The 71,862-nt window shown below is 35.7% G+C and overlaps 6 protein-coding genes across 6 annotated transcripts; 1 reads left to right on the top strand and 5 right to left on the bottom strand.

The window, feature by feature from the left end:
- Positions 1-12,641: 12,641 nt before the first annotated feature.
- On the bottom strand, positions 12,642-14,320 carry LOC110721551 (cyclin-U4-1-like). The gene is made up of 2 exons (XM_021900726.1): positions 13,726-14,320; positions 12,642-13,086 (listed from the first exon to the last, which is right to left on the bottom strand). The coding sequence occupies exons 1-2, from the start codon at positions 14,022-14,024 to the stop codon at positions 12,771-12,773; spliced, it is 615 nt and encodes a 204-aa protein (XP_021756418.1). The 5' UTR covers positions 14,025-14,320; the 3' UTR covers positions 12,642-12,770.
- An 8,741-nt stretch (positions 14,321-23,061) lies between these two features.
- On the bottom strand, positions 23,062-30,024 carry LOC110721550 (iron-sulfur assembly protein IscA-like 1, mitochondrial). Its single transcript, XM_021900724.1, has 3 exons — positions 29,620-30,024; positions 24,529-24,646; positions 23,062-23,456 (listed from the first exon to the last, which is right to left on the bottom strand). Exons 1-3 carry the CDS (start codon positions 29,804-29,806, stop codon positions 23,351-23,353), a joined length of 411 nt encoding a protein of 136 aa, XP_021756416.1. The 5' UTR covers positions 29,807-30,024; the 3' UTR covers positions 23,062-23,350.
- A 561-nt stretch (positions 30,025-30,585) lies between these two features.
- On the bottom strand, positions 30,586-33,975 carry LOC110721549 (pentatricopeptide repeat-containing protein At1g02150-like). The gene is made up of 2 exons (XM_021900723.1): positions 33,312-33,975; positions 30,586-32,314 (listed from the first exon to the last, which is right to left on the bottom strand). The coding sequence occupies exons 1-2, from the start codon at positions 33,681-33,683 to the stop codon at positions 31,076-31,078; spliced, it is 1,611 nt and encodes a 536-aa protein (XP_021756415.1). The 5' UTR covers positions 33,684-33,975; the 3' UTR covers positions 30,586-31,075.
- Positions 33,976-34,538: 563 nt separating this feature from the next.
- LOC110721548 (dol-P-Man:Man(7)GlcNAc(2)-PP-Dol alpha-1,6-mannosyltransferase-like) lies at positions 34,539-44,190 on the bottom strand. The gene is made up of 20 exons (XM_021900722.1): positions 43,818-44,190; positions 43,646-43,731; positions 43,487-43,528; positions 43,302-43,347; positions 42,000-42,086; positions 41,658-41,713; positions 40,975-41,092; positions 40,470-40,528; positions 39,529-39,600; positions 38,730-38,793; positions 38,396-38,499; positions 38,152-38,223; positions 37,780-37,866; positions 37,631-37,698; positions 37,214-37,282; positions 37,043-37,125; positions 35,723-35,819; positions 35,163-35,228; positions 34,977-35,070; positions 34,539-34,882 (listed from the first exon to the last, which is right to left on the bottom strand). Exons 1-20 carry the CDS (start codon positions 43,852-43,854, stop codon positions 34,799-34,801), a joined length of 1,491 nt encoding a protein of 496 aa, XP_021756414.1. The 5' UTR covers positions 43,855-44,190; the 3' UTR covers positions 34,539-34,798.
- A 9,944-nt stretch (positions 44,191-54,134) lies between these two features.
- Positions 54,135-58,003, top strand: LOC110721546 (ras-related protein RABD2a). The gene is made up of 8 exons (XM_021900721.1): positions 54,135-54,344; positions 55,194-55,266; positions 55,917-55,964; positions 56,053-56,100; positions 56,276-56,347; positions 56,454-56,609; positions 56,708-56,811; positions 57,673-58,003. The coding sequence occupies exons 1-8, from the start codon at positions 54,331-54,333 to the stop codon at positions 57,764-57,766; spliced, it is 609 nt and encodes a 202-aa protein (XP_021756413.1). The 5' UTR covers positions 54,135-54,330; the 3' UTR covers positions 57,767-58,003.
- Positions 58,004-58,171: 168 nt separating this feature from the next.
- LOC110721545 (RGG repeats nuclear RNA binding protein A-like) lies at positions 58,172-63,390 on the bottom strand. The gene is made up of 7 exons (XM_021900720.1): positions 62,858-63,390; positions 61,999-62,296; positions 61,843-61,908; positions 61,575-61,707; positions 60,102-60,260; positions 59,956-60,009; positions 58,172-58,649 (listed from the first exon to the last, which is right to left on the bottom strand). Exons 1-7 carry the CDS (start codon positions 63,051-63,053, stop codon positions 58,470-58,472), a joined length of 1,086 nt encoding a protein of 361 aa, XP_021756412.1. The 5' UTR covers positions 63,054-63,390; the 3' UTR covers positions 58,172-58,469.
- Positions 63,391-71,862: the final 8,472 nt, after the last annotated feature.

The following is a 71,862-nucleotide window of genomic DNA, read 5'->3' as shown; positions in this document are numbered from 1 at the left end:
CAGAAGAAGAAAAAAGAATTCAAACCATACACCCCAAAGTATGTGTTTAACAAGGACAGCCAAGCTATCCTAAAAGAAATCAAGGGACGGATCTCAATTGAGAAGCCGGTCCCCATGAAGGGTTCTCCAAGCAATCGGAACCAAGATAAATTCTGTGATTATCATGAAGACGTTGGTCATCACACCAAGGAATGCATCAGCCTCATGCGGTATCTGGACCGCCTGGCTGAGCAAGGGGATCTTAACCCTTATATCAAGAAATCCACGGGGAGCACTTCCTCGAAAAAACAGTCGGCCAAAAAGAATCAGCAGGCCGACAGCTCTGATACGGATGATGCAGTCGTCTACACCATTGCAGGCGGCTTCTCAGGAGGCGGCCCCACTATTAGGGGCAACAAAGACCATATCAGGCGGCTGGACGTAAATTCTGTTCACCCAGAACGGTCCTCCAAAAATTCATTTCCTGAGATTGTCATTACTGAAGAGGATCTAGGAGGGGTCAGGGGGCCGCATGATGACCCTATTGTCATTGAATGTAAAGTGGCCAATCAGAGAGTTGGCCGAATCCTCATAGATACCGGAAGCTCTTCAGATCTTATCAGTAGCAAATGTCTGTCAAAATTGAAGTACAAAACTGATTGTATGCATCCGGCCTCCCACCCTTTAGTAGGGTTTGGAGGAGGAGTCGTCCATCCTGTAGGACGAGTAGATCTACCCATCCGCCTGGGTGAAAAAGGGGAAGGACGACACATGGTAGTCCGGTTCCTGGTGGTAGAAGAACTCTCGGCCTACAACATGATTCTGGGACGACCGACCTTGAATAATTCCAAGGCTGTGATTATCCCATCTCTTATGCTGCTCAAGTTTGAGAGGGACAATGGAACAGTCGGCTCCCTAAGGGGAGATCAGAGGATGGCACGAGAGTGCTATCTCTCGGATGTCAAGCCCACTGTCATGGCCGCTGGGTCCAGTGGAGAAAAGATTGACAATGTCAAAAACAATGCGCCTGTCCACGAAACAGGCGGCAAGAAAAGAAAAGCATCCCAGATGGGGGCCGCAAGAAATGATAAAAAGTAGCAATCATTGGCAGAGGAGCGGTCGGATGAATTCCGCCCTCAGCCGGCTGGTGATCATATGGACCTAATCCTAGATGTCTCGCGTCCTGACAGAACAGTCAAAGTTGGGACGACTGCTCTAGGGGTCCTAGGTGATGATTTTCACAATCTGTTGAAAGAATACAAAGACATCTTTGCATTCGAAGTCCATGAAATGCCTGGCATTAGCCCTGAGCTGGCGGTACATAAACTGGCCGTGGATCCAAAAAAGAAGCCGGTAAGGCAGAAGAAGCGGAACCATGGCGAAGAAAGAAGTCAGGCGGCAGCCGCCGAAGTCAAAAAATTACTTGATGCAGGATTCATTCGGCAGTGTTACTTCCCAGACTGGGTTGCAAATGTTGTGCTTGTTAAAAAGCCGAATGGTACCTGGCGAATGTGTGTAGACTACACAGACTTGAATAAGGCGTGCCCGAAAGACAGTTACCCTCTGCCTAAAATTGACAGCTTGGTCGACTCAACAGCCGGCCATGCTTTGATGAGTTTCATGGACGCCTACTCTGGTTTCCATCAAATACCTTTATGGAAGAACGATCAGGAGAAGACGGCCTTCGTCACTGATCAAGGTTTATACTGTTACACGGTCATGCCGTTTGGTCTCAAGAATGCCCCGGCCACCTTCCAACGTATGATAAACACTGTGCTCTTTGATCAGATTGGTAGAAATGTCGAGGCATATATTGATGATATGATTGTCAAGTCCAAACTTCAGACAGATCATCTGTCGGACCTCCGAGAAACTTTCGCCACACTCAGGCGGCACCATGTCATGCTCAATCCCAAGAAATGTGTCTTTGGAGTTGAGTCTGGGAAATTTCTCGGATTTCTCATTAATCAGAGAGGAATAGAAGCGAACCCTGAGAAGGTACAGGCGGTCATCGACATGCAGTCGCCCCGTACCGTCCGAGAGGTTCAGAAATTAACAGGTTGTCTGGCGGCCTTGGGAAGATTTCTGAGCCGATCAGGCGACAAATGCCTATACTTTTTTCAGGCAATTAAGAAAAAGGCAAGGTTTGAATGGGGGCCGGATGCTGAAGCGGCCTTCCAGAAATTGAAAGTTCATTTGCATTCCTTGCCGAGGCTAGTCAGCCCTTTGCCCAAAGAAGCACTTTACATGTATCTGGCCGTCTCTGATCATGCGTTAAGCGCTGTTCTTCTTGCTGAAAGAGACGGCCGTCAGCTCCCGGTCTACTTTGTCAGTCACGTACTGAAAAATGCGGAGTTGAGGTATCCCTTAGTGGAGAAATTTGGTCTTGCACTCTTCATGGCTGTTAAAAAATTAAAACCATACTTTTTGGCACATGCAGTCGTCGTGTATACAGATCAACCGATCAAGCGGCCACTGACCACCATGGAGTTGTCGGGCCGAATGATCAAATGGGCCATAGAAATACAGAGCCTCGAAGTTACCTTCGAGCCTAGAAAAGCAGTGAAGGGGAAAGCCTTTGCTGACTTCATTGTTGAGATGACTCGTCCCCCTGACTCTCAAGTTCCAGACCAAGTTTGGAAAGTATATGTGGACGGAAGCTCTACTTCAAACGGTTGTGGAGCAGGCGTCATATGTCAGTCGCCAGAAGGCGACAGGTACGAGTATGCTTTACGTTTCAATTTTCAGGCTTCAAACAATGAGGCAGAATATGAAGCTTTATTAGCCGGAATCCGCATGTGCAAGGCGGCAGGGGCAAGAAAAATAGACGCCTGTTCCGATTCACAACTGATAGTGAGTCAGTACAACGGCGAATATGAAGCAACCCATCCGGCCATGATCAAGTATTTACAGGCGGTCCGACAAGCAGTCGGCTCCCTAGAGGATTTCCATCTGACCCAAGTACCAAGGTCAGAAAACAACCAGGCGGATGCACTTTCAAAATTAGCGTCGTCTGCCCCCTGTGATACTCCTCGAACTGTTTTTTGGGAAGTAATGGAGAGGAGAAGCATTGAAGAAGACCCTATTGGAATCTTAGACAGAAGTTCAACCTGGATGGATCCAATCAGGGCATATCTGACAAACGGTACCCTGCCGGATGATCATCAGCAGGCGGCAGTACTGAAAAAACGAGCCGCCAATTTTGAAATGATAAAGGGAGAACTTCACAAAAGAGGGTACCTACAACCCTTCTTAAAGTGTGTCACCCCAGAAAAGGGCCGAGAGATACTAGACGATCTCCACTCTGGTTACTGTTCTTCCCATATAGGCGGTAGGACGCTTGCTCAACGGGCAAGGCGTCAGGGGTACTTCTGGCCTACCTTAGAAGCTGATGCTATGGAGATGGTGAAAAAGTGTGATAAGTGTCAAAGGTTTGGCAAACTAATTCACCGTCCGGCTACTGACCTCACCACCATTCATAGCCCCCTACCGTTTGCTAAGTGGGGCATGGATATTTTGGGTCCATATACGCCTGCTACAGGCGGAAGAAGATACATACTTGTGGTCGTCGACTACTTCACTAAATGGGTAGAGGCGGAGGCGGAGGCTGTTAAGGGAATCAAGACGAAGGATGTAATTTCATTCATCTGGAGGAATGTCATCACTCGGTTCGGGGTTCCCATGTCTATGGTTTTTGATAATGGTCCCCAATTTGAGACGCCTGTTCTCAAAAGCTGGTTGGGTGATCAAGGAATCGCACACTGCTTTGCATCTGTCGGCCGTCCACAAGCAAACGGCCAGGTAGAAGCCTTTAATAAAATCATCTCAGACGGTCTCAAGAAAAAGATTGAACGAGCAGGCGGCCTATGGGCGGATGAACTACCACATGTTCTCTGGGCCATTAGGACGACTGAAAAAGGGGCGACTGGAGAAACTCCATTCCTCCTAACTTATGGTGCGGAAGCTGTTCTTCCAATAGAACACTACGAGCCGACTCTTCGAGTAATGCTATACGACGAAGAGGCAAACTGGGAAGCCATGCGCCTGGCATTAGACTCGATCCCTGAAAGGAGAGGCAATGCTGTCTTACGCCATGAAATTTACCGCCTGAGAATGACTCGATCATACAACAGAAAAGTGCACAGGCGTCCACTCAAAGTGGGAGACTTTGTACTTAGAAATATGGAAGCTGTTGGTAGGGCTAACGAGTCTGGCAAGCTAACTCCCAACTGGGAAGGCCCCTACCGAATATATGAAGAGGTGAGAGACGATACCTACCGTCTGGAAACACTAGACGGCCAGCCGTTACCTCGAACCTGGAACATAGATAATCTTAAGAAATATTTCTTTTGAAAAAATGTAGTCAAGGACTATTCAATTTTGTATTAAGAGGGGCATGCCAACTGACCAACAGTCGGCTACTCTCCATTTTTATTCATTTTTATTAAAAGAGGGGCATGCCGCCTGTACCTCTACAGTCGGCTACTCTCCATGTTCTAATTGATACTCTCCATTGAGTATTACATCACCAGAGGGGCATGCCGTCTGGACATACAGTCGGCTACTCTCCATAGAAGATGATCGACTGGCTCCAAAGCAGACGGTCACTCTCTTTTACTCAGCTAAAAATGATCAGGGCCTGGCCGACTCTGTGCCTAAACAGGCGGCTACGCTCCTCTAACTTAGCACATACGTTCACCAAGAACTAACCAAGGCAACAAGCCGAATGATCAGTCCAGGCGCCTAGCCACCTGATCCAATATTAAAATTCAATCCGACCTGTCCCAACATTATAGCAGGCGTCCGGCGGCATCCCTCCGGATGAAATTCGTCGCAGAGAGCAGCTCCCTTTTGGGTGGAACATTGCTCTATAAACCAATTACACGGCACCTATACGACTGTCCCCAAGGGCAACCACGTAGTCGTTTCTGAGACAAGGATAACTCTATCACTAACCAAACCAGTGGTAGCAGTTGACATCTGAGTCGGATGACTCCCTGTATTACTTGGGATAAATTCAGGGGGTACCTCTTGAGTTAATAGCCAACAAACATTGGCGAATCAAGGGGATCAGCCGGCCTCCGCCGCCTGATACCTCTACTACTCAAGCAAGAGTGACGGCGACTGAGTAAACACCAACGTTAACTCATAGTCACTCCCTCAAACTTGGGATGGATCCTAAAAGGTTCGGGTAGACCGCTTGTTTTTTGGCAAACGGGCACTCTAACCACTACTCCTACTGGGTTACCACTACTTGGGTTAATGGCCAACAAACATTGGCGAATCAAGGGGATCAGCCGGCCTCCGCCGCCTGGTACCTCTACTACTCAAGCTAGAGAGTGATGAAGACTGAGTAACTCCCATGTTAACTCATAGTCACTCTCAAACTTAGCATAAAATTTAAAAAGTTGTCTAAGACTGCCGTCTGTAACCAAACAGGCGTACCTACTTTGGTTGGACGTTCTATTTAACGCCTGCTACTATGCAGCCGCCAAAGCTGACGACCAGCCATCTCTTAACAAAATAAACTAAGTACCAAACTTAGTATATTGAACAGTTGGCTTAGACGGCCTAGAGTCTCTAGCCGGAAAACATAACAAGGAACCACGTTCTTATTTGATTGAATAAATGGCCGACTGATTGCCCAGCTTGGAAACAGACAACCAGTCGTCCAGGGGCATAGGCGGACCATCCGTACCTGTCTACAATCGGCCATGCAAAACAGTCGGTATAGTGTACAATGCAATATCAAATATTCAACACTTAGACAAGTTTGATTCAAAAAAGTGATTTCACTGATTTCATTAATAAAAAAAAAAAAAAATATTCAGAACCCCGGCCCCCTGGCCGGGTAAATACAAGCAAACGGCACGCAGGCCGTGGAAAAATACAAAAAAGCTTAATGGGGCAAGTCTTCAGCATTAGCAGCGTCCGCCTGGTCAGCCTTCCTCTTGCTAGACTCGGCCTTAGCTGCATCCTTCTTCGATGCCTTGTCCTCAAGTGGCACAAGCGCCACTATCGGCTGCTCATCCCCATCCAAGGTCTCCTCCAATGCCTCGTCCTCAGCAGCCGCCAGGATCTCTTGATTATATGTTTCAGAGCACTGGCGGTATGTTTTTTCCCACGAGGCAAAGTCGGCACTGGGGAAGAGGCGGCTCCAGGTCATGCGCTGGATCTGGGAAGAGTCCTCCATCATCTCTCGGACGAGCTCTCTCTTCTCTTGCTCGGCCTTCTCCGAAAGCTCTGCAGTTAGACTCTTCTCCTGGGTCACCAGGCGTTCCTTCACGTTAGCCAAGGATTTCTCCATGGCTTCGTATGACAGCATCTTCTGGCGAAGAGGTTTAAGCTCGGCCTTGAGATTGGAGACGGTCGCCTCCAGCTCGCTGTTCCTCTTCTGGAGGAACTGCTTTTATCATGGACTTGGCTACCTCTACCAAGTCAGGCTCCTGAGGGCCGGCTGCATCAAGTGTGAAAATAAACAAGTTAGACCTAGTCAAGAAAGAAGCAAGGGTTAGAGCTTTTACAAAGAAATTGTCCATACCTCTAGGCGGCCCCGCCGGAGCTTTGGAAGAAGTGGCCGGCTGCTTCTCAGCCGCCACTGTTTTCCTGGAAGACCCAGGAGAGCTTGCAACAGTCGTCCTCCGGGCCTTGGGGTCCGGCTGTTGCGAGGATGAAGCTCTTGGAGTGCCCGACTGAAAAAAAAAAAAAAAAAAGAAAGAGTTAGCATATGCACCAACTACAACTCCAACAAGAGAGAGGTTCAAAACTCACCAAGGGTGCCCCCTTGTTGGGGGAGTCGGTATAGGACTGTTGCATGACAGAGGCCCGCAACATGGCCGCCGCAGTCTTAGATGCTGTTATCTTACTCATGGCGTCAGCTGCAAAAAATAAACAGCAAAGTTAGTAAAGATCCTAAGCAATGTGTAAAAAGCAGAGTATTTATCAGGCCGGCTACCTCTAGAGCACCGACTGCTAAGGCCACAGGCGGCCAAAAATTACTCGTCATAGAGCCACTTGAAGCTTGGGACGCAGTTTAGGGGTACTTGCTCTCGTACCCCTGAAGTAGAGTTCGCCCTAGTCTCTACTTTGAAGAGTCCTTTGTCTAGGATCTCTTTCTTAGCCTTAGGGGGAACAGGCGGCATGCTGCGGCCGCCTGCAAGAAGAGGCGGATCTCTATTCCACTTATTGAAGCGTTTGTTCAGCTCCTTGTCAGTACTCTCGATGATCAGGAAGGTGTTCCGCCAATCCTTCCATTTGTTCGCCTTACCTCTCGTCATGAGGTAGCCCCTATGGCTTGTTATTTGATACCAGCCGGTGCCGCCTGACTTTGGGGTCCGGCTGAGATAGTTCATGTGGGCGAAAGCCTCAAAGCTTGGCTCCACCCCGTACATTTCGCACCCGGCCACATAGCCGAGTACGTTTACCCAAGAGTTGGGGGCTAACTGCCATAACCCCAGATCGTACCCATCTAAAATCCGCTGAACAGCCGGATGTAATGGGAAGCGCAGTCCAGCTTTGATGGCCGCCACATAGCAGCCAAAGCAGCCGTCATCGTAGCTGGTACCAGCCGGCCAGACGACAGTATCTTCTGGATCTGGCACGAACAGTAAAAACCCAGGGCCCATTCTGTGGTTAGCTATAAAACTCTCCACTTTGTCTTTCATAACTGTGATCCGGCCCCGGGGTACCATGCAGTAGTAGGGGGTGTTCTCCTCTCTGTAAGAGGCAGACGGCTCGGCCCAATCGCTCCCCTTCTCAGCTGCATGAGAAAGTCTCGCCTCTTGTAGGCGGCTGTTTCTTTCTTCTGAGCCCGGAGAAGCGTGGCCAGAAGAACTGGAGTCGGACTCGTCCTCTGACGAGTCCGAAGAGGACGACTCCTCCCCTCTCCCAGAGGGGCCCGCCTCCTCTCCCTTAGAAGGAGGAGAAGAAAAGTTAGACATGTCAATGGTGAGGTGGGAAGGGACCACCTTGGCCCCCCCCTCCGAACTCTCGGCTTGGCAGCCGCTTTGTTTCATTTCTACATCTGGCGCCTGGTCAGATGTCTCGCTGATGGGCACCCTTTGGGAGGAGCCATCCGAATTTGAGATCCTAGCAGTCTGTTTTGTTCTGGCCATCACGTTCTGCATAGACACAGATACAGTCGGACTTTGTATAAAGGGCAAAGATGGGTCCAGAAAAGGGCAGGCGGCACTCCTAGTCCTAGATTCAGCCGTCCCCGGTGACCGGCTGATCGCTAACTTAGGGCGTGTCGTGTGCTTCCATGGTGCCATTTCAAAAAATAATAAATAAGAAAAAAGTTAAGAGTAAGAGAACCGACGGTTACCTGAACGAGTGTTGGTTGAAGAAATTCTGAAATCCTTTGCAAACGGCTTGTCAGGGCAGGCGGTAGGCAACAAGAGTCCAGAGTGTTAGAGCAAGTTCAGGGGTCCGAATGTTCTCGCAAAGTTCTCAAATGTGAAAATGACCAAAGTCAGCACTTCCTTATATAGGCAAAGTGAGAAGGCGAAGGGTCGCTTCCAAATTCAAAGTTTGGGCGGGAAAATCTCTCGGCCATCTGCAAGGTGACACCTGTAGCAGGCCGTCGCCTGTCACCATGCGACACCTGTCACAGGTGACATGTGACCAGTCACATGCCACCTGTGAGGGGCAAATGATTAGGGGATTTTTATCCACCAATCGCCGTCTGACAAGTGGACCAACCAGGTTCCGCCATGTGTCCTCCATGTGGGCCAATAGGAGCCTGCCACGTGTCAGTCACAGATATGTCCTCTACGGACCAATTGAGACACACCACGTGTCTACCCATGCCAAATGGGAAAATCGGCCACCAAGGCCCAATCCTGTTATGAGGCCCAGTCAGCCCTAGGTTTACCCTAAACCTAAGACTGGCACGCTTCCCGAGGTTATAAATACCTCTCTTAATCCTCATTAAGAGGGGACAGACAGAAGTTAACTCGAATAACAGAGATTACTCACATTAAACACTCTCACCTAGAGAGACCTAGTCACCTTTATTTCCGCGTTTATTACTCCTTAATCAGGTACTAACTTGATCGTTGGAGGCGGAGCTCCTACCACAAGGAGTCTTCGTTGTTTTGCAGGTACAGGCGTCCGGTTCCAGTCTCGGTGTTGTAACCTCTCCCGCAGGACATCAGAAAACCCCGAAACACCTTCCATGCAGATGATTTCTCTCTCCTACCTTCTATGAGGAAAATTGGTACCGCATACAAACAAATTCATACAAGAAATTTACACAAATAGCAAGTAATTTGAAAACCCCAAATCGATTTTTGGGGTTTTTACGTGCGATTTTCCGCAAAATTCTCAAGCAACTCCGCAACAAAAGCATAAAAACGGGGTTGTTGGGTTTCTGGGTTGATTTGGTGGAGTTGGATTGTTCGTCCTCGTCGTCTTCTTCGGTGCCATTAGAGTAGCTTCGAATGAGATCTATTGAAGAAGAAGATGAAGAAAATGGGTTACTTGTAAAATGGGTTAACTGTTGAGGGGTTACTAGTAGTATTAGTTACTTGAAATTAAGAAAAATTTATAATATGAGTTGAAATTAGGGGTTACTTTTGTTCAATATATATATATATATATATATATATATATATATATATATATATATATATATATATATATATATATATATATATATATATATATATATATAAAATAAACAGGGGTTACTTATAATATGGGTTACTTGAAATTAGAGGTTACTTGAAATTAGGAGTTACTTATAATATGAGTTACTTGAAATTAGGGGTTATTTATAATAGGGGTTACTCGTAATTAGGGGTTACTTGAAATTGTGCGTGAGTGACAGACTCCGTTATGCGCGTCAGACTCCGTTATTTTCTCTGAGTTGGCAGCAGGCCACACGATGTGGCCTGATGCACCAAAAAGGTGTTGTTTACTTTTATCATTTAAAAAAATGATTAGGTTGTGAGTGGAGATATATTCACAAATTTATCTCAGAGATAAACTTGAATTTACCCTATCGAGTTTTGACATCTCTAATGAACATGTACATATGAGTTACAGAGTTAATCCTCTTCATGAGGAAATTTCTAATGTAAGAGTATGTATTAAGTTATTATACACTATGTAGATATCATAAAAAAAAAAACAAGTTATTTATCATTATAGATATGGTATGACCTATATACTATTAAACAATCTTCCGTCCCATAAAAAATAAATAAATAAATAATAAAAAAAAAAAAAAAGATGAAGTACTCACTACTTAGTAAGTTTTGACTTTCGAGTATATGATTTTCATATCTCTAACAATTACTTATCATGCTAAGCTACCTTGCTTACTCGGGAGCACAAGAACATGCTATGTTCATCTCTATATGAAAATTGGATGTCGGTTAGTTATAGAAGACTAGAAGAGGATAGCCCCAAATGTTTGGTAGAAGACGAGGTCATTTCCTTATTTGTCACCTAGTTGGTTGATAGTAAGTTGATATCCACTTCGCACGCAACCACATTAAACATTAGAAAACACTACATGATGTAATCTCATCTTCAAATTTGTGTTTATCTTCCTAAATAGTGTCCATTTTCGTCCAATGCTACCTTCGAATGGTAAAAGATGGTAGTGAACCAACATTGTCATGAGAATATTGTAACAAGTTCATACACAAAATTCATTTTTATTATGAAATAGATCATATAACTACGGACCGTCATACAGAGATTGACTATATATATAATCCCATGACCAAGCATCAAAATCTTGCAGAAGCTTCCTTAAGAAGAAAAATTACAAGAACAATTTTTACAGAATTAGCTAACCATCATGTGAAGAAATCCAATGCAACGTATCTCACCAAAATTGTACAAGTACGTCATTTTTACTTCATAAAAAACACACCACCAATTAATTCAGACACTTAACAACTAATCAAAAGTACACCATACCTTATCTTAACTTTTAACTTCATCATAAAGCCTTCAAAAATAAATCATCTTGGTCCGAAAATTCAATTTCTAAACAAAGTACACCTACTTATAAGAGAATCTCATAGTGCAAGAAAAGGCCAATTATTGAAGTTTCAATTAATAGGTTAAGTAATTAATTAACACCATGCAGCTACACAATCTACATCAATGCTATTTTTAACAAGATATTAATAATTGTGAATTGAATAGGCTTACCATATTGCTTGTAAAATTGGTCATCCAATTAGTCATTTGTTAAGCTCGCAAATAAACACCCATTGTTCTTCTCTATCGGTGCATATAATTAACATGGACAACACACCCCTAAATTACTAAGGCAAACTATCGTATAGTATGAACTATCGATCTATCCGAAAATGTCACCCTTGTTATGCTATACAACCGTCCAACACGAGAAATTACATATAGTATCGAGGAATATGTGAACCTTTTATATGGGCCATGACATATAATTTAATAGTATACTATGGTTAGTTACAGTCATTATCAAAAACAACCTATTGTAGGTTTTGAAAGGCCATAAAAGCACATGCAAGAGCTGGTAGTCGATGTACAAGCACATGCAAATTGTCCCTTACTCCCTTGTCAATAATAAACCTTCACAACCTGTCCATAATCAAACCTACATTGTCTTCTCTTCCCTACCTCAAATTTTACCGAACAACCCCACTTATTATTATTCTTCTTCCTTGTATTATTCTCCCTTTTGTTTATATCCTTTACATCTTATAATCAAATGGATCACCCAAAGAGTTATATCTTATATATGATTATCGTGTTGGCCTATATATATGGCGCTGTAATGTCTCTCCAAATTAATATATATATATATATATGGAGTAGCTCTTATATTCAGTTTTTAACACCTGCTAGATGAAAAGAAATAAATTTGACGGACTTTTACAAAGAGAAAGTGACGTACGTGCTCTAAAGTTTCTCAAAACAAGTAAGAACTAGTGACTAATGACCAATTTCTATCAATGTAACAAAATTGAAACATTCTAGCCAATACCGCACCCTTTGGTTTGAAACTAGTTGTAACACTGATAATGTCATCTATTGATCTGTGAAGTGAGCCAGTAATACAACAACTAAAAAAAAACAAGGAAATTATATAAATTTTAACACATATGTTGGTTGCTTGTGAAAAGTGATATATAGGTGAATACTTTGCTTAAGGGCTAGGTGCAAAGAGGAGCAAAGGTGGTGGGTACATATGGATAAGTTTCACTTTCAGCGCAAGCAGCAAATAAAGTGTGGACCAAAATAAAAAGGTTTAGAATCTGAGCTTGGTTGAGAAATGAAGACAAAGTATCTTCATACGATTTGGTAAGAAAGTGAGACCACATTAAAACCTTTTATACTTTAATTTCTGTAAAAGAAAAAAAAAGTACTTATATACTAAATTTTCAGGTCCAAACATTTTCGAGCTTGCTCCAGTTAATCTCAGTAAGAAACAATTTTTGTTTATCACATGGCAATTTTGTAAATATATCAATAATTTCATCCAATCACCATCAACTGTGAAGCCCACATTAATGAAAAAAGTTGTTGATATATTTACGAAAATGCCATGTGATAAACACAGTTTTTGTTTGTCACTGAGATAAACTTGTATTTTCTCAAAATATTCTAAGGAAAGTAACCTAAAAATTGAGGGAAAGAATTAAACTTAGAGACAAATAGACTGTTGCAAAATTCTCATGTTGCTCATCATTTCCACCAATAACCATTTTAGATCAAGAAAAAAAAGAGACAGAGATTATCTCTACAAGCTAAGTACAATTTAAGTTCTAATTAGTAAAAACCCGGATTAGCTAAACAGCTAATTGTCGCTGTGGTTGTTGTTGCTGTTGTTGATGAGATGTAGGCTCATCGTCGTTGAAACACGAATGAATTATCATAGTAGATGATTTACCCATGATTAACGACGAATTAGAATCGGGTACAACAACATTAACAGGAGGTTGTAGCAGCAACATTTCTCTTTGAAGGTAAGAACAGTAGGTATGAAATGTGTTGGGTGTCACATTTAAATGAAATCCCAAACCAAACAAGAAATCAACCTCTAGGAAGTTCATTTCTGTGATGGTTATACCTCCAATTTTGGCATAATATGCATTGTTGTAATACCTGTAAATTAAAGCATAAAATAAAGTTTAGATTAAAGTCAACAAAGACTAATTAAATGGATTAATTCAAATTAAATTTCAAATTTGAAATTATTACAATCCAAATTTATGCTTAATAGTGGGCCTCATTATTAAGTGACTCCCATGTGAAAGGATCATATAAAAGATTTTCTTCTAATTTAAAAAATTTAACTCATTTGAGAAAAAGACAGATTAATTTTAGCTGGAATTAGCTGTTCCAGCATTTCCCAATTTCTTACCAAAAAAAAAATTATGTTTTTACTACTAATTTCTAATTATAATTTCACAAAAAAAAAAAATCAGTTAATATTCAAAAAATTACCTGAATATATATAAATTTGGCATGTTATAATTAATCTTAATTATTTATTCCTGAAAAAATTGAAAACTAAATTGCAAAATCCTGATTTGAAAAACAAATTCAATTTGATAACAGAGAACCAATGGTTATAAACATTTAAAAACCACAAAACCATATTTCAATTTTGTATCAAAAACCCAGAATTTTGAGCACATAATGAAACCATTTATACATAAATTTCCAAAGAATAAAGGAATCAAAATAAATAAACAGAGTAAACCAAAATTGCACATTATACTAAGAAATTGAGAAACTTACATGTCATCCATGAATTTAGCAGAAATCATGACACTAGTGATCAACAAACGATGAACATTGTAAGAATTGATAGGCAACAACGGTTGTCGTTGCGTAAATCGATCGAGATAAACATAAGCAACAACAAAGCAAGAAGGGCTGCAATTTGCATACTTAAAAATCCTTTCTAAGTAACTTTGAATAGAGATTGTAGGGCGAGTAAGGCCATGGAAAACAGACACCTTCTGAGGCTCTAATCGTCGGGTGATATCGTTCGATTCCGCCACTCGTTGAAGGAGAGAAGAGAGGTAGGTGATCATCTTTGGTACTGAGTTTATGTTCTCTGTTTAAATTGTTAAGCAAAGACCCTTCTTCTTAGGGTTTTATATATGTCCACATAATATTTAATAATATAAAGTAACTAACCGGTAAGTTGGTTAAAAAGAGGAGTTTTTTTTTTTTTTCATTTAAAAAATTAAATAGTCCAAGAGGAAGGAGTGTTTGATACTCTAACAAGAGGTTATGCTCCTGTTTTTTAAATGACACGCTAATTTTCTCGCAAAGTTTTAGAAAAATTATACTGTATGTAGTGTGTTTTTTTAGAATTTATTATTAGGATATATGACGAGAAAAATAAATACTCCGTAATAAATAGAAGCGAGAATCAGGTCATGAGAAAAGACTAAGATAATACGAGTAATAATTCAAAATATAGTAGTGGGGACTAAAAAGGTGAGATGTATTTGAAAATAGTAAAAACATTTTTATAAAAGGAAATTTTATCACTCGATCAAATAAAAAGAAGGTTTAAGAAATTAAAATTACATCACTTTTAAAAAAAACAAGAGAGTAAAAACGTTGTTGGTGCGTACTATCTCTCTCACAACCGTAATAAAATGGAAATTTTTTATGGAATCATAACAATTTGAAAAGTTTTCAATTTGTTGAGATTAGTTAGTTTGGTTGTACTATGTGACATTTGTAATGGATGTGATTTTGATTTTTAAGTGTGTAATGATTTGCTTAATTCAAAAATTAACTTGTGAGAGAGGGAAAGAGAAAAGGTGGTAAGTGGATATGTGGATAGGATGATTAGCTAGAGAGTGGGTGATAACTTTAATTTGTTGTATGAAAAAAGTGTTTATTTAAATTTAGAGCATTTTTTGGTTTTTGATGGTGTGATTCTATTTATTCATACAATATAACATGACTATATTTATTTATGAGACATTACTATGTATAACCTATGTTGCATGTGATCTGAAATTCAAAACATTTTACAGAGTAATGCAAAAGAAAAGAATCATTTTTACATTCTATGACAGGAAGAAAATTATGTGTGTCAATCATGGAGGAAGAAGCATAATAATAACTACTAATAAGAACCCTCCAAAGAAAATAATTAAATAAGATAATGATATTACTAGCGGAATAATCCTCTCCTCAAGACAACTTTATTCCATTGGAAAATATGATGGTTTGTAATAAGGTGTCCTACATTGAAAATTTACAGATTTAGTTCCATCAGCTCTAATTTTATTTCAATACGCAATTTTACTCAAAATTAACCGTATTTTTAAGCAAATTTATAGTAGTAAGTATCATGGTATTCTTAAATTCGTCTTGTTTCATTGCGACTTTTTCAAATACCAATTTTTTTTTTATAATTTTACAAGTCTTGTTCTATAGCTAGTGTGGTATAAACTTTTCTAATATGATATGATATGACATCATCTTATCTTAAATAAGATAGGATAGATAGTTAATAATTCTTGCAATAACTCTATCGATTATGACATTACGTAAATAACAAACGTGTAAGCCATAAAACACCACTCATCCAAGCAAGTTAAAAACTAAAAACCATTCCATTCTCTTCTTTACATACAAATTACAAGATTTAGCAAACTTCATCATATAACACACCAAAAGTGGTAAAAATGAAGTGTAAATTTTGGATTAAAATGCATGTGATTACATGTGGGAGTAATTGTGACAACAAAATACAAGGGGTACGTACCTACACTTGTAAAGATACCAATTGCATGTGAAAGTACAGAATCTAACACGCTATTACATCAATTAGACCTCTATCATATAAACTTTGGACTAACCTTTAATTTTGTTATAAACATTTTCCCTTTATAATATTGATTAGCTAATGTTCTTGTATTATTATGCCTAATAATTAATCTTAATCATATATAATTAATTAATTAATTAAAGTGATCCAAAATATAATCACGTGACAAAGTATCTTTATAACTTAACACATGCATCTATGTTAATTAATTTAATTAAACTTAATTTAGGCTGATTTAGGAGCAGATTTCAGGTAGGCTGTCATGTTGGAAGATTAGGGAGGAAATATAAAGTGGTAATAATTGTAGAGTAATTAATTTAATTAATAAAAAAAATTTAATTTAAATTTAATTTACAATTAAGAATAAAAGGGTTATGTTATGTTTATAATTTCTGAAAAGTTTGTCCTCTTACAGAAGTACGTACAACTTGATGCCAATCCCAATTCAACAAGCATCGTCTGACAGTTACAGCTTATTTGTTGGGGATTGCTAACTGTACTGATGTACTCCCAAGTTTTTGCAATATAGTACTCATATTAATGTTGGATTAATAATAGCATTATATCATAATACGAATCACCTGTCACTTGTAAAATTACAATCTTTTGATATACAATATGGACTATATATGTATGTACTTGGTTATAAAGGGTAATGAGAAAATGAATCCAAGGGTAATTTTGAATTAAGAAATTAAAATTCCTACAACTTTAATGAAGATTAATTTTCTAAACGGCTTTTACCCTTCAACTTTCATGATCTAACACATTTTCGGTTGTTATCATGCACAAAGCTAGCTAAAATTATATCAACGCGTTTACATATATACTAGATTACTAGTATATCACTTGATGTCATGAACAATCACATACTAAATGCTACTGGTATTCAGTTGAGTGTGAAAACTTTATTCATGATTTACATTATATAACATATGCAGGTCACATAGTAATCTTAAGTACTATTTGCGTGTTTATCATATTATATATGCCAGCAGAGATCACTTGGTGTCATGGACAATCACGCACTAAATGCTATCGATATTCATTTGGTTATATATGTGTGAATCTCTATTCACGATTTACATTACACGGTATCCATAATAAGCATGCACATAGTTATTTACAGTAGCTTAGTATCCACGCGTTTATCATACCATGCAAGTAGATCATTTGGTGGCATGTTTGGCTTGTTACTCTTAAAGGTGGAGCTCATCCAGACAATCAAGCACTAAATGTTACTCGTATTCAGTTATGTGTGAAACTTTGTACATGATTTAATTTATATTACATTGCACCCAAAATAAGCATGGACGAATTGAAATAGTTGAACTATATTCCCACCGACCACCTTATTATACCAATTCATTGTAAATTAATCCGTAACAACGACTACTAAGTTATGAGTTACATATTTTACGATACAAATGCATCCTTTAGTAGCATTGACGGAAAATCACTTTTACCATTTAACTTAGAGTAATAATTTTGCTCAATATTTCTTACTTTGTAGACAATCATCCATCATATATCATATCATTTATAAATGGACGTAAAAGAATTCTTAAACATTTTCAATAATAATTAAAATTTGGAAGTTTGCAAACATTATGGTAGATATTTTGAGCAAAAATAACGTTACTATCACAATAATATTAATAGGGCCGAAGACGGGCCCATGCAGGCTTAGCTAATTTGTACGTTGTCTTGAGCTTCTTTTTATCCCTTTTTCATGAAGGCTACACTAACAGCTACTCTATTTTAGGATCTTGACTTTTGTCACTTCAACAATTATTTTGCACTGAAATAAAAAGATGTTGAAGTGATGGTTTATTTCCAGTAGGAAAAATTAATTAATCAATTATCTCAATATTGCTAAAACTAACATTGTCTTGAAAGGATTTATATAATCTTGTCTTTAACATCTTTAATCTTTTTCTTACAAGTACATTTTTATTTAAGATGTGACTTGGAAGAAAATTAAATTGATTTGAGGAATGTGTAAATATTAGGGGAATGTATCATTGTATGGGTAAGGTATCCGACACCATATGTATATGAAGTTTGATATTTAATTATTATCACAACTATTGTGAATTGAAGGATACATTACAATATATTTTAGATCCGACACTGATAATAATTTATTCCGTATTTCAAAATTACTTTGTATATAATTTGTAATAATATGCAATATTAATGAATCGTAATGTTCAATTCTATTACAATTTAAAATATATAATTTGTACTATTTTGGTCCGTGATTAGTTATAAAATTAAAAACAAATTAGTATCATAGGGCTACCTTTTTTATGATATATAGTAGGGACGCCAATAATAAGATTGATGAATGATTTGTTATGGTGTTATTAAAAATTGAATAACATCCACCAAAAATACTAAGAGTAATAATTGATGAGAAAAATACACGTTTTAAATAATAACAACTATTATGAAAGATACATAGTGACAACAAAATTCAGGAGGAAATAAAGAGTACACCAGGCCATATACAAGGAAAATAATAGAATTAATTTAAAAATCTATTTCGAAAAGTATTGTCAAGTCATTTTGAGTTCTATAATTTATTAATTTGAAACTTATTTTTCTTTCTATTGTTAGTACATCACTATCACATGTATAATAGTAGAGACTCATAAGGAATAATTACATAAGGGATAATGTAATACATACATGATAAAATTGAATTAGGGACTTTAGCTAGGGTTGTTACAAAATGTGATCGAGTTGGGTTTTGAAATACCACGAGAAAAGAGTAATTAGCTAGCTTAGATTATAATCTCACTAAATTTAATTTTAATTATGAGTAACTAGATTGCAAAAAAAAATAAAAACAAAAAAAGAAAGAAAGAAGAATTTATATTTTTAGAAAGAGTCGCAGCTTAATATGGAGGTTGACACCTAGTGGCATGGATCGCAAATCTCAACTATGTAGTTTGGCAACCCACCATGTAAGACGTGTGATTGTGAATTTTGTAATTACTAGCTACCATTATCATAGGTATCTTATTAAGATCACTAAAGATAATACAGTACTATTTTTTTTAGGTGTTATTATTTGAATTTTAGTGACATGAATGAGTTTACAATAATTGATGCCCCAAGATAATGAAAGATTTTTAATTCAGTTTTTTTTTTTTATAATTTTTTAAATAATCGATATACTGAATTACCGATACATTTGTGTGACCCCTATCTTGGAGAAAGACAAAAGGGCCATATTACGATGGACTCAAGAGTTGATTTGATTCTATCAATATGAACATGATGATTATTATGGTTATCCTTCGATCAATAACTATACAAGAATAATGGTTATTAATTAGTGTAGCAAAACATGTTATTGCTCATAATACGTACACAATTACTATACATTATAGATAATCACACCAACACATCAAATTAGGTATATCTTCACATCATCTGCGATGAAAGATGAAGTTAATTAGGTATATCTTCACAACTCACTCATATTGAACTTGAGGACTATACATCTATACTAATTCCAATTATTGTTCTAATCCACTTTCCTTATTTGGAACAAAATTCTTTTCGAACCACTAAATAATAATGAGAAAATTGACATCAAATTCTCATTCATTACTAAGACATTCATATTAAAAATAAAAAAAAATAAAAAAATAGTTTCATAGGTATTTTATGTTTTTTTTAACAATTTTCATATTTGTTTTTTTTATAATTTTTGTAAGGGTCACAAATGAGTGTATTAGTTTGGAGAGTTGTAGCAAAGTGGAAAATAATAGAGGTCAAAAGCAAAGACCAAGTTGGTGGCACGTATATGTACGTACATTGTTGGGAACATCCAAAACATTTGAGGATGACATGTCTAGCAAGGGTGCCTTTTTTTTGGTAGAAAATATCTCTTTCGGCAAGGAAATCAATTGATATTTGCTACTCTATCATATACTACTTCGTAATTAATTTTTTCTAAAAAAGATTTTTTTTTGAAAATGAAAAATGAATTCTATATACTCCGTAATATGAAATACTCCGAAAATCACATCAACGGATCAACGACAAAAATCGTATTGTATGTATCTATGACAAAGTTGGATTAATATTTGTATTACGTGATAATTTTTGTCTGTACATTTAAGATACTCTTAAACTCTTGGTGAGAACTAATCGCAATAACATGGAGTATAAAGTATATATAGACTCGTCAATATTTAAAGACAATTAATGCCCCCTTAAATTGCCTGGGTGGATTTTTTATAAAGTAGGTACGAAGTATGATACTTAATAGACGTAATTGATTTGAATTAAATCAATTGACAAAGTTTCAATAATCAAACAATTGAAGCCAACAATGTCATTCACAATGCACGCTTACCTGATATTAAAAGCACCAATTACTTAAATTAGTAATCAACATATGTAGTATGATCATCCAAAAACACTCTAGCAAAAATTTATATGAATAGTTAAAAGTTGAGTAAAAACATTATCAAACTAATTAAAATGATGGAGAAGAAACTCAATTTAAACAACTCGAAAAAACTTAAAAAAAATCAATCAAGCATAATCTCTATAAGCTTCTAACTAAGTCGTAACCAAATGATTGATAATACACGACTACTTCATCATACACAATTGACCTAAAAGGTTGGTAACCCTACTAAAATTATTATAATTATATTACTTACCAACATATTAAAATTTCTTTCTTTAAATGATTATTTATAAAGGTTGATAATTAAGTTTTGCAATCACTATTTTTCCATCAAACACCTCTCACAATGCAAGTCCACAACACACATATTTTAAACCTCTCCTAAATCCAAGGAGACATACGTCTACCAACTTAATTAAAATTATAATTAAGTAGCGTACCAAATTGATTAGCTAATATAAGAAAAATGATTATAAATCAAAATTATTTGAATAAATTTGACTAATTATATATATATATTTTGTAAATTTATGCTCCGGCCCTCCATAACGTAATGTGAGGCCTCCATGCTTTGTACCAAAAAAACAAAACGTCTCTCTCACATTTCTAATTGTTTTCATGTTTGGTGATATTTCATAAACATCCTCATTATTTTGAAGATCAAATAACATTGACATAATGTTTAAATTAATAATTTTTAAAAATAATATATGTTGATTGAGACCAAAACAAATCTAGCCACATGTTATGGAAATACATTAATTTATGCACTATATAATTAATGGTGAAGTGGTCATATTGTTGTTGAAAATCCTATTAAACGTGACCCATCACGTACAAAATCTAGGTACTTATAAAATAAAATAAAAAAAAAATAAAAATTGAGAGAATATTTTGAAGGGAATCTACCATTCCCAATATTCCACGTTAGGATTTTTAGGGTGTATTTTCAGGTTATGTTGTACGAATTAAATTAGAGGCAAAATGGGATCACTTATAAAAGGAAAATACAAGTAGTAAGGATCCACAATGGCCAAATAACTTTTTATTTAGTTTCTTTTTCTTTTTGGATTGAAGACAGAACATATAACATATTCTCTCCATTAAAACAAGTTGAAAAAATAATTTAAAACGATAAAGTTACATGTGATAATAGTTAGTTTTGACGCACATATGTTACGTACAATATAATTTTATAGTCAAAGAAATAGTTTTTATTGTACCATGCATGCACAAGGTAAATACCGTGGTAAACCCTTGGTTGTGTCTTGTGCATGATACAGCCGGTTGTATAAACAAAATAAACAAAAGAAAATCGAATTAAGCTATAGTGAAAATCGGATCGGATCAGTTGGGGTCGGGGATGGGGAAGAGTTAGAGAAATATGATTGAACATAATAAAAGTTGGTGATTGGTATATGCTCCTTTAAAATCCAAACTTAAAACTAACGAATCTGGTGTAGTGGTGTTATGTGCATAAATACAATGTACCAACAAGTAGCATGAAATCAAAGAGCCGCCCAAAACCAACTGGATGCTAACTGTAAACAGACGAAACCATGCATTATATAGGTTTATTATGTAATTAAAACGATCCTATGAAATGAATTTATTGATGTTACTTGTACTACCATTTAGCCACTCAGGAAAGCAGCCTTAGAACGTGCTCAACATGTAGTGCTGCATGTTTTCTACTTAAACAAGGAACTTTTAAACTAAGACTATAAAAAATAAATTTGTTCAAACCGACACAAATTGATTACCTTAGCCAAATTTAGAACTTTGAAATTGTGGTAAATTAGGCCTATTTTGTAAATTAATGACCATTTCTTTCCCTGTTCTGGGAGGGGTTGTCGGTCTTCACATTTCATAGGCTCGGATTAAATAAAATACTACGTATGAATGTTCCTTATACACACTATTTTTTATACAAGTATATAAATAAATGATGTTGATTTTTGATCGTGTGTGATTTCATAACTTTGTTGAACTCTTCTAAAATCGTGGATGATCGCCCCAAAAAATAATTTTTAAGTTAGTATTAGACTCTACAAGGGAAGGACCGAGGGAGGGGAGGATCGAGTGGAGTAGTGGATTGAGGAAGATCCGAATTTCATATTACAAATTTGACATTTTATTTTATCGTATAATCGAAACCATTCTGTATTTAGTCAATTTAATTTTTCACGCAATTTTGATGTCAAAACTTTGAAAAACGGAAAAATAAAAGAATTTTTTTCTTTTAATAATTGTGGCCGGAAAGTAAAAGATATGAGAGAAAATCAAATAGTCTAGTAAACACGTACAAAGTCATGTGATCTTTCAAAGTTAAGGTCACAAGGAGTGAAAGATACACAAAATATGCAGACATTGCGGCATCAATCAAACACCTTCAAAAACAGCCACCCAACAATTAACTGGTAATTAACTGTAAACAGACCACTGTGTTTTCTATTTACATTCAAAAGACATTGTTATAATAATTCCCAACAGTCACCAATAATTAAGATTAATAAACAAAGCTCTTATAACCAATCTGTATTTATTTCATGATTAATCTGTATATAAACAAAGCATTACATATAAATATAATAAAGAGTACACTTGTTATGCAAACAAACCAATATTTCTTGATAATAATCTTCCAACTATAACCTCAGCTCGTATCTGTTGTACAGATTTAGTTATCAGATTACTAGTACAATAGTCTGGAAGGAAATGGGTGCTAATTACCAAATTTGGACAGAATACAGGTTATATCATCAGGAATTGAGGGGGAAACTATAAAACCAATATCGAACCCTCTAAAAGTCTCTCGTAGTCTGAGTTTGCAAGGTAATGAGAAAACCACTCTGCCAATAAACTAAAAAGGATCACCAAATAAGCTGATAACAGAATTCATGTACAACAGGTTTATATTATTCAGTATATACAACCTTTCACAAAATCACCAGAAGAATGTACATACATTACTTTGTGAATATACTAAAAAGAATGACAATTTCTTCTTCCTGTTGCTGTCAGATCTTTTTTCAGCCTACAACAAACAGCCGAACATCAAAAAAGGGATCTAATTTCGAGTAACACAGTTAAGCAGATTACTTAAAAAAGCAGTAATCATTAATAGTCTAGTCGCGGCCTTGTTTAGCAGCATCTGAAGTGCTAGTTGTCATGAATGATTCTCCACATCCACATTGCCCTTTTGAATTTGGATTAATGAAAATAAACTCTGACCTGCAATGTTAATGTAAAAAGGAATCAGAAACGAAGCTGTAACATAAATTGAGACAATGCATAGGAGGGCAAAAGTTATTTATTTAACAAGGATTTAAAGTTACTAATAAGTTTAAATGTCATACAAACTGCATATCCATTTATCTTAAAAATTAGTATTGATAGTGTTACGGATCCTTGACATATTAAGAAGGAATTTTTTTTGTTTTTTTGTTTTTTTTTTTTTTAAAAAAAAAATAAAAAAAAAAAAAGGAAGATTATCCTTTTATACTATCTACTGCATGTGCCTTTGTAATATTTTTGGAAATACCATTGATAATTGCAGTAAATCAGATAGAAGCTTCCTAAAGAAAGCACATGCAAAAATTTCATTCACCATGATTACCCACTTTAAACCAAACAGGAGAAATGCATACGAAAGCTGACGCATACTATCTGAAACTTAAAGTTGAACATGACTTATATTACTCTTTACACCACTACACCTAGCCAAGATTTTAACCTATCAAGATCTCAGTGAAATAGCCCCCTTCACCCATCCCCTACCCCGCGGCTCATAGATAGAGATGAAGTGTTCATAATACATCAGCATCCAAAATGAATCCTCTGAAGCAAGGTTTGGAGAGGTCTAAAGGGATGCAGTCTTACCCCTCTAGTCTAAGTATTACAGAGACTTTTATTCTAAAAAATTACAATATAACTTCATCTTCTTTATCAAGGTAATAGAGGAAAGCATATTTGTGCAAGTACAGGCCAAACTTTTCCTTAAATTGGATCAAAAGTAGATATATTCATTAATATAAATAATATATAATGGTCACATAACAGAAAATAACAACAAAAATTTAGCACCAACATTGACACTAAAACTGAGAAAGAGGTGTATCAAATATTAGAAATCAGATTTCTGCTCACTCTCATCAACCAGGCAGAGTGGTGCCAGTTTATGTATTATATTGGAGCAAATATAAAACAGGAAGTTTCAAAATTATGCATCCAACCATAACATACAAACCATGTATAGAAATAAGTTGCAGCTCAGTCTATTGACTGATACTTTAAACATACACACCTGAGCTTGTCATCAACAAAATCCATTTTTGTGCCTATGACATGCATAAGGGCTTTGGGTTCAATAAGGATCTTTACTCCCTTGTCCTCTATTAGCTCATCAAACTTCCCCTTCTCATCTGAACATTAAAAGCATAGAAATCAAAAATCCTTCATGAGAACCACACATTCAAACTCAATAACAATTGTCTTAGTCACATTCTTTACAGTTTCAAGCTAGATGATATAAACAGTAGTCAGCAACAAGATGTTGTGTTCAGCTAGCTACTTCTTATAAAAAGAACTTTCATACTCTAACAAACATTTGACATTATGTTGTGCATCATTTAATCTAAATTGCAGAGACTAATTAAGTTTCAGTCAGATTATAGCACCTAAAATTGCAGAGACTAATTAAGTTTCAGTCAGATTATAGCACACAAACAAGAGGGTTCTACTTTTAATCTTAAGAAAAGGTTCAATTTAATCAATAAATCAAAGCCTTAATCCCATAAGTGGAAAAGGTTCAATTAAGTCTTAGAAATTATTAGGTACTATAAAGAAGATGCCAATATGACAAAATGCGACCAAATGATGGACACATAGCTTACATCTAAGTAATGACTAATGAAGGACACAGCTTACATCTAAGGGACAATTCAAATGCTCCAGCTAAATACATACATCTAAATAAGAGCTTAGCATGAAGTTACCATGCACTCCCTTCGTCTCAATTAATTTGTTCTAATACCAAAACGGCATGACTAATAAAGAGAGTGAAAAGTAGAGAAAAGTGAAAAGTGGGTGGGTGTGAGGACCGACTGTCAGGGGGAGGGAGGGGATGAAAAGACTGCCAATTAAGGTAAAGAGAAAATAAATTGGGATGAACTTAAAAGAAAATTGGAGCAAATGCATAAAGACAAAGGGAATATATGATTTCAATACAAATCCCAATGAATTACTCGTAATAACAAATGCCCATTCCAAAACATACAGGTTCAATAACAGAAAGACTTGCCAAACAAGGTACAGAGCAAAAATTTGGGATGTACTGAAGAAAATTGGAGCAAATGTATAGAGACAAAGGGAGTATATGATTTCAATACAAATTCCAATGAATTAATAACAAATGCCGATTCGAAAACATACATATTCAACAAGGAAAAAACTTGTTAGTTCAATATAACATATAGATGATTCCATCGTGACTTTGGACTAAACGACGATTACAATAAAGTATTAAAATTTCAGTTGTAAACCTCCAATAGTTTGCTTCAAAAAAAAAAAACCTCCAATGGTTGAATTTGACCAAAAAAATACCAGATTTACAATTAATAGGATTGTGGTGGTGGTGATGGGAAGGAGGATGACAATGGTCGCTGTGGAGTTGGGAGTAGAGAAGGAGGGGGTCTGTGATGATGTTATGAATTACTCACCTTAATTTTATAAGAGCCTGGCAACATAAAAGAGTTTTGAACTAAATTCTGCACTTGACCAAACATAGAAAAGAAACACGAAATCTAAATAATTTACTCCTAAATGAACAAAGAAAATTGGGAAAAAAAAAAAAAAAAAAAAAAGGTGCACTTAGAATAACTTATAGTTAAAAGAATTCTAGTTTACGAAATAGCTCTCCCTTTTACAACTAATTATCACAGAAAACCATAAAAATCTACTGTAAGTCTAGAACAGTAGACCAAGCCTTTGTATTTGTTGATAAGAGAACATCTGAGAAGCATCTATAGTCAGATTCAAAACAGCTAATGGAGTTAGGACATTTGTCCTCTTTGTACAGCAACTACAAGAGCAATTAGTCCAATTCAAAATTTGTAATATTGTAAATTCACAAATTCCAAAAAATTAAGTAAAGGACGGGGAGACTTGAGAGAGTAGTTTTATCTTTAATGATATCCACTGCCTTCAATTAGGGCCTATAGCAATTGCAAAAGCTACTTTGCCACCATCTATTCCTTTCTTAATTCATAAAGTAAGTTACATGATTATCTCTTGCACCTCTTTACAACCAATGCAACATTATTCCAAAATAGCCACATAGCTAGATCAAACTCATTCTCAAGACTTTATACACCTAATGTAGGCTTGTTATGGTTCCAAACTAATTTATATGACCCCGGGATACTCCCTACGCATTCACTTTGATTTTGGAAAAAGTTTCCAAAATTGGTCCAAAAGCGTGGACTATAGCCTTCAGTTTTGGCCCAATTTTCGACTTTACCGACCCAAAAACAAAACAGGTCACGGTGCTTCCTATGGGCCCCACAACACCCAGGAGCCCATGGGTGGCTGGAACTGTGCGCTTTGCCTATATATTGCCAATTAGCAGTTTGTAACTTACCCTCCCTACATTAACTCAAGGCCACCATGGGACTTTATATGACCGATCAATGGTCATATATGGCTCCAAAAAGTATTATATAACCTCGGGATACATCCCCTACAAGGAGGGCTACTTAGTGCCGGAAACCATCTCATTCATCCCTTGACCCACCCTACGTTATCATGTTTTGTGATGCCTTGTGAATTGAGATGCTTTAGCTTGGCCTTTTGATGTCTTGGCTTAGCCTTGCCTTCCTAGGCCTTGTATTGCCTTGCTTTGGCCCTAAGGCTAGCCACATTTAGCTTTCGGTTAGGGCCTATAGCAATTGCAAAATCTACTTTGCCACCATCCATTCCTTTCTTAACTCTTAAAATAAGTTACATAAGCATCTAACTTATATATAGATCTACTGTCAAGAGTGTTAAGTTTTGTTTCTTTCATTTAACAGGAATCACATGGATCTGCCCATCTGATGTAGTTCCACTAAAAACCATCCCTTTTACCTCTTGCTCTCTTTTGATACTCTATTCTACTTATTTTCCAATTGCAAAGCATGCCATCTATGATTTATTGGAATACAATAATAAAACTTAATATCAGACACATATAAATGTCTGGTTATCAATCCTTCCAAGAATCCATGCAATAGGCATAAAAAAAAGAGGTAAACCAGAAACACAGGTAAATCCTAATCTGAAATCATTTCAATTTCATCAATATTGAGACAAAAGAACCAATTGGTAGGCTGGGTTAGATAAACTAGCAACAGTAGCAAATGATCAGAGTTGTAATAAACCTACCTGCTACGACATCCCATCTAAATTGCAAGTTTGAAATCCAGCCACTGGCTGGGTAACAGTGCTATCTATCCCCAAAACAAAATTAGCTGTCTGAAGAACCTGCTTCTGTGAGGTTCATAACCATAAATTGGCTACAGCCCCTAATACTAGATCTTCCTTTAAATTATCTTCAGCTTCTTACTCCCTGCCTAAACCATTTAAAAACTTCCTTCACAATTTTTCAATTCTATGGTTTACCATGAAGACATTAAGCCTCAAAAAATATCATCTACAAAATATTTTGCAAACTTCAAACCAAAACTTTTCAATTCAGTGCAAAGCCTCATTTATAAGAGTGTTACACTAATACTTCAGCCAAATTTCATTTCCCAAAAGTTCCCTGTACTCAACAAATCATGGTACTATCATTAAAGCCCAAATCAAAATACAAGCGTCAATATCAAAGCGAACTTCTTTAAATCTAAATCAAGGAGATTACTGACATATTGTGTTGCTAGATATGTAAATACAACAATATTTTAAAGAAATGAACTGGATTTCTCCAATCATTCGGCTTCTCAAAGTTCAGTACTCAAACATCCATCTAATTTATATATATACAAAGTTCATTTCTCAAGTATCTATCTAACACATTTTGGCTTCTCATACACAAATTCCATCCAAGAAACATAATCTCAACCCATTCAGCTCATCTAATACTCCCAACAACAATATTTCCACCATTGAACAAAATCACCATAAGCTCACTCTCACTCTCAAATGTTGAACATTTTCTTACTGATTATTGTAGCTTTACAAGCAAAGAACAAACTAAAAGCCAACTAAGACTTCCAAACCTCAATATCATATAATAGAATCAGAATCCAACACTTGTGCAACATTTTATATTGTAAAATTGCTCGAAGCTTTCTCCAACAAATTCAAAACTTTTAACATCTAGAAGATCATGGCTATCCAAGAGCCATATGACTTAGTAATTCCATGTGATTCTAAAATCTATGCAGCAATTACTAGGAAGCATAGATAACCTTAGCATACACCGTTACTACTATCCCAGAATTAAGACTAAAGTGATTGCCCATTCAATTCTCACATCTCAACTTTAAACAGTCAGTAAAGTCATTACTCTCTTGCATATATAGTTTCCAAACTGAAGAGCCTATGTTCACTAGGTATATGCACCAGGAAATTAACCTTGCAAACATAAGTCAGCATCCTCAATCATTGTAAAAACTCCAATTTCATCAGTTCAGCAGATTAAAAGAAGCAGACAAACAACATCGCCAGTCACTTCACATATCAATCGAATTCAAAACCTCCTCCGAATCTGAACTTCCACTTGCAGTACATGCTTGTCAATTTGGATCATCCAATTAATATAGAGGGACTCTTGCATTGTTTTTGGACCCTAAGCCCGCTTATAAGTACATCAGTAACAATCCACAGACATCACACCATTGAAACAAACTAGTATAGGACAAGATTCACCTTTTCTTAACAAGAACATCACCTCTTCTTATACCATAAATGACACAACTAGCATTGCACCTATATCTGATCCTTCAGGCCATCCAATGCATAAAAAATTCAATTCAAGCTAGCATCATAGTTCGGATTATTTCCATAATCATGCTAACTAGACGCAATCGATATAGCCCAAGATGGCCCGAAAAGCCCATTTCTTTGACCCCATATCCAGTCTAACCCTCTCCCCCCACCCCCTTCTTCAGCTCTAACAATACCCGACATAGGGTTTGACAAAACAATCAACCCCACTAATTTCTCATCATCTCATCAAATTCTATTGCAAATCTAACATAAATCCTAAAACCCAATCTTAAAAAAACAAACAAATCAGGCAAAACAAAGAATCTCAGAAGCTCAAATCACAGAACAGATTAAAAATGATAAATAAAGCTAAAATCAAGCTGATCTGCAAATACCCATGAATAAAAACAGAAAAAAGAAAGAGTACCAGCATAATTAAGGGTGTAAGACAAGCCGTTGCAACCGCGAGCTTTGACGCCGAGGCGGAGGAAAGGGCGCTGGCGTTGTTGGAGAAGCTGGCGTATGCGGGTGGCAGCGGTGTCGGTCAAGGTCAGGGCTTGGCGGCGGATAGATGGGCCAACTCTTTCCGCTGCTTTTGCAAGAATTGCTGCCATTTTTGTGGCTTCTCCTGCTTGTTTGCTTGCTTCGAAGATGGAGAATGGAGAATGGAGATTGTGTGTCTACCACAAGCCTACCGTATTTTTTGGGAAGCAATATTTTTTTCTAGTGGAATCTGGTTTTATTTCATTTTGTTAAGTTAAATTTATTTGAGGCAGTTATGAGAAGTTCCAACTCTTTATTGCACGCTAGCTTATTTGGTTAAAATTTTGGCATGTTACTTGAGATAGGTTTCGTTTGCATAATTTATTTTCTCATGTTTGACTCCTTATTGAATGGACGAATGATATATTAAATAGATAGTTTGGTTATAAAGTTTTTGGGTGTAATTGAGATAGTTTCGTTTGCATAATTTATTTATTTATTTATTTTTTTTATGAATGTCTTGGACTCGGTACACAAAAATAGTAAAAAGCTCGTCAAGAAAATATTTCAATCAACTTGTACTTTAATGCATGTCATCACAAAAGCCAATATCAAATTTACAAGTTAGCATTGGCATTGGGAGGAGATTTTGATAGCTTTTGTTTTTCCCTTTAATGAAAGAAAGGTTTTTAACGGCATAGATTAATGCCTAGCTTTCTAGCTAACTTCTAAGGGCAAGAATCTTGTCATCCTTCCTCTGATATTCTAGTATTGCAATTGCATGATTCTTGCAAGTTAAGCAATCATCGACAACTTCAACTTATAAGGATTGAAGACTTTCTTCTACTGTCCTACAATAACACATAGTGGCTATTTCCAATTGACCTTTATAAACGGTGCCTTTTTGTGATGATTCAACACGTAACTTCGTATATATTCCGATACTCCAACATGATAATCCCAAAGCCAAAATCATTGATACAAGAATTACTTCTACTAAATTTCAAAATTGTGAAGGATCAACATTTTACTAATCCTTCATTTTGGAAGTCTAAAGTATCAGTATATTTCAAGGTTCTGCAATGAAAGAGCTCATATACATGACTAGTAAACTACATAATCCATCAACCATACTTTGTAGCCCAACTCAATTCAGAAAACTAAGCAACCTAATTACTCACAATCCAGTCATTTGGAATTTTTTGATAAATATTCAAACATTCTTCTGAGAAAATGGAGGTCGTGAGAGGTAAACTGATAGCCTATGCCATCTCATCATGGTAGAAGCTGCAAGAATAGTGTTACTCTGACCACCCTGTGCTTAGAAAACTAGCTCTCACAACAATGCACCTCATGCACCGTTCATCTCTATACGGAGTAACTGAATATCAGATTATTAATTACTCCGCTACTGAGAACAGCATTTCAGGTTCTTCGCTCTCCATCTCTTCAGCTTCTTTATTAAAGACAAACTGCCCTTCATCCATGCCAATATCAATGTCACTGAGTCCAACCAGAAGTGACCTGTACGATTCATCTTGTAAACAACCAAGTTGCTTCAATAATACAATGAAGTCCTCTTTGCTGGTATGGTCAGCTTCTTGTTCACATAGCTCTATAAATGCAGACACATTAGGAGGTTTAGGCCTCCAATTTGATGGACTGTCAACTAACACTGCTTCCCGGAAGCAAGATAATGCTTCAGAAATCCTTCCCTCTTTGATATGACCTTCTCCAAGAATCTCCCACGAGCCTGAATTTGGCTTCCCTCCATCTTCAACCATGTGGTCAAAGAAACTCTTGACTTTCTCAAAAGGTTCTTCCCGAACATACCATCCCATGAGAAGATTCGCAACTTTAGGGTCATATGAAGCCTTCACTGAAAGCCATTCTTCGTAAATTTTCTCAGCTCCCTCAATATCAGCCAACCTGGCAAGTGAAGAGATCACAGAATGATAGCCCCAATTTGGGACATTGGCAAAAGTTGATTTATATGTGTTCCAAACACGGTAAACTTCTTCATTGTTTCCCAAACTACCATAGAGACTTATAAGATAATGATAAGGCATCCTGTCTCGTCCAGTGATTCTTGTCTCAAGGTCTTTAAGGCATTGTCCTGCTTTTTCAAGCATTTCCAACTTGATATAAACAGCAGCTACAGTGCTGTAAGTAGTCCAATTAGGAACAATTGTTGGTTCCAACTTCATTTCTTCAAAAACTTGTTCCATCCCTTCAGCAGAACCATACGAACCTCGTGCAGACAGCCAAATATTGTAAGAGTACAGATCAAGCGGTATGCTTCTCTGCTTCATTTCAGAAACCAGTTTCTCGACTTGGTCGTATTCGTTGATTTTCATGTAAAAAGTCATCATCACATTAAAGGGAAGAGGGTGATTAAGGTAACCTTTATCTCTCATTCGCCCCATCAAGGATTCTGCTTTGTTCCTTACTTTCGCACCCGCATAGGCATTGAGGAGAGCTCCAAAAATTCGATTGTCTTTGAGAGTGTCAGGTACCCTTACAAAATATTCTTCGGCACTTGCAACTCCACGAACTTTGGCAATTAGGTCTAGTTGGATAGCTGTATCGCTGCTGGTTATTTTGTACCTCTCTATTCTGTTACTCATCCATTCGTAAACCTGGACGGGTCAAAAATTTATTAAGCTACAATTAGCCCAACAAAGGTTCAAAAGCACAGGAACCAAAAAGAATTATACAATGAACATTTGAATAAAACCCTTTTACAAATTTCCAATAGATACATGCTGAAGAGCATGAAAGGACCAAGTAATCAAAAATTGAACAGCTACATGGTAAGCAAAAATTGACCAACATATAGGTATCTCAAGCCAGATGGAAGGAAGTGAATTTGCATTGATTCTGGAGTTAGAAATACAGCTTTCCCACATCTAAAGTAGTGCAGATGAAAAGAACTTGCTCTAGGAGTAAGAAGAACCTCTCAAAAACCCCTTCCACTTAGGCAAGCCTTATATTTTCGATATACCTGATATTCCCTGCACCTCCTCCTGTCCTCCAATAAGAGGAAATTGTACAAAAGTAATACTACTGAAATTTCAATTTTTTTTTTTTAACGAGCATATATAAGAATGCTCAGATGAAATGACACTAGAGCAGCATCACCAGACCAATTGCCAATATCAAAGGGTACAAAAGTCACATTATTGTAGTTTTATTGTTTAATAAAATCCTTATACTTGTGTTTCAAGGACAAGTCAGGACTTTAAAATTAATTAAACAATTAACCTAAGCAGCATATCCCTAACCAAATAAATTCGATGTTCTGAACCATAAACAAAGGCAGTGATGTAGACAAGATTCGACCACGCGCCTTAGATACCATCTACCGAGTCTTCACCAACTAAGCTAGTTACCATCCATGCAAATGCCAAATGGGGATAAGTTTATATAACTGTTACATTACTCAATTTTTGCAAATTTCTCTTACCAACATACACACAATATATTAATTCAACAACCTCAAAAAATGATATTTCTGTATCAATATTTACCCCACAATCCAAAAATTCAAACTCAACTATAAGCAAACAAAATTCACCACATAAAATAATTTAAATAAACCCCAAATCAAAACAAAATTAAATAAAAAAAAATTACCTCAAGAGCAAGCTGAAATCTCTTAAACTTTCTGAGCTCTCTAACAATTCTACAAAGTTCCCATTTAGTTAACCTTTTACCTTCATTCTCAAACTGATTCAACACAGAAGCAACCCCAAATTCTGGGTTATCCATCAAAGCAATCTTCCTATATATATTGTTCCATTTTGGCATTGGTCTCTTCTCATAGTCCAAAGTTCCATGACTATAAACTTGAGGAACAGAGCATTTTACAGAAAATTTATTAAGGGGTTTAGCAGTTGGAAAAGAGATGAAGGAGTAAGACCCAGATGGGAAAGAGAGAGAAATTGATGAGAAATTTGAGGAGAGAGAATGGGGTGTTGAAGGTGAGAGTGTAGATTGAAGAATCATTTTTTTGGGATTTAGGGTTTTTGATTTTGATTTTGATTTTGAGAGGAAATGAAGAAAAGTTGTGTTTTTGGTTTGGTAATGGTGGGAGCTGAGTATTGAATAAGGGGAGAAGATAGAGTGCACGTCATCAGTGCTTCAACTTGGGTGTGGTTTTGGGCTCTTCTATGACTTGGAGACTGCAAAACTAAACAACCCAAAGATTAGGGTATACCAAAATTGATAGTCCTTCCAGTTCGGATGAATCGTAATAATGTTAAAATTTGATGAGATCGGATCAGATCAAACCATAATGGAATATAGAGTACTGTATAACGAATTTGATAGTAAACTAGGCAATTAATTCAAGCCGGACAATTAATTCAAACCATAAAAAATAAGGTAAAGAGAGCATAACGCACTAGAATAGGCTGTAGGACAAAAATTGTGCTTATATAATACTGGTACTTCTTGTTAATTGAAGCTAATGGAATTCTCTCCCAAAAAAAAAAATTAATGGAACAATTATGTGAAAAGAAAATTAGGTTTTTTTTTTCTTTAATACAAAGTGGAGTCATAGGATTGATTTTATATTGTTTATAACGGGAGAGTGTGATTTTAGTAATATAAAGTTGAGTTTGTGAAACAATTTAATGCATTTTCCTAATAATGAAGTATTGCAATTATAAAAAAAATGAATGAAAAAGAAAAGTGATGTGATTATTCTGAAATGGAGTATTGATTTTGGTTTGAAAATACTCCGGATGATTTAAAGATGAAGTAAGATTACAACTTACAACTTTATGAGTATTAGTAGCAATAATGAAATTTCAAGAAGGTATTGAAACTTTGGGTAAAGGAATTTGTGGACATCGAATATGGAGTATAAAAATTTGCTTTATGATATCAATTTTATATCGGGTATTTGACCCATCTACAAACTTTGTTGTTTCTTCTATAAAAAAACAATGGCTGAAAACAAAAAGATAAATTTACATTGTCAACATTTACTTAAGACTAGAGTCATATGACATGGGGAAACCAGAAACAGCTCTACAACTCGAAACATCACAAGCAGCATTAGGTAAAATGCTTAAGAAAGAGCGGGAGCTGATGGATCGATTCCTGGAATGAATTCATTAAAATTTACATCCTGGAAAATTTCGGCCCAAAATTTCCATGTTGCTCATAGATCCGTGAGCATACACCTTGGGTTCTTTCACCTGCAACATAAACATAAGAATCATACATCATTTTAAATAGCCTTCAAAGTACATCATTTCTAAGTTGCATCCTGCATCATTGAAAGTTTCCTACCAGTACAACAGGTGGACCACTCTTTCGAAGATTAACCTTGGAAAATCCATCCATCGCGAACAAGCATTGATATCCATCAATATGGGAGCGCTCACTGGCATAAAAAAAATATTGTATTAGAAACATCAGTAGAATTTATTAAATTGTTTATATTGAAGTGGCATATCCAGAGAATCAGTTACTCACTTCAGAAGGTAGGTGAAATTTCTATGATAATAATCTTGAGAAGCTAAATTCTCCTCTTTGGAGTACCTGCATCAAAGAGCACAGAGGTGAAGTTAAAATCCTGTACAAACAGGATGTCAACATTACATACTTCTGCAACGATTCTTAGCACCCCCCTCTCTCCCCCCACACAATATAATTATAAGAAAAAGGTGTTGGGACGTTGGGTTACGAGGGGGCGTCGACAAAGCTCACACCTCCAGCAGTCCAGCCAAGAACAATATCAATCAAGAGATCACAAAACATATAACACTTTCTAATCAAGGCTACAGTTCTTAGGAAAATAAGGGCTACTAAGAAGAAAATTGTGGAGGGCGTCAATTATCATGAGATTAGAAGTATGGGGCGTGCATGGCTAGCAGAAATTTCCATGAGATAATTGATTGTCCTTGTATTTAAGAAAGAATAAGGAGAAACTCAACTTTCAAATGACAAACAAACACCCTCCCCTAATAAGGTACGAACCATTTGCCTTTCCTAATAGACAAGTATAAATGAATGAGAGGCTCAGCAAAGCGTACCTCCACGGATGACCACTTTCACAGAAGCGGGTAATTCCATTCATTGCTGAATAAGTGTCTATGTGAACAGAAATTTCACCAGTGCTGTTCAAATGACCTGCCAACACAACCAAAAGTTTCAACATGAAAGTCTGCTCTAGAAGCAATGGGAGTTGATTCATATGAGTATAGCTGAACATGTTTGATAGCTACCACAGGACAGAATTCGGCACAAAAGATATTGGCCACTCTCTCCTAGGGCAAAATTATTTACAGAACATCCCCTTCCTACCAAAAGAAACAAAGATACCTGTTCCAATACCCAAGGATATGGATATCAACTAAGTCCCAGCCTTTAACCACAAATTATAACCCCGCAGTTTGATTTTTCCAAAACAATTTGCTTCAATGGTCAGCAAATTGTACTTGATTGACTACAAAGAATCAAAATGGTGTAGAAACTGTAGATGAAATCAGAAGAGGTTAAACGGATAATGAATCAACAACTTCGAACTAAAATCCTGCTACAGACAGCCTATCATGGACACTCTTCATCATGGGCAACTGGCACTTATAACCCTTCTTCCCAGGTAGAACTACCCTCTTTATTGGGCAATTGGCCATGCCAATATATGTCATGAAAAATGTAAAACCGTCTACTCAAGCCAACAAAAAGTTCTACACAAAAGTGGTAATTACACAAATTACAGCATGTGAAATTCTTGAAGCTTTCACGGGACATATATAAAACTTATAGCCATTATAGGTCAGCAAAATAAAAACTGCATGAATTTTGATTAAGGCAGTGGAAAATCAGTTAAAGACCTGGAAAAAAAAGAGTTTGGAAATAATACTTTACACTTGGTTCAGTCCAGAAGAGAGAGAAATGAGGAGCAGCCTGATGGAGTCTCTTAATGATGATTATGATGAACTTTCATTTTAAAATTTGTAGTGGTTGAGAGGCCATGCAAACAAAGATAATTTTCCTTGATCTCTCTCCTACCCTCACACCCATCTCCCTCTTCTTTAACCAACATTCTCCTTTTCTCCTCCAACTGTAAACAGCTGAAGATAAGCAATGAGATCTGAAAGTAAAGAGCACACCATGACACCATGAACACTATAACTGTGTTACCAGCAATCAAGACAGGAAAATTTTTCTACATGAACAGCCAAGACATGACAAAAAATAGCTTTTGTTGTTAAAAAAAACAGTAAGATTGGCATAATGAAAGAGTAAAATCTCCTCTGTGTAAATTATGTGATTACATGTTCCTCTTACACAAGTTCATCCACGGAAAGAGAGGGGGGGGGTGGCAGAGTGAGAGAGAGAGCACAAACCCTTTTCATGAAGCTTCCTTAGAGCATAGCCACTGGGATAATTATGGTATGATGCCATGAAAAATAATATTGTGCACCCTAAACTACAGAGTGGATGATAAAAAACAGAATGAGCAAAAGAAATTCAGCTATAACTTTCTAACAACTTGCTACTTCTATCATAGAATTTACCTGATTAAGAATAGGCCAAGCATTCCAAAATAAATCAACCTCCAAAAGCTCTTTTTCCTATTATTGTATCTGTAACACAAAAAAATGATAAATTAAAAAAAAAAATACTATCAAATATACAAAGGAACAACATACCATTATACCTAATACCTAGAGACTTCATTTAGAATAAATTACATGCAAAAACCAAATTACAGCCTAAATAAGTAGTAAAGACAGCACACTTTTAAATAAAAAGACAGGCAAGCATGTATTCCATAACAAAGTCAACTGCGGATTTATTATCAGAATTTAAAACACAGACCAATCTGCTAGACACGTCCAAAATTTACTCAATGAAATAATGAATTATTTTTTTTTTGAAACCATGAGATAATGAAATTTATTTAACAAAAGAGATGAAACCGAAAGCCATACATTCTGCTTGCTGATATTGCAGCAGTCATGTTAAAAACTGGAATAGAACTAATGACAAATCGTAATTCCTGCAACATTTCAAATTTACTGTACTTAGATCCCGTAGATAGCTATAATTAAGCATATGAATACATACAAGAGAATCATACCTTGTGAGGTAATTTGGAATACAGGATCACAAAGGACAAAACTGGGAGCAGATAGGGTAAAATCCTCCTATCAAGTAACAGACCAAGCTGTAAAAGGACTTCTCAAATAAGATTACAATAGTGTAAGGGATCTAGAATCATAAGAGCTGTAGTTGAACAGAAAAGCTATCAGATACCCGATTACAAGGTATACATGCAATTATGCAAAAGGGCTATACAAAAAAGTAAAAAACCAACAATCAAAGGGACTTCTCATTGCCCATGAAACTTTCAAAACCTAGTAATGATATCATCATGCAAATCGAAACATCATGAAAATATGAAATTGTATGGATTTGCAGAAAGAAGTATATATTTCATATTCACACTCACCAGAACGAGTGGATATGCCGCAAGCAGTGACCTGGGAAGCGCTGAAGTGAAATACCAGTGAATTGAAGAGACCTAAGGCGATAGTATTAAGGACAAGCTATGGAAATAAAGATTCAACTAGTGTATATAGATGGTCCTAAAGCTATATCGATCAGTGACACCCAGCCTACCATAACACAGCCAAAACAGAGAACAAAGAAGAGGGTGGGGTGGGGGGGGAGGAATTTCACTGCTGGAAGGATACACCCCATTCAGAGCTCCGATTTAACACAGAGTTGAACCAGAAAACTTCAAATTCTGGCCAAACAACCCGTCTCCACATTATTGAATCAACTAGAATGGTAAGACCTGCAAATATTGTGCACAAAATCAAAAGGTTAGCCACTGGTTGATAAATTGATAATCATCAAACACTCTGTAGGAGTGTAGGTACATTACTCTTTTACATCTTTCTTTTTTCCTAGGAGGAGGCGTGTAAGGGTGACAAAAGGAGATTAATGTCAAACTTTTTGCGGGGATGGGGGGCAGGAGTAATTTGTGATACTCTATAAGATATTATCAGAGGTAAAGTTACCAACCTATGGAAAGTATAGCTGCCGTGGAACAGCATTTAATTGCTTTCCACAATGAGACTGATTTGCTCTGCCATTGCATAGAAAATTTTGGTCAGTAAAACAATGAGTGAAACAATTTGTAACTTGTAAACTCTAATTTGCAAATCACCATAGGTAAAGTAAATTCAGCTTAATGTTCTGAAAATTTCAATAGCTAAAGCATCGCAGCTGTTAAGGCTAAGAATGCAAGTCACTTAATGTTCCACTAAAATAGTGCAATTGTCCTTGTAATTGCTAAGATCTGACACTTAAATAATTATCTGCCAATAAATTTAGGGCCAGAAATGTAGTCGATATAATTCAAACAAATCAGATTCGATATGCAGCGACACAATAGTTCATTAGAAAAGAAAAAAAAAAAAAAAAAAAAAGGAATTCCTCTTGTCAATTTATCACCATTTCACTTCTGATTTAGTACACATAATTTCTTTTTTCTTACAAGAAAACATCATAAAGGCTATTGTACTGAAAAGACAAAGAATGTAATCCCTTAAAATTTATCCTTACCGTTACAATGGCAAAGAGCTTATTTCAATTAGTATATGATGGCAAGTTAATTGTAAGTTCAATTGGAAATAATTTCTAACATGCAAAACTGATGATGCAGGAACATACATGCCAAAATCAAAAACAGAAAATTGAAATAATGCTTGTTCTTCAACAAGAAAGCATATACGATGGATATGTGAAATAAATAAAAGATATATAATAATCACAAAAGGAGAAAAAATGTAGAGTTCTTTAGGATCTGTCAAAAACATACCAACAAAAGCTGAAGACCGATGGGGCAGGCTAACAGTAACACATCACATCTGAAAATCAATGTTGCAATAACCTGACATAGAGAGAGCAGAACGCTTTATTAACCCAAAAAAGAAACCAGGGACCCGTAGGGGCCCAACAGTTTCCAGCATGGCTTCCACTGTACACAACTACACAAGATCTAGGGGAATTCCAGATCTACGCAGCCTTACCTCTAGACAGCGTGAAATAGTAGAGAGACAATTTCTTAAACAAGTTTCTAAATGGGTAGTCAACTAGTCATAGGATAGAGGGAGTAAAAGGATGGATTCACAGAGCCTATACTACAAGTCTGAGTAAAAGGAAAACTGATGTTACACGATTAAAAAATGAGTGCATCTATGACCCATAGAATATATTGTGAAATGTTTGAAATACCATATAGCTAAAAGTAAAGGATTATGTGCTCATGTGTTATCCAAGGAAAGAGAAAAAATAGTGAATCAAACAGGTAGAGAAACAGAGGCACACCTAGAACATTAATAATCTACTGTTCTACAAAGATGCCAGGAAAAACATTTGATGCCCAATTCAGTTATAGGCGGGACCCCAACCTAAACATTCTCCATTTCTTTCAAACTTAAAAGACGGTAGTCCCTGCAGTATCTTTTGCTCCTCCATCCAAAAAGAAAAACTTATATACTCCAGAAAAAATCTTGTGCTAGAGAAATTCTTAGTTGGGTCAACCTTAAATCATCATATGCTAAGACTGAAAAAATAATGGATAAAAGAGGTTTTCCAAGCATTTGTGTTTCATGGATCCTGTTAAATCAAAATATTGTGCAGCCTCAAGCCCTCAAGGAACATCACTGAAAATTGAACTTTTCAGGCTTAATATCACCGAACATTGACCATAGATGAGTTATATCTCGGGATTGAATGTACACGACAGGAAAGACGCACCAGAAATTGTAATGCTGTATAACAGCTCCCCTTTAACCAGTAACCATACGCCATATTGACTGCAGTACAAGTGACACATCAGTTCAGGAAGTAAAGCATTCAGCTAGTAACTTGACTAGTAAGCAGATGAAGAAAACTTAGGCATCCATATCTCAAGCATATTCTGGATTCAAATTTCAAAGGAAGAAATTAAAGAAAAGAAACAGCTCCTTGTCCCGTGCAAGGAATCATGTGAAGTAAAAATGACCTCAAGGTCCTTAAATGTATGGTAATAGGATTTTAATCAAGTTACCATCACCCAATGCAGTTGACTACTAATCATGTAATAGTTCTTTCTAATTTCCAGTCCAAGACGACAAATGAAAAATCATAAATGATAATGTTCACCTCCATCAGAAAGAAAAACGAAGAGGAGAAAATTAGACTTGAGTGAAATATGAGGTTCACCTAGGTCAATGATGGTATAGGAGAGACATAGAAAAAGATAGATATAAAAGGTACTCACCTAAACCCAATGCCAGTATGTTTGGAAGAGGACGTGTGCTGTAAAATAGCAAGTGAAACTGAAGAGCTGTTAATAGTACAAAGAAACCTTCTACTTGGAGACCAAACTTGCTTCGGATCTGTAATAACAAAGCAAAGCTCAGTGTAAGTAATTGGTAGAATTCAGTTTTAAGATATGGAACCAAAGCAGAAATTTTAAAAATCTAAGCTAGTAACGATGGTGTAAAGCATAACTGCATAACACATGGGATATTATATGCACCTTATTTAATTTAGCATTCAAATTTTGGTCGATATGTTGGCCTCTCGTCTAATATACAAGAATTTGACTAATAGATCTTTCTGCCCATGTGGAAACTTAAAAAGGCCTAAATCGGTAGCAACAAACAAGCAATATGTAATCAAAATAGAAAATTCATTTTATAGAGAGATTTTATAAAGATCCTGTAGGAAAAGGACACTGTTTAATCAAAAATCTCAAGAAATATTTAATACACTACATGAAGGCAGCCACCACTTCCTAATCTTATCATCAATTGGTTATTAGATCCATGTGATTGACAAACACATCACAACTTAGATTTAGTAGATGCAAAGGCAAACAAAGATCAAAAGACAAAAGGCACACAAGTAAAATCAAATTAAGTTTATAAAAATATGTAACAGTCAGAAGAAACTACATACCTGAAGCCGGAAAAAGCGTAAGGTGGAAAGTATGATGCAACCTAACACCAAACGAACTAGACAGAAAAGAAAGAATCACAAAATCCATGTCATGGACAAGACTATATAGGACTAGTGAAAGACAGATATAATAAAATATCAAGAATTACATGAGTTATTCAAAGACAAGCACAACCAGATCAAGCCATCCAGCAGTATATAGGTAGTTTCATAATTAATGTGTCGTGTAAACTAGACTGAAGAAATGACAAGTTTTTAAAACTGCAAAAAAAAATTCATAGTAATTGACGAAAGAAAGAGAAGACAGACTTCAGCTATGTATTAAAGATCAAAGAATCTCACCTACAAAGAGATTATAGATCTTAGGCAAGTACAGAAAATTGATGACTGATACGAAAGGAGATGCCAAAATGGACACAACCCAAGCACCTACCAACAGAAAAAAAGATAACAATGTTAAGAGAAAATTTTCTTGAAACCTAACCTATGAGTAATCAAACTTTGAGATTTGATTGAACTGACGAGTTATTAGTTTATTACTGATTTTTTAAAAATTATAACTATCGAGTTGGTTCTACTGCCATGGCAATCAAAGACATAGACTCGAATGATCCACAATTTTCTGATGACATTGCAGCAAAGCCTCCACGGGCTTCCTAGTCGTACAGAACTACAGATGAACATAGTAAAAATCTGAATGCATGAAGCACATTTCGAGCTCTAACAACAATGATCCTAAACCGTATAAGCACATTTACGTATTACCCAATAATGAGGCACAATCTGACCCTAGCCTACAAAATCTATTAACCATAATTTTATAGTTGACAAAAGAACAGGGAGTTGTCTTGGAAAAACCCCAAAGAGATGACACCCATTTATAATAGGAGGGCTAGGTGCAAAAGCAACATACCCTCCGCCGCAAAGGGATGCCAAATTGCCAACTGCCATGTGTAGACAGCAGCAAGAGAGGGGAGAGTCCTCAAACTATAGTCGCTCATGATATAATGTGCAAAATTAAGGAGTAACATGCGATGCCCAAATGGAACATTTTCCCGATCATACAGATGTGCCAAAAATAATAACTTGATTTTGTGAACAAGCTATGCCCTAATAACCCTCTGGTTCCTCTCTTTCAACAAAGCACTTCTACTTTACCTTTTTTTATCAATGCTACCAACACGTTTTTGATCTGGCCAACTTGAACCCGAAATACCCCACTCAAACAAAATCTCAAAAGCCAAGGAGAGAACGTTTGAGGGCAGAAAATTAAAAGGTGGAACACTGATTCATCCTCTTGCTAACAAAGGGTCCACCACCTAATTGCTACCTTAAAATTCCTCTCTTTAAAACATCTTATGGGGGATTCTCAACCCCACCCCCAATCTAGGCAAAGAAACAATCTTTAGCAGGAGCAACCTTTCATAATCCACCTTAGGTCCTTAAATATTGAAAAAAATTACAGCTTATGATCGCTACTTCTCCCCGATCATTTGGCAATCTCAAGAATAATATGATTTCCGGTCCACAAAACAATAGCAATTGTTTAAAATTGCAAAAACCCATGACTTTGGATACTAAGAATACACAAATTTCACTACACAAAACAACAATCAATGGGCAATAACAAACATAAAATCTCACCAATGAAAGTCCTCGGAACGACACCAGGAAACTCCAAATGATCATACTGTTGTAAGTGAATCATTAACCATTAAAATTAACCAATTGAAAAAAAAAAAAAAAAAAAAAAAAAAAAAAAAAAAAAAAAAAAGAATTAGCATAATCACTGTAACCTCAATGCACAAACATCACCCAAATTAACATACCTCAGCCAAATGCTGCCGATTATATAGTATATCATGCATTGCCTATTTAATCAAACAATAACAACAAACGATTAAACAAAAAAATGATAAACTGGGTGAAAAACTGAAATTTTAACAAAACCCACAAATTAAAATTCTGGGTTTTCAGTGTAATAATACCTGCATATTAAAGCTTTCTTCAACTTTAGTATAAGGTATGGCAAATACATAGAATGCAGCTACTGCTCCCAAAATCAAATCATACCCTTAAAAAATTAATACAAATTCATGAGATTAGCACAATTAAAACCCTATAAATCTAAAAAAAAATGGATTATGAAGTTAATATTACCGTAATTATGGAGGAATTTGGCAGATTTGCGAGCCATTTGAGCTGAGGCATAAACGTACAGTGAAAAATTGAAGGAAACGGAGTGATGGAATTGTGTTGTTGTTGATGGGTCTAATTCTGCTGGTACTGGATCACCCTTTACAACGAACTATTACAGTGAATTTTGAACTATTTTTTATTATTTATAAATTTTGGATTTAATTAAATTAAATTTAATAAGTGTATAAATATGAGAAACCTTGTTTTTAATGATTGTGTTTTTTTTTTTCTTAAGCCCTTGGAGAAGATAAGAAAAATTAGGAGTGATTTCCATAAAAATTGTAAAAAGAAATTAAAATTCCACAATTACACTAATCTATCTCTTTTTTTTTTTTTTGTAAAACAAATGTTTGGCTTTTATTTTATTTTTTTGTGTAAGACAAATGTTTGGCATCGTTTTTTTTTCGGTTTTTTTTTTTTAAAACAAAAAACCAAAAATAAGAAATAAGAAAAAGGTGTTTTCACTTTTCTGTTGTCAGTTTTTAAAATTACCATGATTTTAATAAGTTTGACTATTATTTACTTTATATATTATATGATTTTGAAAAACAAAAAACCACAACAATACCAAACGAACCCACAGCGGATTTACTTTATATAAAACCGCTAATTCAATTAACAGGTTATCTAAGTAAAAAATCACCTTATTAATAATGTGGGTTTAATGTAACGTAAAACCGCTAATTGATTTAAGGCAAAATCATAAGCGGTTTTGCTCTAAATAAGGAAAGAAAAAAATTCATATTAAAAGATGTTGGATGACGTGGACGGTATGCAGAGAATCTATCTATACTTAGTACTTAAAAACACAAACCAAAGTTGTCACATGCCCTCCTCTTTCACCTTTCTTAATAATCATTCTCTTATGAGGAAAATCTCTTCAACTTACTGATATGAAGCGCAAGTCTTTAGATGTTTCTTTGATTGGATTAAATGAGGAGAAAATTTTCATATGTTTGTTGTCTTTAAACTATTTTATAACTCTGTTTGGTTGCAGTACTTATTTGCTTTTGAACAATGGGGTTGGTTTAGCCATGTACTTGGATTTGTTTAATTAATATATCTCCTCATTTATCTTAAAAAACATTCTCTTTCCTTAACCCCTTTCCTTATGTTTTCAAAGAAATTCTCTTCATCTCCCCCTTTATTTCTCAATAACTCTTTATATTTTGTAATCTCTATTTTAATTCAACAAATTAAATTCCTAAACCTTCTCCTCTTCTCCCTCCATCTTTCAATTCAATTTATTCACATTCATCATTCAATCATTAACCCCTTATCTTCCCTCTCTTCTAATGTAAATACAAATTTTCAATAAAAGCTTTTTTCACGTCACTTAAGTTCCAAAAATAAAAAAAAAAAAAAAAAAAAAAAAAAAAAAGAAATATCTCTCAAAATTCTATGTAAAATTTCTACAACAATGAAGATGATGATTGAAAAGAAAAATATTGAGGCAACAAAGAAAAAAGACTTGAATTTGACAAGAAATATGAAGAATTTCGTGCAAGAATACTATAGAAATTCCGAAATTCCTTAGGATGACATTGTTTGCATGTCATAGGGTCTTCATTTTCAAGATATTAAGCGCACTATAAGAGAAATATATTGGCAAAGAAGAATTTCATAACTTAATATTTGATGTAAAAATATAAAATATATTATAAAAGTGTTTGGTATTTAGATTTTTTTATACAATTTGTTGATTAACTACCATGCAAATAGAGATTTGATTTTACAATTTTAAGCCATTTTTTCTACAATTATTACTACTAATTCATAAAATGTTATAAATTATCAAAAGACGATGAAATAAATTCATTCAAGTGATTTGTAAAGTTTTAAATAAAACAAATAACTTAGCCACAACCTGTGCGTAGAACGGGTTCAAAAGCCAGTTTTGATAAAAAGTAGAGCAATTGCGGAATTTTGAGTTCTTTTAGCCATATACATGAAATCGCTCAAAATTTAGATTGGTTAATGCTATCTCGTAGATCATAGTCAATTTATATTCATAATAATAATTTTGCAGATGTTTATATACCAAATTTTTCTACTTTTACAAATTCATATACAGAGTAGTTTTATACTGCACAACTAAATTGTCGTTTTAAAGTATTCTGGAACAATGACAAGTAAATTTTGATAATCCGTACTTCACACAACGCACCACGTCATCACGTACGGAATTATTAATTCAACAATACATTATACCTGTAAACATATTACAAAAAGTTTTGGGAAAAAAAAAAAATATATATATATATATATATATATATATATTTATATTGCATTGTTTCTTTTTTTATTTATTTGTCATAGTTACATAAATCTTGCATCTATGTACTAACTATATACTAAAGGCGAAGCAGGAATGACACGTGTCATCTCCTGATTAAATATTTTTTCGCTTTTTTTCCATTCTTTTTTTAATTTTTGTTTTGGTCAAACCTCAATAACTATAATATTTTATTTCCATATTTAAAGTACTATATAATTAAAATACTCTAGCTTTATTATTTTTGGCAATAAAGTCTATTTTTGGCCAATGACTATGTATAATTTTTTTTTATTCAATGACTATGTATATTTTTTTTTTCTCCCGCTTTATTATTTTTGGCAATAAAGTCTATTTCAATTAGAGAAGAAAATATTTTAATACTCAGTAACATATATAAATGTAAATTCTTTACTTTTCTATTCTTCATATTAATAACATCATGTGTCAAAATTTTGTGCAAAAATATTTTCAATTAAAATTTTTTTAGGGAAATTCTACATGGTGGCCTCAAGGATTCAGTTTATCTACGTGAAAGACGAACTTTTTTCCAACTCTCTTAAGTGGCACCAAGGTTTTGAAAAATTAAGCATAGTGCCCTTTTTAAGGTTTTATGGCTAACCTTTATGATTAAAATGGTTAACCTTTGATTTTTTATAAAAAAATTATTTTATAAACAATAAAATAAAATTAAAAAATATTTTATAAACAATAAAATAAAATTAAAAAAAAAAAAAAAAAACCTAGCCACCACCAACTTGTCGGAACCCTAACCCCACAGGCCAGCCGCCGCCCTAGACCTCTCCAGCCACTCCCTTTCCTTTCCCCGATTCGACCACCCTCCCCTTCCCCCTAACCGAAAATAAAGAATGAGACAAGCGCAGCTCCCGCTAACCGGGCGGCTGAAATTGTCGACGGGGACAGTGAGTGGGGCTGAAATCGAGACGGGGAAGGGGAGGGAGGTCGAAATCGCAACAGGGGAAGGGGAGAGTGCTGAAATCGGGACCGAAAAGGGGAAGGGGGTTGGAATCGGGACAGGAAAGGGGAGGAGGGGCCGGAATTTGAACGGGGGAAGGGGAGGGGGCTAAGATCGGGATGGGGAGAGGGATTTCGAGGGTGGTTGGTGGTTTCAGGGTGAGAGGGAGGGGAGTCGGCGGTTCAGAGGGAGGGGGGGTGGTTGGCGCTGCGCTCCGCCTGGGGCCAGGCAGGGGGGTGGGGCTGCGTGGCCGTGGAAGGTGGTTGGGATAGTGGGGGTAGTTTTTTAATTAATCACTTTTTTTATTTTTTTTCTTTCAAAAAAATATTTTTTTTCAATTACTTATGGTTAACCAAAAATTAAAAAAGTTAGCCAAAAATTTAAAAAATGGGCACTATGCTTAATTTTTCAAAACCATAGTGCCACTTAAGAGAGTTGGAAAAAAGTTCGTCTTCCACATAGAAAAACTGAATCCTTGAGGCCACCATGTAGAATTTCCTAAAATTTTATAATAATGTAATACGTCCACAATCTTAACTAATCAATAAAAAAAAATATAATTTGTCGGAAATACAATTTTTTCTTCCCCATTTCAACATAATAATGTTTGCTATAACCTATAAATAATTAATTAAATAAAAGTTATTATATTAATAAAAATTTAAATAAACTACTCATATATTACGTTAAAATCCCTGACAACTCAATAACCCTAAATAAAAAAATGGTTATTTATTATCACAAAGTAAAATAAAATCAAATAAATTTTCAAAAAACATTATGTCGAACAAAATATGTTAACAAATTAGGGACGAAGGGTATATCCATGTATGTGTGTATCATATGGATACTGATATAAAATTTTCTTTTTTTTTTATAAGGGGTATTATAAAACCTCATAGTCCATAAATTTATTTCATTTCATTTTATTTGTTAAGTCTTTTGCATCAATAATCTTGACGTCTTTGGCATGGGTATAAATTAAAATTCTAACTATTTATTGTTGCAATATAATTCACTATAAAATTTAGTAAAACCGTGCATGGCACGGTACTTAAGCTAGTTTATTGCTATGTGTTGAAAGCCAGAGACAAGACAGTATCAGTGTGACAAAGTATATATATTACAGAATAAACGAATATATCAATACTAAATGCGTAATAATTTAATAAACTAGGTTAGGTCCCGTGCCATGCACGGTAATTTTACTTCTCCATATTATTCTAAACTAGACGAAGGGCGTGCGATGCATGGTTTGTTTGTATTTTTTAAAATAAAATATTTTACTAAATAAATATTTATCTGATAAACTTTGTGATATTCGCTTAATACTACTTGAATTTTTTATTATATATTAATTTTGTTTCTCATATTTAGATAAAATTCCTAATATAAAAAGATAATATATTGTTTCACAAAGTTTCATATGTGATTGGTCACACCGTGTGCTCGGGATTACTTGGCCAGGGGTTACTCGGTTGGTCATAGAATTTGTTATATACACCTGGATGCACCGTACACTCAACTAACCTCAGGTTAGTTTTTACTCTTCATTTAATTATTAAATGAAAAACAATCATCAAAATGGAAACAAAATACTCAAGTGTGTACGATGATACATCCAGATGTATATAACAATCTCTCGGTTGATCAAGGATTACTCGATCGATCAGGGGTTACTGGACGAACAGGGGTTACCCGGTCGGTGATTTGGTGTGTCTTAGCCGGCCACACGATATGGTAAGCCACACAGAAAACGCGCTTATTTTATTTTTATAATTAATATAAAATTCCAAATCGAAAATAAATTGCAAGTTTATTTTCATTGGCTAAATATAATATTTTTTTATGTGACGCTTTTAAATATCTTGAAAAAACCCTCCTTTATGTAATTTTTGTAAAAATTTATCATAATGTTGGTTCCATTAATCAACCAAATAAATCATTTAATTTTATTCATGATAATTTTTTAAAAATAATAATAATCTTATGTGTCGCTCTGATTATTTTTTTATTTTTTTATTGTAATCCTACGTAGCACTTTAAAAAAAAACTAAACTTACGTGGCACAATCCTATTGTAGTGTTTTACAAAAATTAATAATAAGTGGGGATTTTTTTTATTATAATCCCACGTAGCACTTTAAAAAAACTAATCTTACGTGGCATAGTCGTATTGTAGCGTTTTAGAAATATTAATCCTACATGGTGGTCAAATAATTTTATAAAAATTAAAATCCTATATGGCGCTCTAAAATCTCGGGAAAAAACTTCCCTTTATATATATACTAGTTCATGCCTTGGGCATTGCCCCAAATACCCATTTTAAAGAGTGTACTTATTTGTAGACATATTTTGTGTTATTATTATAATTATAAGTATAATAATAACAATAATTAAAAATTGACATGAATATTATGACCTTTGCCCAGTCCGCCATAAATAAAACCACCTTTTGATAATCCCCCAATAAAACGACCTTTGCACACGATCTTCCAAAAATAGGGCGCAACCGATTGGTAACCTATTTAATGGGTTAATATGACATGTGTCCGTTTGTAATTGGTTAATTGCCCTTTTTTTTATAATTTTCTTATTTAAACAAAATAATAATAAAAAATTTATTTTTTTAAAAAAATCATCCCCACAGCCCCTACCCCGTGAAACGCCCCACCTTATCCCCACGAATCACCGACACCAACCACCGCCAATGGGAAATCAGACGAGCGAAATCCTCCACGCCGTCAGCCATCGTCGTTGGCAGATTCTCTCTCCTCCCTCCGCCACACTCTCCACTCACCCCCCCCCCCCACCTTCCGCGCAACTCACTTTCTTTCTCCTCACCACCACCACCTTCGACTTTGGAGGGGAATGTGGGTTGTTGAATTTGGGAGGGGAAGGCGATGAAACTCCAACTACTTCATGATTCTCGCAGCTCGAAACCCCTCGATTTAGCGTAGGCATACGTTGGGCGAGGATGTCTAGTGGTCTAGCAAGGGTTACCTCGGGATTGGGGTCGATTGGTTGCGCGGTTGCGCTGCGGGAATGAAAGGGAGGGGGTTGGGTTGTTGCGCTGCGGGAATGAAGGGGAGGGGGCTGGGTTGTTGTACTGCGGGAATGAAGGGGAAGGGGCTGGGTTGCGGCGCGGTGTTGTGAGGGGAAGGAGGCAGCTGACCAGGTTGCACCGTGGCATGGGAAGAAGGGGGTGTTGAACAGGTTGAGATCAGAGGAAGGGAGGGAGGGATTTATTTATTTTTTTTAATTAAGTTTTTTAAAATTTCATGTTAATTTTTAAAAGGAAATATGTTAAAATTAAAATAAAAAATCCTAATCAATCACAAAGTGACACGTGTCCAACCTTAACCTTTGAAACAGGTTACCGGTTTTTTATCCTATTTTTGGAAGATCATATGCAAAGGTTGTTTTATTAGGGTATTATTAAAAGGTGGTTTTATTTATGGCGGACCGGTCAAAGGTCATAATATTCATGTTAATTTTTTCTTATTATTATTAGTATTTATATTTTTTTAAATGTTATATATAAAAAGAGAGTAGAAATACTTCTATTATTCTTTTTTCTAGTTTGTTATCATTTTTTGTTTTTGTAAGTTGCACTATATTCACTTGGTCTACTACGACCAATAGTTGTGAATTATATATATATATATATATATATATATATATATATATATATATATATATATATATATATATATATATATATATATGTTGGAATATTTAGAGTGTTGATGGTTGCGCACTCGCGAACCATGAGTAGCGCCCGCGCTAGGTACGCGCAGCCGCGCTGAGGTCGCGCCTAAACCGCGGACCTCCCTGGAATTTGGATATTTGGAAGGGTGAAGTTGGCGCGGCCGCGCATCTGGTGGCGCGCCCGCGCCTGTGGTCGCGCCTAAACCGCGTACTACTCTGCCTTCCTTTGTGAATTTCCCAAGTTCAGAATAGGCACGCCCGCTCCTAGTTAGGAGCGCCCGCGCCTCTCTGTTTTTCGCGAAATTCTGACGGTTAAGTCTTTAATAAAAGGCTTGATTTCATATTCGAAGGTAGATAAAAAAAAAAAAAAAAATTCTCTAAAACTCTCAAAAAAAAAAAAAAAAAAATTCTCCACACTTATTCTCTCAAATTTCTTGCAAACTTTTGTGAGAATTCTCTTGCAAGTAATTCTATATTGTGAATTGATCATGTTTCATCGTTTCTTAGTGCAAAGAACGTTGGACTGTCTTTTGTATCTCAAAGAGGTATTTCCGGATTAAACCCAAGCACCGTTGTGGGGGAAATTAAACATTTTAGGAAAGTGTTTACACGCCTAAGACAGTGTATCAAGGATTGAGACTCAAGTGGTCATCGGTTTTTCTCATGTTCATGTTGGTTGTTAAGGCTTGGAGTAGAGGCAAGTATATTATCTTTCACAACTAGTGTTTTCTTTGTATTTTCTGTAATACTTCGATATTTTGGTGTTTGGTTGTAATACATTATATTGAATTGTATTTGGATTATTGTATAATTTGATATTAATTATACACAGTTAGGTTTTGTTCCCACAATTATTAAGTAATTCTTGTTCTTGAATTGCTGTAAAACTTAACAATATATATATATTTATATATATATATATCTTGGTCTATTAAGATATTGTTTATCAAAGTTTTATGTTGACATATGTGTTAAATTTCAAAGGGACGCTAAAATAATAGATGGGGTATAATTTTGTGAAAAAAAGAGTGCGTCAGTAAAAAAAAATGAAATAAATAAAAAGTTAAAAGTAATTTTTTTAACACGTAAAATCAACAGATTTTATATATTTTTATTATTGGCCTAATTGGACCATTTGTAATAATATATGTCTGGTAAATGGGATATGGAGGCTTTGTAATAATATATACAATTTTTGTTGTGTCCTAATTTTAGTAGTTTTTGACTTCTTTGATTTCATTAACAAAATCACAAACATACACAAATATTACAACTGAATTTGAAGAATACCTTATTAAAAAGCTTTGATGGTAAATTAATAGTAGACTAAAAAAAATTCAATGATACATAGCCATATTTATAATTAAAATTACACTGTTATTCGTATAGGAGTAAAATTCTATTGTTAATTGGAGATTCATATAAATTATAATATGTGGTGTGTTGCTATAAATAAAATTCTATTGTCAATAAAAAGATAAAAAAATTTCAAAAGAATTATAAATTATTTTATGTATACTTTTTTATCCTAAACAAATTTATCTAATCTAATCACAATAATATCTATTTGTCGCCTACGTGGCTTGACACTTGGCGAAAAACTGGATTGCCAAGTGTCGCTGTCTCATGGCCTAGCTGCGAGACCGACTTTATTTATTAGTGATATATGATATGATATGATATGATATTAGATTTAACACTATAATTGTAAACAAATAAAAATAAAATCTTTTATAAAAATACCGTGGACAAAGTATATCCATAAAATGTATATATAGTTTTTCTTCTTAGTTTAGGTATATAATGAAATGAAACATAAAATATAATGAAAGAGCAAATTAGACAAATGAGTGTTGTAAAATTTTTAATTCGGTATCGTTTTTTCTCCTTATTAACTAAATAATTAAGTATTTTGAAAGTGTATACTATGTATTAAGTGCAACGAGTAGGAATAAAAATTGTTGTTTACATTTAGATCATTAGATTGAAGGTTGTGTGTTAATCATTGACTGCTATGTATCTAGCCACAATTAATTGCATTGTATGTCTCTTGTGATCTTGATAGTTTATTACTATATATTTTTTTTTATATTTTGACCAAACATCTAATTTCACATGTCATTCATAATTACTGATATTGATTAATTATTAGTAAAATTTTGTCAATAATTATTGATAAAAAAATATCGGTATTTTCTTTACAAAAAAATTTTCTACGTCCTCATTTTAATTTATAACTTTTTGTGCTCCCTTTCTTCTTTAAAAGTAACACTTTTAAATCTTTAATATTTAAATTTGTAGTTACAATAAATTTATATTGTCACGTATATAGTATAAAATACTATACTATTATATTTAAATATATGAATTGTACTCCGTATGATATACAAAGTAAAAAGATATAGAATAATATTTAATACAATAAAAGATATGAAAAATAGGTGAATATCTTTTTTAGGAATTGAATCACAATTATATAAAAAAGTTAATACCTTTTTTAAGAAGCTAAGTGAATAAAAAAAAAAAAAATTGGAGGGAAATCAACAGCACCAAGAAATAACACGTGTCATTCTCGGTGTCTGTTCTAGTATTATGTTATGTTATTAATGGATAGCGATGTTCGTGATAACTTTCTTTAAAGGTCAATTTCATGAAAAAAAAGTTTTCTTTCTTCTCATTGTTCCTTAAAATTGATTCTTATAGGATCAAGTATATCATACCTTTAATACAAGTACACTTCTAGATATTTGTGGAAAAAAAATTATTACTCCGTGTTTAAGAAACTAACAAAATCTTTATTCTTTCTAATATATCTACGTCATTATATCTATAAATCTAGTGATAGAAGAAAATACAGAGTAATATATACAAGTATATTAAAATTGACTTTTATACTTTTCTTGTCTTTTTTTCTATTAACGCATAAAGTCATACGTATCTCACACGCTGATGTATATAATACTACGTAATTTCCTCATATAGGGTTATAATCCCGCTATAATATGAATAATAAAAATGATTATATCATTAACCAATTAAACTAATCTACTCATCGTAGTTTGACTTCCACACAACTTCCATTAATTAGCAACGAAGTAACTTATATGTGCGATACAAGGAATAACAAAACGAGGCAACTACTCTAGTACTCTTCCACACCTGAAATTCTATTTTTCTTTCAAAAATATCAAATCAATATTTAATTTTTCATCAATATAAAATTATTAAAACTTTTTTTTTTGAAGAATAAAAATAAATTATTAAATTAGGATTACAAAGACGTCTCTTTCGTGCCATCTTCGTTCTTCCCTCTTGTCTATATTAACTCCCTCACCTTCTTATTCTTCCTTTCTCTCTCTTCAATTCTCTTTCTCTCTCCTCTTTCTGCTGACCTTCCTTTCGTCGGAGATCCGCTATTTTCCGGTCAATTTTCGCCGGCGAATTCCGTTATTCCGGCGATTTTACGCGTTGTTTCCTTTCTTCTCGATCCTTCTTCAGTTTTACTGCTCAGTCATGAATCCCGAGTAGTAAGTTTTCTGTTTTAATTCTTCGATTTTATCCGACTTTTGAGGGGTTTTGGATTGTTTTGATTTGTGATTCTGTGAAAAGTGAGTTAATTATGTGATTTTGTTGATTGAGGGTTTGATTGTTTTTGTTTGTGATTGAATTTGTCGGTTGATCTGTGGTGTTTTCTGTTAGATTTGGATTTTGTTTATTTTTTTTTGTGAAAGATCGCATGTTTGAGTTGTTGGCAAAGGTGAATTTTGGTTGAGTTTTGAAATTGGAAGGTAGGAGTTTTGAATTTGGGAGAATTCAGTTCATAAAACATCTGTTCTGCGTAATTGTTGTTGGTAATAGCAATGAAATTCATGATATAAACGCTAAATCGTTGAAAACACTCTATTTCGAGGCGGAATTTGAAGTCTTTTGTGAATAGGATTTGGTTGGATTTTTAGAGATATTGGGAAAAGAAAAGCATTGTAGTTTGATATGTGGAAGCATTGAGGGCGTTTTGTAGTCGGCGTTGTTTGTCGGAGTTGGACTGAACATCCACCAGGCACCAGCTGCTAGCCAACTGTGAACGGGTGTCGAGTTTGAAGTCATCGAAGGACTCGGTGAAATTTTAAAGACTTGTGTAACTAAGGTGGAAAATTGCAATTCATTGGGTGAAAAAGTCAGTTATTGAATTTGATGTTCAATCATAGATAAAATTTATACTACAATTTATGTAGAAGCCACTCCCTTCGGCGGCCCTTTTACTTCTTGCTCCGTAATTTGTTTTGAAGTTCTGTAATGCTGCAAGCTTTTTAATTCTTGTGCTATCTTTGTGAAGTTTATGTTTTTCCTACCTTGAATGGTGATGCTTTCTATTGCAGTGATTACCTTTTCAAGCTTTTGCTTATTGGAGATTCAGGTGTTGGAAAATCATGTCTTCTCCTGAGATTTGCGGTAAGCTGCATAAGCTCATATTTTATGGTCATTTTTTGGGCTTATATGCCTTTTTTGTAGTAGTTGCTAATTGTTATTTTATAATATTTGGTGTTGGACTTAGAAAAGTAGAATGTGAACTGTGGTGTGAAATAAACAATATCATGAGTCATTTCTGGGCTTTTATTATTTGAAGACAGAGGCTTATGAATTTAGTTTGCCATTTGATTATCAATCTGCAAGAGAGTGCTTCTGGCTTACCCTCCTTTTCTTTCTGGCTTTTAGTAACCACGTCTTCACATTACTTGCTCAATTCTTTGCATTGTGCATATGCTATCTATAATGTTGAAACCTACCTCTCTTTTTTCCTGTCTGTTGGACCTTTAACTAAAGCATCTGCTGTCACTATCCCCAGTTATAGTTATTTGGCTATTATTGAAGTTCTTTGATGCTTAATTTTTTTGACAAATTATTCCCTAGTCTTGACTGTACGAGTTTTATATGGAAGGGTGTTACGCCATCCTGTGTAATTGTCAATGTGATTTTGCCTTTCTACCCATGTGACGTACACCTTGGTTTTGTTGTGAGGCTCTTGCAGCTGTCATAGTAAATATTTATTGCACAGCTCACTGCTTGCCTGTTCTTACATCCACAATCTATTATTGTTGCAGGATGACTCATATTTGGAAAGCTACATAAGCACTATTGGAGTTGATTTCGTGAGTGTTCTTTGACCCAGCTGTAGTAGTTGATTTGTTTTTTTTATCTTACCATCTCGGTCTTATATAGTTATATTTGTGATTGTAGAAAATCCGCACTGTGGAGCAAGATGGAAAGACCATTAAACTTCAGATTGTAAGTTTGTTTTTCTTCCGTCGGTCAGTAAAATCTTTGTTCTCTTCGAACAAAAAATGCATTTACTTATGGAGATAATTAAAGCCTCTGAGTGACTTTCTTGGCATGTACGTACTTGTCTTGCCATCCCCCAAAATAAAACATCTAATGTAATAATGCTTTCTCTGACATCCAGTGGGACACTGCTGGACAAGAGCGTTTTAGGACAATCACTAGCAGCTACTACCGTGGAGCACATGGAATCATTGTGAGTTTCATAGCTATGCTTTGGCTTAGGTGCCTCTTCTAATTTTTTTCATGATTTCAACTCCCCAGCTAATTTGCTAACTTGAGTTTTATGTATGGCATTGTAGGTGGTCTATGATGTAACCGATATGGAAAGTTTCAACAACGTGAAGCAGTGGCTAAACGAAATTGATCGTTATGCTAGTGACAATGTTAACAAACTTCTGGTTGGAAACAAGTGTGATCTTGCTGCCAATAGAGCTGTACCATATGAAACTGCCAAGGTTATTATGCTAACTCATGTTTTTTGCTAGGATTATTTTCACCGATCAGCTTTAAATGGGATGTTAACTCTTGATTTGCACCTTGCTGTCTTATACAGGCTTTTGCTGATGAAATTGGCATACCTTTTATGGAGACCAGTGCAAAGGATGCTACTAATGTAGAACAGGCTTTCATGGCTATGACTGGCTCAATCAAAAACAGGTATATACATTTTCCTGATCTTTCCATCTATGTTACTCCGATACCCTGCTGTACGTCGAGTGTCCGGTGTCGGATCTTCCGACACTTCTACATGACACGGCACCCAAATATATAGTGGCTTTATATGAAATTTTATAAAATCTGGAGTGTCGAAGGATCCGACACCATGTCGGACATGACACCCAAATCCTAGTCTGTGCAACATAGCTTTCCATTATTGTGGTTGCATGTATAGTCCTCCTCAGGAATGAGCCCTTGGTAAAAATTTACCATGTGACTAACTTATATGCAAAATCTTATGCTTTAAAAATGGGAATTTTCTTAATGGGTTTTTGGTAATTAGTTGCTCTTTACAAGTATTTTGCACATAGTATCAATTTTTGATGAATATATTACTGAATTTAGAAAACCTTATACAGGCAGGATAAATTACGTAATAATATGATTTTAGATGTTACCAACTTTTCTTCGAACATTACATTAATCAAGTATTACAACATGTTATGATGTTTACCATCCCTAGCCTATGTTCTTTAATGTTATACAGCACCTGGTAGTGCTTGTGTAGTATTAACTGATCCTTTGTGATCTATTGCGAATTTGTCCTTTTGTCATTGAGAATTATTCCGAAATAATGATAGTGCAATCTGATTAGGGTGTAGGATAGCCTACTAGTGGAATGTTACCTTTTGCTTTATTAATTAGTATTCTCAATATGATTAGTGGTATTTTAGAAGTATCTACTTTTTTTTATGCCTCTCCTTTTCTTTTCTTTTCGTGCTTTCTTTCTTTTTTAAACTTTTCCTTTTTAGAAAAAATGTTCAAAAGATGACTTAGTTTTTATCTACATTTTTATGACAGGATGGCCAGCCAACCCATGAACAATGCCAGGCCTCCAACAGTTCAGATCCGAGGTCAGCCAGTTGCACAGAAGAGTGGGTGCTGCTCTACTTAGGGAAATATTATATTTTGGTGCCACATTGTGGCATGTAAGAATCTGATTTTGCTGCAATATTATTTGAAATTCAACATTCATCGACGCGGTCTTATCTAGGTCCCGTGTTTTAAGTGGTTTGCAATTTGTTAACTTGAAGATTCTCATTCTTTTCTACAAGTAGATTTGTATAAAATGATGGATTTTACTGAAAATTTTAGCATGAATTTATTTGCCAATCATCATTTTTTTGCTTAATGTTTTTTACAGTTTCTATTCTACTAGATGTACACGAGTTGCCATTATATTCCTCGGTAACCTTCACTATTCCTTCGTTTGAGATGGTAATCTACCAGAAATACCCTTCCGCTGCATTATGAATGTTTGCTTTGCAGACATCTAAGAAATGAGCATACAAATGTATGATTGAAGGACCAAAAAGACTAAATCTATTTCAATAACAAAACTGAGCGAATGATCTTTTGTTTTCGTGCTGTATACCCCCTTCTAACAACTAAGACCCATAAAAGCAAACATCAAATACAAGAAAAAAAGAAAGAGGTAACAGAAAATAAATATACAAGTTGAAAAAACATAAAATTTTTCCTTAAAGTTGTATTTGGTACAGGACACTCACAGCTGGAAGTCCTACTCAAAAAAGACTTAAAATCAAAGGGCATACAAGTAAAAGCCCACAAAAAGACCAAAGATCATAGCTATGGCTTCACTTGCCACCTAAAGTGGGAAACTCCCCAGGATCTTCAATAGCTGGAGCAGGTGAATTATACACCCTGTTACCTCCACCACCATATCCACCACCTCTTGAGCCACGACCACGTCCCCTGCCGCGACCTCCGAATCTCTCCCCATCAGCAGGCTTCAGAAACTCGTTAATGCTGACAGACTGCACCATGACAACATAACCAAAGCTGCTATGTCAGCAACATGACCTCAAAACAGATGAAAGCAAAGGACAAAAAGAAAGAGAACAATAGTCTGGGTCAGCCAAAGACTTTTATTATGTTTCCCACTTGAGAATTATTGATTTTAGCAGTAATAATTTAACAAATTTGGGATCTTTTAGGTATCTAGTCATTGAAAAAGATGTTTCCTGGTTTGATCCCACATCAGGGAGTAAGCCACATTATTCTAATTCTAAAAATTCTATGATCCCACAGCAAAATAATCTGGGTCAGCCAAAGACATTTCCTAGTTTTTCCATGCGAGAATTATCAAGTTAACAGCATTATGCAGATAGTGGGATCTAAAAAGTCTCAGGTCAATGAAAAAGAAATTACCCGGTTTGACCCACAGATATGAGTATGCCAATTTCTCTAATTCTAAAATTTCTATTACTTCCCTAGTCAACTAAAACAAGATGATAGATTCTTTCCTAGTGGCCAGTGCTAAGTTTACATGCTACTAACATTAACGGTGTGTTTGGATTAAAGGAAACGGAGGGAAAAGAAGGGAAGGGAAATGGAGGGAGGAAGTATATTTCATTTGGATAGCAAGTTAGGGATGAAGGGAATTGGAGGGAAGAGAAATGGAGGGATTAAATTCTAAGAAAATGATCCCTCCAACAATGGAGAGATTTGGAAGGAAAACTCTCCATTCTTCCTTCCCCTTCCTTTCCCTTCCCTCCCCTTCACCTCTCTCCCCTTCTTTTCCTTCCCTTAACTTTACCCAAACAAGCTGTAAGTTTTTTTTCTCTACTTTTTCTTTCTCCTTAAACTCAATGTCGTCCACCTACATGAACTTGGCTCTAAGATGGAGTAATATGACTAATAAACTGGCTCATAACTGTCATAAGGCATATAAGAATGCCGAGCCACATGACAGGCAAGAATGTCTTTCCAAACCAGCAAGGCAATAGCATTCAATCCTTGGAGAAGCCTAAACATTATCCATGATTTGCTAACAAGTAATAACCAGTGAAGCAAATAAGCAAGGATGCACAAGGATGAGTCTTATGATGAAAGTGGAGAATACATGTAGAAATGTCCGACAAGCCCTACTTTCAAATAGAAACCGACAGCCATATCACAATTGCTTTATCTTTACATCCTACAAGCTACTCAATTGTCTCCCACCCAAACAGACATAAATGGAATATTATGTATAGAGTAAATACTGTAAAGAGCCTTGTAACCTCTTCGCATCCAAGAAAATACAGTGAAAGTGTAGCATGCATATCTCAATAACATTACCTTCTTCACTTTCTCCTTTTCAAGTGATTCCTTCTTCTTATCCTTGTCAGAACCCTAACAGGGAGAAAAAGAGAAGTTGTGAAAGGTGTAATACACATTAATAAAGATTAAAACAAATGCACTTATGTTGGTATCAGGAAATTTACCAATTTAATGAAAACTGATTCGTCCTCTTTCTTGTTTGAAAGCTGTTGCATGGACTGGAGATCTTTGTCAACCTCCACCTTCCGTTCCTCAGTCTTGAGTGCTACTAGAGCTTTCCTCTTCTCTTCCAGCAGCTTCTCATACTCTTCAAGAGTCATCTCCTATTAACAAAACATTATAAAAACACAAAGTATGTTCAACATTCAATCTGCAATAATGACTAGTTATAATAAGCCTCTTAGACCCCTGACTACCTTAGCTCACAGTATTGAACGATTTTCTGTGTAAAAAAACTCAGTATGTTAGATGAATCAGCTACCTATCAATCAACCTTACCAAATACATCAGTCTTTTCACAATATTCAAGTAATAAAGTGGACAGGTGGGTTTTGTTTCATAATTGTTGCCTTATTCTGATGCAACTTCTTCTCACTCCACACTCCACACTTATGTCCCACATGATAGGTGGGTCTTGCAAGATAAAGGAAGTGAGCACATTTAAACCAGGCAAAAGGCATTTCCTCAGCAGGGTATGTTCACATTCTACGAGCGAGTAATTGCTTTTGGTATCTTTTTTGTATCAAGATCTAAGCAAATGATTGATAAACTGCACAACATAGCTAGAGATAAAATGGTCTACGAATCATTCCTTTTTCATTCCTCTTAGTTAATTGAAAATTCTCTTCCTGGAATTGATTATATGAATATTTCACAGCATAAGCCAACACACTTGAGTTTTGCGTTGTAAGAATATTATTTAAAAAAATAAAAACTCAATGAGCTACTAATATGCAGTACCACGAAACCTAGGATAGACACCAGATATCATTTTTGTTTTTACTTTGTTGGCCTTTTCAGTAATCACTCTTACATTACCCTATTCTTTTCTTGTAAAGTCATATTGTATGGATATTACCTGACCATCGCACGACCCATTACCGGATCACTTGAACGGAAAAACCTCCGAGTAAGAAATTTATGACGCTCCTCTATGACGTATGGTGAGGAAACCATATTAGCTGGGGAGGGTGGTGATAAACCAAAGGCAAGATACAATGATTTTCAAAATCAACATCATAAGTACTTGAGGATTCTAAGCTCCAAAATATCCCATAAGATGACTTATCCTATTCTAACCCATTTATATCACAGAAACAGGATTTTTATAACTACGATATCTCACCTTACCTTTTAAAGCAAATTGAATAGGTAGATTGCATAATCGCACTAAAAACATGGACAATAAATGCAACTGATCTTCAAACAATATTCACTAATACTACTCCGTAAGCAAAGAATATATATGCTTTGCAGGTAAGGAAACACGCAGTTAGCTATATTTTTATAAAACTATTCAAGCTGAGTAGATGACGGTAAAAAAATTACCAAATCAAATTCTTATTAAAGATTTAATGAAAAATAAATTCAACCTCAACTTTGTGAAAAGAATATAGCGGCACTAAACTGACATATACCTTTTCTTCTGGTTCCTTTTCTTCAGTCTCCTCTGGCTGGCCCTCCTTGTTGCCTTCAGCAGCATCTTCAACAGCTGGAAGATTCTCAGTGTTCAAATTCTTCTCATTTTGTTCTCCAGCTTCCTCGGTACCACTGATAGTGAATAGCATATTTAGTAGCAAACATAGCAAGAAAAAAAAAAAAAAAAAAAAGAGCTCTAAAATCCAGGAACAATATTAAAGTAGTAACATAGGAGAAAACAATGCTGCAAGTGCACAGAAATCTCACGGAGCAACTTCTTCTGATTCAGCACCCCAGTTTCCACGGCCAAATCCCTCACGTTTGACCTCTTGGCTGGAAGGAATAGAAGGAACGTACGTCTGTCAGCAAGCAATCAACAGGAATAATGACAAACAGTTACACAGACAGAAAAGGAACACTTACCCACGTCCAGTCCCACTTCGACGTTCATAGGTTCTTCTTGGTCGGTCACCATCTCTCCCCTCCTCATTGTTGAAACCACCACGGCGACCACCACGGAAAGGGCCACGAGGTCCCCCAAAAGGTCGCCTTTCCCTTCCTTCTTCACCCCTGTCTCCTTGACCGATCACTCCAGTGTTGTTAAAAGCATTTTCATTGCTTGAGTAGTCTCTATTGTAACCACCACGTCCACCACGATCACCACCACCACGACCGCCTCCACGGCCTCCTCCACGTTGGGTCTCATTCTTTGCCTCCCGAACTACACCAAATACACAAGAGCCAACGTCAATGTATGGAATAAAAAGCAAAGCCCGATGAGGAATGGATGATAAATACCAAATAGACTCATTATAACCACAATAAACATTGGATTATAAATCCAAAACATCAAATTGGAGTTCAAAGTTGCTTATCACAGTTCAAACATTACCTCAACTAACTTCTTAGTTAAACATGAAGATCTTGAAACATAATTAGTTTCCAAACTCGATCAAGTACACACCTTTTAAAACACCAAATACTCAACACAAACAATTACAAACAAAAGAATAAAACTAAACATACAAACACCACAAGATAACACAAAACACAATCCAAACCAAACACAAATCCAGATATTATACACAATAACACTTCAATCTCCAAACTTACAACAACCAGTTCCTAAAATCATATCATATCAATCATCAAACACCAAAAACAACACAAAACAATCCAAGTAACAACAGCCCAGATGCTCAAACCTAAATTACAACCAACAAATTACCAAAACAATAAACCATTTAACAAAACATAGCCACAAAATCAATCAAAACCTCACCAGCTTGGGATGGGGGCAAAGGTTTGGAGGGCAATTTCGCAGCCTTTTGTTGCTGCGATTGAGCACCACCCTGAGCTGGGGTTTTCTTCGGCGCAGCAGCCGCCTTCTGCAGCTGAGCTGAAGCCTTTTCAATTAGCTGCGAAGGATCATCGTTATCGTTGTCACCCAACAAATCAAAAGGGTTCATAGTCGCCATTTTTTCAAGATTTGAATTGGGTTTTTAACAAAAATTAATAAAATGCTACAAACCCCAGAAAATCAAATCAAAATTAAGAACAAAAAAAGGGGAAATTAATTTGTTTTCGATACCATTTGGGAAATTATAATTTAGATTGGTGGGATGTTTTCAGGCAAAAATTGTCACATCCAAAGAGAGAAAAAAAGGGGATAGAGGAAGAAGAGGAGAGAGAGTGAAGAGATGAGTGACGAGGCTCTAAAACCCTAGCCGCAATGTGATTAAATTAAGAGAGAGAAAGGGAGAGAAGAGAGAGAAAGTAGAATCTCAACAATCTGAAATTTATCGTGTTCTATGGAGCTCGATTTTGCTGTCAATAATTTTGAGTGGTATATTTATGTTTATTTTCACTGTTTTTTTTTTTTTTTTTTTCTCATTTTTGACAAATTGTCATAAATTCGTGATTAATAAAAATCTTTTCATTCCTATAAATAGTTGTGCAAAAATAGAATATACTATGGGGGTTGATGTTCATACAAACAAAATGAACGATAAACCATAAAAGTGTATTAAATTACGGGGAATGGAACATCCTATATAGAAATTAATAAAGAAAAGAATTAAATTGTCCAAAGTAACATATAATCCATACTAAAATAAAGAAATGATATGATTATACCGTCTAACTTTGAATTTAAGGCTTTTTCACATTGTGGTTTATAATTTATTCATATATTCAAACTATGACATCATTAAATACGAATTATATAAGTCCATTTTTATGGTAGTTTAATTTATAAAGTATATCTACATTACACTTAATTTCATGCGTTAAAAGATCACAATAGATTGTGTTTTTAGGGAAAAAAAAAATCACAATAGATAATTCATTGTTTAAGTTGACAAAGTATTGTTAGCTTAACATTTTAACCTTATGGTTCTAAGACTTCTAACCTTAGATAAGCTTGATGCCCAACATATATATATGCATACACCTCTTTACAACTACACACGATCACCGTTGCTTTACTATGTAGCTCTCCTATTGTGCTCATCTTATGATGATAATCACGTCATTATCTTGACGTTCGCTATAAAAGAAGACTTAGAAAATCATTGTTAAAGCCACAAATGTAGAATAGGCAAGTCGTTATAATATGTTATGTAATCAATTCATACGATAAGGATCGAGTTCAAAATTGATAAATCTCCATTATCAATCAACGTTTCGAAAATTGAGATATTACAATCCCGTGTCGAAGACGATCTGGTCTTCTAATGTAATTTAGTGTCAGATTGGCAGTTCAGTGTTAGCTAGGCAAATCACCATTATAGCTAAAGAATGCTTTCTTTCTAGTTGGACTCGGCAGGTTAACAACCGAAAAAGAAAGAATTATGTTCTCTAAAAATAACCAGGTAGTGGAGGAGGAAGTACTAATGTAGGTTTGATATGTATGTGCAAATACATATCAAACATTAAAATATTGAAAAGTATTGTAAAGCACGTGGGGGTGGGAGAAAAGGAGGAGAGAGATGGGCATGTGGGACCAGTTTTAAATGTACCACTAAAAGCTTATATAATATCATTGACTATGTAGTGATTCTATTTCTACACGTAGTTAGTACCACTGAATGAATATACAGTACCATTGAATGAATATATAGTACCACTGAATGTTCAATGATACTATTTGATCATCTAGTGATACTATTAATCACCCAGTGGTACACTTAAATTCAGCACATGGGGGTGAGAGAAAGGAGGAGAGAGATGGGTAAATTTCATGCGAAATGTCTCTTATGCCCCTTAATATGTATGTCCAGGTACCTATCAAACCTCCTTTTGGAAGGCCTCGGTAGTGGAGAGCCCATTCTTTATGTGCATTGAATGTCTTCATGCTTTTCAATGGAAGGAGCATCAATGATGGTGTCGATGGAGTAACGCCAAAACGATAGTTATCTTCACTTCCATGTGAGCCAGCTAGTGAATAGGATTACTCATTAGGTCGCACCTGAGTATTGTCCTACAATATTATAACAATGCCATTTAGATTAACAAAATTCATCAATCATAAAGATCAACTGGGGCTTGCTTCAGCTTATGTGATTTAATGAGTTGATTGATTATCTCAAGTGTTTCATTATATTTATGTGATTCATAACACACGGCATAGGAAGTATCACATAGTATTATGACATGACAGTATCCCAGAGTCTTTGCTTTTGTGAAAAGAAGTGAATCAACTCATTTATCTATCCAATGTTAAACTTCAATTACGCCTTTAGATTTTAGTAGTTTAAGAAAATAAGGAAATTTTGTAAATAACCACCCCTAAAAGCACCTTTTGTTGAACTACCATCCATTTTATTCAAAATTAAAAAATACCACCCATTAAAGACAAAACTAGTAGGTTTCACCACCCATTTTCCCATTCTGGCCTATTTTCCGACTTGGGGGGCCTGCCATTGCATATTCCTTCCCTTTTTTTTTTTCCCTTCTCTTGCTACATTTTGGTCCAACTTCGAAATCCACCACCATCCATCTTCGAAACTGCCACCTTATTTGAAGCTCCAACACTCATCCACCACCACCAAACCCTCAACCCCTTATAACAAAGATGGCTATTTAATCATTTAAACCAATTATCAACTATGTTATCAATATGTAAAAAAATTAGGATTTTTTAGAAAATAACACCACAAAATAACACAAAATTTGATTATAACACCACAAAAAAAACTTTTATTATAACACCATAATAAAACCCAAAAAATTGATTTCACCACCACTTAATGGATTCTTGGATGGAATCTGTTAGTGGGACCCACAACAGATACGTGTCACTAAACTATTGGGTTAAAAAAAATAATAAAAAAAAATATTAAAAAACAAAAAGAAAAAAAAAACTAAACAACCTAACCCAGCCCAACGACACCACCTGTCCCCTATCGCCGACACTCCTGCCCCACCAAAACCGACGAAACCCACCGCAAATCACCACATCCCTTAGCAGCAGCAACTTCACCGTTGAAACCCCAACCAATTCGAAACCCCAACCGCCGGATTGAAACCCAAGCACCTTCGAACCACCGCAAACACCAACCACAATCACAACCAATTCGAACCCCATCACCTTCGAACCACCGCAAATATCAACCACAATCCACTAAATCGGTGCAAATCGGTATTTGCGGTGGTTCAAAGGGGTGGGAATTGGTTTTGTGCAATGGCGGAGGTTGTTATGAGGTTGCTCGGTGCGAATTTGTGGTTGGAGATGTGACGCTATGATAACTTGCTATTTGATATGATTTTAGGGTGTTTTGAACCTAGTTTACTTGATAAAATTTGCGTTTTGGTTCATTTTTACTCTATTATTATGCAATTTTTGTGTATCCTATGCTTCACGGGTTGTTGGTGTTTTTGTTGAGATTCTAGGTTCAAAAGAACGACTAAATGGAGCCCATGGATACAAAGCCGAGGTTAGAAGCAAGAAGATGGTTAAAAGAAGCCAAGGAAAGGAGCAATATAGAAGAAAAGATGGAAAAAAGGGCTTAGAAGACCCTGCACGGCCGTGCCAGACCTTGCGCGTCCGTGCAGGAGTGCTCCAGAAACTTAGAACATTCTGCCAAGGCCTGCACGGACGTGCCAAATTAAGCACGCCCGTGCAGATGTAGCTGCACGTCCGTGCCAATATATGCACGTCCGTGCGGAGCTGCTCGATTCTTAGCAGTACGTGCTGCCTCAATTCTGCCCCCTCTGCACGTCCGTGCCGAATCTGGCACGACCGTGCTTATGCTTGCACGTCCGTGCCGAATCTGGTACGTCCGTGCGGACCTGCAGTCAAGCCCGATTCTTGTTTTCTCCGTCCTTTTTATTTGAGGGTCTTATAAATACCCCCTTTGAGCTCATTTGTAGGGATTATGCAGTTTTTTAGAGCTTTCTCTTAGTTTGGTAGTCTTAGAACATTAATTTCTCAATCATTAGTTAGTTCTCAATTATTAGCTTTGAAATATTCAAAATTCAACCATTGTAGAAGACAAGTTCCACCATTGTTGCCCACCTTGAAGCTTCATAGTAACCATTTCTTACTCATCTTTTCTACTTCTCTTTACTTTGTTGTCAATTATTTGCTAGTTCTTGCATGTTTAGATTGCTAATTAGCTTAATCCTTAGTTTGAACTTGTTCAGAATTGCTTGAAATCTTTAATTGCTTTAATCTCCATGGATTGTGAGTAGTCCAATTTCTAGGGTTGGGTAAAACCCTCAATGTAGTCACTAATTACTTGTTGCATGTGCTAATTTGGTTGTTGTGGGATGATGATTAGTTGAGCTTAAGTGGTTTAATTGCTTAGTTCTTGTATATGGCCATTGCTAGAACTATTTATCCAAGCTTTCTCAACGAAGGATCGAGAGATGAACTTGAGTTAGCTCCCTTATGCTTAATTGACCCGAAATGCCATGAGAATAGGGATTACCGGTCAAGGGAACGTTTATGTCATCGTGATTATGCTTTAACACTTGTTTTATGCTATGTAACCACGAGAGTAGGTTGTATTCATGATTCAAGTAATCCCTCTAGCTTGAGAGAGTAGTTGGGTGCTTTAGATGACTTCCTCTAATTTGTCCCATTAATTTACCTTGATTGTAGCATGCTAATTGTGATTTGTGATGAAATTGAGTGGTATAACCCAAGCCCTAGATTCCTCTAAATATTGTTAACCTCCTCTTAGCTTAGTTGAATTGAATTAGAAGAAGTTACTCAAAACCAACCCAATTTAGAATTCATTTAGCTTATTTAAACGATAGTACTTGGTGGTTGATTCAACGCCTCTCTTGGGTTCGACCCTGTCTTACCCTTACTATTGTTAGTGAGACCAAGATAGGAGTTATTATCTTTGGTAGGCTCGACGACGGCCTATCACGCTACTCGGAGTTGGGGTGGTTTTCGGGGAGGGGGAAGAGAGTAAGGGCTGATTTTTGCGGTTTTGGTGGGGGCTGGAGGTTCCGACGGCTTGGATTAGGCTGTTGGCGCGGCTGGGAAAAGGTGGTGCCGGTGGTGGAGCTGGCTGAGTTTAGGTTTAGGGTTTTTTTTTTCTTTTAATTTTTTTTAAAACCAATAGGCATTTGACACATGTTAGTTATGGCCCCACTAACGGATTCCATCCATAAATCCGTTATGAGGTGGTGAAATCAAATTTTTGAGTTTTTTTTATGGTGTTATAATAAAAGTTTGTTTGTTTTTTTTTTTTTTTTTTTTTTTTTTGTGGTGTAATAATCAAAATTTGGGTTTTTTTGTGGTGTTATTTTCTAAAATTTCCAAAAAATTTATATAAGTGCAAACCACAAGGTTCAATTAAAAAAAAAAATACTCAAAGAATAACTCAATTTTGGTTTGACAATGACAATTGCAGTTTTGAAGAGCCTTTATAAAAAATTATCAATTGCACGTCTACAAAAGTAGCAACCCAAGGTAACGCTTGGGCTACTCACTAGTTTTATTATTAAAATAAAGTCCAAAAGAATAGGGGTCAGTCTTGAGTCTCTTGACAAATTTATTTTTTTTCTCCACACAATTTTGAGTAAAACAAAATAATCAAGTTTAACATAATAAATTCAAATAAGATAAGTTCATACAATCTAAGTTGAATAAGACAAATCATAAATTTTATTATTTTTAGATCTATATACCATTTTAACATATTGTCTATTTGTCAAAATCCTTCATTAAATAATTGGTTTGGTAGTTATATTACGTACATACTCTGTATCTACTAGTTAACGCTAATTTATATGAGTACTAAAACAACTCGGAGTAACATTTACTCACACAACAATTAGGTAACATGTTAATAGAATATGCCACACACATCCATAGCAATGATAGCATGACAAGCTCATGTGTGACACGTTCCAACCTTACTTGACACACTCTCATGTAATAAAGAGAGACCTGATTTTGTGGTACATTATTGTTTTTAGAATAAGAACATGTGGGTTAATACAATTTTAGACATGGACTAACAGTGCAAATGCAAACGAGAGGTGGAGAAATTTGATGTTGAATGGTGTTGTGTAACTTACCAAATCAATATTATTAACATTACAAATTGTATATTTTGGTCCCCTCATGTCTACTCTAAATCTTAACTCTTGATGGATATTAGTAATAATTTTACTAGTCTTGGAGTTTCCTTTGATTTATTTTATTTAAAGATAATAAATAATTTTGGAATTGATAATTACTACTCATGTATGCCAGTAAGCTATAATGCCTTTAATAATTTACCAGCGATAAGAAGATACCGTTAATTTATTACAGTTTAACTTTTATAGATTAATGGGTCTTCTTATCTTTTATAATATCTTGCTCAAACAGCGTGTTAAAAAGGTGGGTTACAAGTATAAAGAATATTTGAAATATATAATCACATCAATGTTTGAGGGATATTATTCACTTGCATAATAAGGAAAATGCTATACATAACCCGAGGCCTTCCAAAGAGAGGTTTGATAGATACCTGAACATACATATCAAGGGGCATAAGAGACATTTCGCATGAAACTTACACATCTCTCTCCTCTTTTCTCTCACCCTTATGTGTTGAATTTAAGTGTACCAATGGGTGATTAATAGTATCACTAGATGATCAAATAGTATCATTGAACATTCAGTGGTACTATATATTCATTCAATGGTACTGTATATTCATTCAGTGGTACTAACTACGTGTAGAAATAGTATCACTACATAGTCAATGATATTATATAAGCTTTCAGTGGTACATTTAAAACTAATCCCACGTGCCCATCTCTCTCCTCCTTTTCTCTCACCTCCATGTGCTTTAGAATACTTTTCCATATTTTAATGTTTGATATGTATTTGCACATACATATCAAACCTATATTAGTACTTCCTCTACATAACCCATTAGGGCTGCATATAAGCATTAAATACACACTAGAAAATCGTTTAAATTTAGAAAATCTTAAAAATATAAACACTAATTACACTTATTTATGCGTGTTTTTGTCATGAATTCCTAATTCTATAAAATTTTCAAGAATGTATTTAATGCTTATATATAGCCCTTAGGGCTATATATAGCATTACTCTAATCTTAATGCTAGTTTCATTAGCCAATGGTCAAACCTAATGTATGTATTGGAAAAACCAACTTGTGTGATGAGTGAATTCAAACATTTGTTTGCCATTATTGATAACTTGGTATCACACTATTTGCCATAGGAAGCGACAAATATATCAAGCAATAAATACTAAAACAAGCAATATTGACATCATTTAATCTACAGATTGGACACATGTCATGCTGTTATTATATTTCCCCCCACAAATCTTAGGGACTTGTTAAACATCGCCCGCGTTTTTCTACATAAAGCCCACATTTTTTAAAAATTTTGACATTCTTGCCCTTGTTTTAATTTTTACCGAAAACGAAATTTTTCACTCACCAAAAATGTGGAGCAGGACTGGATCGCCGAGTGACACCGAAGAGCCCTCAACGTCGGCTAGATGCACCGGAGAGACGCCGTCGACGCCGGAAAACGAGGTACGAAGCCATCTAAAACCACGAATTGGCGGCTGGCGTCCTGCCGGGACGCCGCCACCGTAGCGGTGGCGCCTAGCCAGGACGCCGCCTCCGTGGGTATGGCGCCTGGCCAGGACGCCGCCACCGTGGCCTTGGCGTCTGGCCAAGACGCCGCCACCATGGAAGCGGCGTCCTGGCCAGGCGCCATCGCCACGGTGGCGGCGTCCTGGCTAGGCGCCACTGATTTTTTTTTTTTGTTTTTTTGTTTTTTTTTTTTTTTTAAATTTAATTTAAAATTTGTTTAATTTTTTTTTTTTGTGTTACAATTTTTTTCGTTTTTTTTTGGTTTTTTTTGTTTTGTTTTTGCTTTTGTGCTAATGTTGTGTCAAATGTATTAATTTAATCTAATCTTATGTGATTATATTTATATGTTATTGTTGCAGGATTATGGTGGAGACGGAAATGATTATAGTGGGTTTTTTTTACACGATGGTCTGTTCGAAGATGCTCAACAAGCGGTTGATTGGGCGAAACATGTTGCAATTACATCAGGTTTTTGTTTAGTAGTAGCAACTCATAAATCTCAACGGGATGGTAGAATGGATCGCATTTTGAGATGCGACCGTTATCGCAAAAGGGAGGAACGAGATTTCAGGCAAGCGATTTGGTTTGATACAAAGCGGAAAGGTTGTGGGTGTCAGTTCAGAGTAAAGGTTCGACAACAGCAAAGGGGTGACGGTTGGGAAGTGAAGAGTTACGGTAAATGGGGGTATCACAACCATGAGATGATCGCATATGAAGTGGGTCATCGACAGTTAAGCGGCCTAAGTCCTGCTGCGAAACTAGTTGTAAAAGAAATGAGTGATGCTCAAGTGAAGCCTGCTAAAATATTAGCATCTGTGTTGGAGAAATTTCCTGAAGACCAGCCAAACCGAAGACACATCTACAACGTCAGACAGAAATTGAGGTTTGAACGGTCAGAGGGAAGGAATCCTATACAGCAGCTTCTACACCAGGCACAAGCACGTGGTTACCTGTACTGGTTTGAATCTGATGAAGACACATCGGAGGTGACTCATTTGTTCCTTGTGCATCCTGATTGTGCTGATATGATTTCGTCTTGGCCATCTGTGATTATGATCGATTCAACGTACAAGACAAACAAGTATAAGTTTCCACTGGTTGAGACCGTCACCAGACCGGTAAGAGAGGTTGCTATTGGATTTCTGGGGCCGTCATACAGACATTTCATCCGACTGGACCTGTCACCCGATTTTCCGGT

This window comes from Chenopodium quinoa, unplaced genomic scaffold (assembly GCF_001683475.1).
Source record: "Chenopodium quinoa cultivar QQ74 unplaced genomic scaffold, ASM168347v1, whole genome shotgun sequence".
NCBI lineage: Eukaryota > Viridiplantae > Streptophyta > Magnoliopsida > Caryophyllales > Amaranthaceae > Chenopodium > Chenopodium quinoa.
Note: the sequence above shows the minus strand (reverse complement) of the source record. Positions and strands in the feature narration are given on the sequence as shown.

Excerpts from the sequence above, each read along its gene's own strand:
- LOC110721551 (XM_021900726.1), bottom strand. The coding sequence starts at position 14,024 with ATGATCACCTACCTCTCTTCTCTCCTTCAACGAGTGGCGGAATCGAAC. Across the intron at positions 13,087-13,725 it reads GCTAAATTCATGGATGACAT|GTATTACAACAATGCATATT; the intron begins GTAAGTTTCTCA and ends TTTAATTTACAG.
- LOC110721550 (XM_021900724.1), bottom strand. The coding sequence starts at position 29,806 with ATGGCAGCAATTCTTGCAAAAGCAGCGGAAAGAGTTGGCCCATCTATC. Across the intron at positions 24,647-29,619 it reads TTACACCCTTAATTATGCTG|ATGAGAAGGGGAAGTTTGAT; the intron begins GTACTCTTTCTT and ends TTTAATGTTCAG. Across the intron at positions 23,457-24,528 it reads TTTGTTGATGACAAGCTCAG|GTCAGAGTTTATTTTCATTA; the intron begins GTGTGTATGTTT and ends TTAACATTGCAG.
- LOC110721549 (XM_021900723.1), bottom strand. The coding sequence starts at position 33,683 with ATGATTCTTCAATCTACACTCTCACCTTCAACACCCCATTCTCTCTCC. Across the intron at positions 32,315-33,311 it reads GATTTCAGCTTGCTCTTGAG|GTTTACGAATGGATGAGTAA; the intron begins GTAATTTTTTTT and ends TGACCCGTCCAG.
- LOC110721548 (XM_021900722.1), bottom strand. The coding sequence starts at position 43,854 with ATGGCTCGCAAATCTGCCAAATTCCTCCATAATTACG. Across the intron at positions 43,732-43,817 it reads CAAATTCCTCCATAATTACG|GGTATGATTTGATTTTGGGA; the intron begins GTAATATTAACT and ends TAATTTTTTAAG. Across the intron at positions 39,601-40,469 it reads ATACAGCATTACAATTTCTG|GTTATTGCAACATTGATTTT; the intron begins GTGCGTCTTTCC and ends TCTCTATGTCAG.
- LOC110721546 (XM_021900721.1), top strand. Across the intron at positions 55,965-56,052 it reads GCACTATTGGAGTTGATTTC|AAAATCCGCACTGTGGAGCA; the intron begins GTGAGTGTTCTT and ends TTGTGATTGTAG. Across the intron at positions 56,348-56,453 it reads GTGGAGCACATGGAATCATT|GTGGTCTATGATGTAACCGA; the intron begins GTGAGTTTCATA and ends ATGGCATTGTAG.
- LOC110721545 (XM_021900720.1), bottom strand. The coding sequence starts at position 63,053 with ATGGCGACTATGAACCCTTTTGATTTGTTGGGTGACAACGATAACGAT. Across the intron at positions 62,297-62,857 it reads TTTGCCCCCATCCCAAGCTG|TTCGGGAGGCAAAGAATGAG; the intron begins GTGAGGTTTTGA and ends TATTTGGTGTAG. Across the intron at positions 60,010-60,101 it reads AATCAGTTTTCATTAAATTG|GGTTCTGACAAGGATAAGAA; the intron begins GTAAATTTCCTG and ends TCTCCCTGTTAG.